The following is a 69736-nucleotide window of genomic DNA, read 5'->3' on the forward strand; positions in this document are numbered from 1 at the left end:
GTTTGGGAGATTGCCGATGGAGGAACATTATTGTTTGGGTTTTGGAAGCATTGATTTTGATTTTCCACGTGGTGGCACAATCAGCAAAGGCGTCAAGGCATCGTTGAAGCTTGTTTGTTATTTAACGAGGCATCCTTCCCTTGACGGTTATAGCAGTATCATCTGCGAACAGAAATAACACGCAACCGTTACCCAAGGGAGGAATGTCGGAAGTGTAGATGCTGTATAGCAAAGGGCCCAACAGACTTCCTTGCGGAACACCTGCTGGGATGGAAAATATGCTTGAATTGCAACCATTCAACGATACCCTGAACGACCTTTGCTGAAGGTAGTTACGGGTGATTTTAACAAGATGTAAAGGAAAGTTGAAGTTACAAAGCTTGTATACAAGCCCATTGTGCCAGACATTATCAAACGCTTTCTCAACGTCTAACAATGCCATGGCTGTAGACTTGGATACAGCCTAGTTACTTCGGATGTTATTCATCACCCGTACTAGCTGATGATTTGTGGAGTGCCCCTTCCTGAACCTGAACTGTTCCGGTAGGAGAATGTTATATTTCTCGACAAACTTGAGCAAACGATTGAGAATAAGTTTCTCGAACAATTTGCTCAGCGCTGAAAGGAGGCTGATTGGTCGGTAGCTTGAAGCTAGCGTTGGGTCCTTCCCGGATTTGCGGATAGGTATGATTTTCGCTGTCTTCCAGATACTTGGAAAGTAATGCAGTTCCAAGCATCTGTTAAAGACAGCAGCCAGCAGAGAGTGAACCTTCATGCTGAGATTTTTCAATACTAGGTTGAATATTCCGTCAAACCCGGGGGCCTTCATGTTTTTGGTGCATTTAAGCGCTGAGCAAATCTGTTCCACTGTGATTCTATCCTCCGGAGGGATGGCACAAGGGGAGGAATCAAGGTTGAGTACGCATTGCTCAACCTGAACTTCGAGCGGACTTTGGATGTTGAAGCCAAGCCAATCGCATTTGCTTTCTCCTGAGGGGTGATTATGAGCCGATCGTCATCATTTTCATCTTTGAGTGGAGGAATGGGTTTGGGGTGCGTCTTTAGGACCTTGGCAACCGTCCAGAATGATCTGGAGCGGTCGTCCAGATTCTGGATGAGCCGCCCGAAACTTTCGTTCCGGAGTGAGATCATTCTGGAAGCAATCTCCTTGTTCTGATCGACCATTTCACGTTTCCACGCTAGATCTCCGGTTCTTTGGAACTGGCGTCTACGAACATTTCTCAGTCGAATCAATAGTTGGGTGTGGGAATCAATGACAATAAACTTACCCCTCACAGGAACTCGTCGGACGCACGCCTCGTCAGCCACGGTTATGGTTTGGTGAAGTCCCCTCAACGCTCGGTCGATGTCCTCCACGGAGTCAAGCGGCGGGTTGTCGATGATGTGCCTGTCTACCACGCGTCCAAACTGGGCCCAGTTTACACGATGGTAGTCCTTGCACAGGCTTGGAGCAGGAGCTACGTTGTATCCCAGTTCAGCCACCACGGTTGATGGTCGGAGCTGAGTTCGTCCAAGGCTACCGGCTTGGACAAGCCGGTATTTGTAAGAAACAGGTCTAGCGTCGATGGGTTGCCTGCCGGTGAGATGAATGTTGGGTCGTCCGAACAGCAGACGACCGGTCTGGTTCTGCTGGTAGTTCCGCCAGGCCTCATGGCGAGCATTCAGATCTCCAACAACGAAGCAGGAACCGGTACGGGTGATGGTGGCCAGGTCTTTCTTGAATTTAGCCGCTAGTCCGCTGCTGGCGGCACACTGTCGAGGGCAGTAGACGGCGATGAACTGGACGTATCCAGTCGCCGACTCCACCTCCACACCAAGGGCCTCGATGATAGAGGTGCGGATATGAGACAGACTGCGGTATTTTATCCCTTTTCTGACGATGATCGCAACACCACCCCTCCCCCCCTGGAGCTGGTACGATCAAGCCGAATGATGTTGTGGTCCGGTAACCAGCAACTGTCGCCGGACTTAAGGTGGGTCTCGGTGGTATGCTTGCCCACGTCGATGGTATGCTTGCGGAGGAAGTCCGCAAGCTCGATGGTTTTTGCCCTTAAGGAGCAAGCGTTCCATTTTATCTCTTTTCTGACGATGATCGCAACACCACCCTCCCCCCCCCCCCCTCGTGCTGGTACGATCAAGCCGAATGATGTTGTGGTCCGGTAACCAGCAACTGTCGCCGGACTTAAGGTGGGTCTCGGTGGTATGCTTGCCCACGTCGATGGTATGCTTGCGGAGGAAGTCCGCAAGCTCGATGGTTTTTGCCCTTAAGGAGCAAGCGTTCCATTTTATCTCTTTTCTGACGATGATCGCAACACCACCCCCCCCCCCCTCGTGCTGGTACGATCAAGCCGAATGATGTTGTGGTCCGGTAACCAGCAACTGTCGCCGGACTTAAGGTGGGTCTCGGTGAGGAGGCCCACGTCGATGGTATGCTTGCGGAGGAAGTCCGCAAGCTCGATGGTTTTTGCTCTTAAGGAGCAAGCGTTCCATGTGATTATGCATAGTGGTTTAGCCGAATGATGTTGTGGTCCGGTAACCAGCAACTGTCGCCGGACTTAAGGTGGGTCTCGGTGAGGAGGCCCACGTCGATGGTATGCTTGCGGAGGAAGTCCGCAAGCTCGATGGTTTTTGCTCTTAAGGAGCAAGCGTTCCATGTGATTATGCATAGTGGTTTAGACGCCATAATGCATTGCCAATTTAATGATAGTTTCGAACTGTTCGTTCTTGTTGGTGCACTTGCGGAAAGCGCTTGTAACATGGACGAAAATGTTCCAACACTCTTCCACCGAGTACATACCTTCTAGTGTTGGCGGTGTTCTCCAGGATCCAGGGGGAGTGGAATTTGTTCACCGGCCGTTGGTTGGGGGGGGAGCGGGTTGCACTCGCGGTTGCTGGTTGGTTCGAAGAGGCGGAAAATCGCCTGGCCCGAAAGTCGGGGACTTATTTTTCTTACGTCCAGGTTGGTTGGAGCTCGATGTATCCTCGCGTTTGGGGCACTGCCTGTCAGAGCCCTGATGAGCACCGCCACAGTTGACACACTTGATAACCTCAGGACTGTCATCTGGGCAGTCGGAGGAGGCATGGTCCTTGGTGCAGAAGCTGCAGCGTGGGTTGATGTTGCAATTTCGGGTGCCGTGTGCGAAGTTGAGGCAGCGCTGACACTACGTTACATCGCGGTGGCCACCACGGTAGGACTCCCAACGGATGATGACGTTGAAGAGCGAGCGGATTGCTTGCAACGCATTAAGCGTCACCGTCCCCTTATTGAAGTGTACCAGGAAAAGGCAATCCTGGTACTTCCTCTGGTTTTCGTTCCTCCTCTTGATCCGAAAGACGACGATGGAGGCCAGCTTGTACCGGTCTTTAATTTCAGCTTCGATCACCTTCGTTTCGAAATTCGGAAGGCCTTGGATGACTACCTTAAATGGCTTGTCGCCAGGGATGTCGTGTGTGAAAAATTCCACTTTGGAATTCTTCAGCGAAGCCAAAGCTTTGTTGTAGTCCGCACATCCTCCACACGATGATTTTCGTGCCAATCCCGCACAGCTTGTACTCGGCAGTGACGCCAAGGGATGCAATCTCTTCAGCCAGCTTGTCGAGGGGTACTGACTTCACCACCAGAGGTGGAAGTTTCACTTTCGGACCGTTCTGGCCGCCCGTGGCCAAGTTTTCAACGGACCCGCCGAAATCACCAACGTCACTACCGTTGATTGCTGTGGCGTTATCCTGGGGACCACTATTCCTTGGGGTATGGACACTTCCACGGTCGGATGCGTCTCTCTTCGTTTTTTTGCCGCCTTGGGCAGCGTTAGACTGGGTTGCAGGGTTCGAACCCTGGTTCGAGCCTGTCTTCTTCTTCCTCCTCGACATCACACGCGATGCACCGAAACGACCGAAAACGTGAACAAACGCGTAGCACTATTAATATCACTGGCACGAGCGAGCGAATCAAACAACCGACTGTACTGCACAACGGTTTGATGCAGAATGTCCTAACTTAAGCACGCTACTGCGGGGAATTTTATTGAACGGCACCGACCGTTTACTCGTTGCTGATTGGTCGACGTTTTCTCCTCTCTTTCGGTGGTAGGCGGAACATCCTCCCCTCGGTTGAGAGATCTCAACACCTTTTTGAAGCCGGAGGGCTTTGACGGGGATCATTATCCTCGATGGGTAGAATGGACACCTTATTGATGGGACGTCGATACGGGGTTCCAATCACGAAGACATCAACTGCTCGAACCAGGCCGTCGGTTCCAGGAGGCTCTTAACAACAAGCTCGCTTGACAACGATGCGCCAAGTTCGATTGTCTACGTGTGAAATATGAGTACGACACATTTGTGTCTTGTCAGAATTATTGGGAACTGTTGGGAACTGTTGGGAGTCATCGACCATGCTTATGCATCCATTTGCATTTTATTGCATAGGTAGTTCGATGGCATAGGAACAAATATTTCTTAGAAATGGATGCTGCTGGTGTGGTCTTTTTGGGATACACTGAAAAGATTTCATAATATGTGTTATGCACATGTTACACCATCCCCCTAAGGAAAAATAGTTAACTGAATATTAACGGTTCTAAAAGAGTAGTTATCTGATTCCAACAACCTCTCACAAATTTCCTTAATTGTTTATCATTAATAATAATTATATAGACACATACATATCTGTATATAATATTCCTTCCCTTTCCAAAGAATGATTTTATGTAGTGAAATCATATGCAAGTTTATGTGTACTGTTTTATGATTATTTTAATGCTAGTTATTTAACCATTAGGAAAATTGAACTGAGAAATGTTTCAAAATATTTAGTTTACTATCAACATGTTATTATTCGATTTTTATGTACTATCTGATTTTCATTAGTTAAACAATTTTTAATGGTAACGTCAGGGTGCTGTATTGCTATTATTTCATATGGACCTGAATAGACATTGTCCAGCAGTTCTGTTCTCTTTTTTCAGATAGACTTCATCGTGTAACTTAACATCTATAGGGTTTACGTGTTGAGAATGATTTCTTATTCTAGCCGTTTTGCTTCTTTCTAACAATCTTTTTGCTTTCAGCGCCGTTACTTGGATTTTGTAATTTAATTCTGTAAAATATGAACCATAATTATATTGTGGATCTATGGATATGATATTTTCAATGGAGCTTGGCGTGTTAGCTATTCTGCCAAAAACTAATTCAAAGGGGCTAAAATTATGGGCTGTATATATGGTTGTATTATAACAGAAATTGTAGTATTGCAACCAGGTGTCCCAGTCATCATGTTGTTCGTTAATGAAATGTCTTAGATATTCATTAAGGACGCGATGATTCCTTTCAAGACTACCAATGTTTTCTGGGTGTTATGCTGTTGAGAATGTTTGATTGATTGAGAGAAATTCACAAATATTTTTGAACAGTTCATTCTCATATTCTGTTCCGAGATCTGATTATATAGTTATCCCCTCCCCATGGACATGGAGGTTGACGGTACTGAAGCAAAGGGTTATGTTTAATTTCTTTATATTTGAAACGATGATGATTTCCCATAGTGACACATATCACCTTCTTAATGCTTCAGTATACCTCAAACGATTAATTCTTGATTGTTAATAGAACTTCCTTGATGCAATCGGCTGCTTCATGCAGACTGAGCAATTCTGATTATAGTATCAGATTTGTTCTGTATAAAGGGTGTCCACGATGAAATTGCCACACACAAAATTGATTCGCAAAATTCGAGTTTTCATCCGATTGCCATCAAATTTTCAGGGATTGAGAAATATCTATTAAACTTCATTTTACCATTTTACTCGTATTTTATTTACAGTCCATACGCAAATGCCCGCACCTTGGCCTTAACCTCGGCCATAAGATTCTGCACAACCTGTGAATCAACCGTTTTTTGCATGTAAACCCATACTTTCTTCAGTTCCTCGACTGTCTTCACTACCTTAGGTCGTTTAAGAAGGTGCTGCTTCATAATCGCCCAGTACTTCTCGATGGGGCGGAGCTCCGGAGTGTTGGGAGGGTTGAACATTTTCGGCACGAAATTGACCTTATTGTCCGCATACCACTTCAGCACGTCCTTGGAGTAGTGGCATGAGGCCAAATCCGGCCAGAAGATTGTTGGGACGTTGTGGGCCTTCAGGAGAGGAAGCAGCCGCTTCTGGAGGCACTCTTTTATGTACACCTGTCCGTTCATCGTGTCCTGGGTCACGAAAGGTGCACTCCGCTTCCCGCACGTGCAGATGGCTTGCCAAACCAGGAATTTCTTCGCAAATTTGGACATCTTCTGAGTGCGGACATGCTCCGGAACGCTGAACTTATCCTTGGCCGTGAAAAACAGGTTGCCGGGGATCTGTTTGAAGTCGGCCTTCACATATGTTTCGTCGTCCATGATGCAGCATTCAACTTTCGTCAGCATGTTGAGGTACAACTTCCTGGCACGGGTTTTGGCGGACTTGTTCTGCTTCTCGTCGTGATTAGGGGCCTTTTGTACCTTTAACGTTCGAAGCCCAGCCTTAGTTTTGGCCTTCTGGACAAAACTTCGGCTTAGGTGCAGCTTCTTAGCCACATCCCTAACGGAGGCGTTCGGATTTCGGTTGAAGGCCCCAACTACGCGGTTGTGATTTTTGGTGTTGTACGGAATACTTTTTCCTTCACTTCTGGGCTTCCGATCGGTGGTCAACCGTTCCTCGAACCGCTTAATCACTCGCGACACCGTGGAATTCGCGATTCCCAACGTTTTAGCGATGGAACGATGCGAGAGATCCTTGTTCTCGTGATGAATGCGCAAGATTTTATCACGCACGAGCTGTTCTTTCGACTCCATTTCCGCGAGTTTGATCACAGGACTTTAAAACTTGCAGGATGTAAATAATGCACTATGAACTAAATCCACCCATTTTCATTAAATTCTACCCAACGGTTAAAAAGTTAGAGCAATTTCATAGTGTGGCAATTTCATCGTGGACACCCTTTACAGAGGAACTAGGAGGGCTTATTAGAAACTTCTCACCAATAAAGTAATGGCCTTCTAGTAAATTTTGCATATCATTTTATTAATATTTTATTTTATTTAAGCATATTATTTTTGTTACAGTCAATTAGCATTAGCATACGATACAAGAGATTTAATATTACTTGCTCGGTTTTGCGTAAAATAATCAATATGTATTTTGCTTGTAATTACCTTTGAATTTTTTTTTTGTGATCTCAAAATTTTTCTAGTTTGGTTAGAAGTTTCGAAGCTAACACATGTCCACAGGCCTAATAGAAAGATAGACAGACAAAGCGTATCATGAAGAATAGTTGCATGCAGGGTTGCTTCCACCCACTTTCTATAGATGAGTGATTTTCGGAGTTTTGAATTCGTTAGATGTTGTAATGGAGGTTTGTGTTGTTGGATGCGGGAGGAGATTGGAGGGCGGGTGTTTGACGCATAGAGCCTGTCAATTTCGCTTTCAGAGTGTCGCAGTCAGCGGTTTTATGATTCGTGAGCGCTCGCGATTCGTAGAATCGTTGATTGTGACTGCCAGTGGATTTGGCGGGCTTTGTGTGTCGGACGCTTGCTTTTTGGCCTTTTCTTGTGCAGAGTATCATTATAGCGTCTAATGGTTTTGAGATTCCTGGTTGCGTGAAATATACTTGTGAGAATATCTTTTTGAGATTTTAGTAGTCACGTTTTGTTTGTAGTTTATATGTTATTTCTTTCATGTAATTATCGTAAATAATAGTTATTCAATAATAGATAATTCATCCATATATTCAATAATAAATTTACGAATGACTATAATTTGGATACCTAACAATTGGACAGAATCACTAGCAAGAATAGGTTGTGTTCGCCTTCGAAAATATCGATTCGTTTTTTCAGGGTTGTAGTTTTGGTTTTCATCAGTGGCCCGGCTCTGACTGTGAACGATTTAGGTAGTATTTTTAGGTAACTATTTAGCTTTTAGCACAACTTTGCTACTACGAATCCACAAAAGACATTAAATTAAAGGCGGATTCTGGTACGGAATTACAGGCTGCTATTCTGAGCAACTTATCTTCATAAAATTAAAAATTACATTTAGGTATTAATTAGCAAATATGAATAGTAGTTAACTTTAACATAATTTTGATAAAACAATAATTTCATCCAGTTCACTTTAAAACAAACAAGTATGAAAGGAGATTGCTTAGAATAAAGATAAAAGTAATAAGCGCAATACTAAACGACATTAAATTTGAATCTGATATGGTAGGTCACATAACAGAGTCGATACCCGAGCAAAGTTAGAGATCAAATTGAAATCAGAATTTGCTGTTATGATGTAACTTATTTTGAATACTCCATTTGATCTCATTTTGGTTGACTTAACGGTTAACACAGCAAAAATGAGAGCAAAATTTTACACTGTTGAATCGAACGGAAAACTAATTCTGCTATCAATGAAATCAATTTGATTACTGATTTTGCATTCATAATGTTTGACTGAATACGGGCCTGTTGTAAATGGTTAGCATCCATGCTTCTCACGCTGAAAGATTTGAGCTCAAATGTCAGCTCGGGCTAGTCACGAATGACCTAAAATGTGTTAAACAAAACAAATAAACAATAATCGTTAGTTCAACGACAGATGAACTAAAATCAAATTTTAAACAAGAAATTAACAGCAGAACTTCAAGTTAAGTTGCTTTGATTTAAAAAGTCTTGACTGCATAATGAAAGCACAGTATGATGTCAGACTTATGTTGCGACAATTGAAATCAAAATGAGTTTTCATTATGATAGGAACTGCAAACTTTAATATGGATTTGCTTTCATTTTGTTAACCGACTTTGCTCGGGTAGCCATTGCAAATCAACCATCTCTACCTGCTTATTTTCCTAACTTTCACTATTATTGCTGTTACTCTGACTATCCCCTATGTTCAACAGCTTTCCTTACTATCCGGTATCGTAAACAGGATTCATTTGACCCCTGTGGTTATTATTCTGTGATGCCAAATCTATACCTCTACCCTGGTGCAGTATGGACAGCGATTTTTCGCTGGTAACTTGGCCCTATGACCCCCTTCTGTGCTTGAAAATGAAAATGAAAATGAAAATGAGATCTGATTTTATAGTTATCGGGCAACCATATACCAGAATCAAATTTTCAACAAAAGCTTTCGCTAAAGTCAGTGCATTTTTATCTGGAATTGGTGCAATTATTATATATTTGGGCAGATCGCATTGTATGGTTAGTGCGTATCTGTTCCCAAGTTTAGATTTTGTTAGACTAGCTCAAAACACTTGATCGGAGTAGTTGTTCCTGTAAAATTTTCTTTTGTCTTTATTCGGTGTTTATTTTTTATGCACTTATCACATCGTTTTATATATTCTGCGATAGTACGTTTCATGTTTGTCCAGTAATATTTTGATCTTAGTCGTTGTAATAATCTACAAGTACCAATATGACCTCCCGTAGGTGTGTCATGGTTTTCAGAGATTATCCTTTGTATAGTTTCCTCATCATTAATTATTTGTGCTGGCACATACAGTATAATTGTCGTATATTTTAAAATTTCGTTGCATGCTTTTTTGAATGCTTCTCGAGGAATTAGAGTTAATATTTTATCATTCATTTGCATAGCTAGCGTTTTTAATTGCATTTTCTTGGCCATATTATCTATCGTCTGCAGACTTTTTTGCAATGCAGTGTTGCTACCGTTATAGAATATTTGCGCTTGCGCAATTATTCTTTTCTGGTTCTTTGTCAGAAGTCGTATACATAACTTGTAGTCGCGAAAATAAAAAATAACTTTAAGCATATTAAAAGCATCTAAGTTATTGACTGATTCATATGCCCTGAAGTGATCAATCTCAGTAACAGGTGAATTAGTATTTGTGTTATCATTATGTTGGGTATTTTGTTGTTTAGTCATGTTTCTCGTTTACCAGTTCACATGAAATATTTTTGAGTTCATCTGAGTCAATACAAATTCGTGAAAGGGCATCAGCGCTTACATTCTCTTTGCCTTTCACGTATTCTATATCGAATGTGTACTCTTCCAACTCGAGTCTCATCCGTGTTAACTTGGACGAGGGGTTTTTCATTGAGAATAAGTATACGAGTGGACGGTGGTCTGTTTTCACAGTAAACCGTCTGCCGTATAAATATGGTCTAAAATATGTAATCGCCCAATGAATGGCTGTAAGCTCTTGTTCAATGGTCGATTTGTTTTTTTCACCCTTTGTAAAAATTTTGCTCGCATATGCTATTGGAAATTCAATGTCACCATGCTTTTGTGTAAGTACAGCTCCACTGGCTATTTTGGAGGCATCTGTATACAGAATAAATTTTTGTGTAAAGTCGGGAAATTTCAAAATTACTGGTGATAATAATTTTTGCTTAAGGGTCTCGAATGCCTTTTGAAATTCTCTAGTCCAATCAAATTTATCGTTTTCCTTTAGAAGGTTATTTAAAGGGGCTGCAATGTCCGAAAAGTATGGTATGAATCGACGGTAATAGTTTGTAAATGCGACGAATTTTCTTACTTCATCTGCATGTTTTGGTGTCGGAAAGTTCAAAATTGTTGAATATTTGGCTTTGTCTGGTTGTATACCTTCAGAAGAAATTTGATGTCCTAAATAGGTTACATCTGGGCAAAAAAATTTACACTTTTGGGGATTGAGTTTTAAGTTGTATTTTTGAAGAGCTTTGAAAACTGTTTCCAGGTTCACCAAGTGGTGATTTATTGAACATCCAATAATGATTATATCTTCAATGTAGAGGAAGGCGCATTCCAGAGGAAGTCCACTTAGTGCGATGGTCATCATCCTCTGGAAGCTGTTTGGAGAAATGTTTAATCCGAACGGTAGTCGATTAAACTCGTAATGACCGGTACTTGTCGAAAAAGCTGTATATTGTTTCGATTCATCTTTCAATTCTATCTGATGAAAGCCTGACGCTAAGTCGAGCGTAGTAAAGTACTTTGCTCTACCTAGTTGATCAAGAATGTCATCGATCCTTGGAAGAGGAAATTTGTCTGCTATAATTTTCTTGTTTAGTTGTCTGAAATCGACAACTAAACGCCATTTTTTCTCATTGTTTATGGATTTCTTCGGAGCGAGGAGTAATGGTGAATTATAAGGAGAAGTTGAGTTCCGAATAATTCCATCATCTAGGAGTTTATTTACTTGTTCATTTATTTCTTGTTTGTGTGCTTCCGGTAACCTATAATTTTTTATATAGACCGGGCATTCGTCATTAAGATTAATTTGTTGTTTGTAAAAGTTGTTATGCGTTAGCGTGTCTGTTTGTAACGCAAATATATCGTTATATTTTTCGCATAGTTGAGTCAGTTTTCGTTTTGTGTTTGGATCAATGTTAATGTCTTTTATATAAAGTTCTTCAAAAAGTTTTTCATTTCGTAATTCTCTTAATGTTAGAATGTCATATTCAGTTAACGGTGTAATCGTTGTTGGACAAGCATTTTTAATTTTTACTGTTTCATTTGAAGTGTTTATTATTTTAACAATTGAGTTGTGTGGGCTAATAATAGCGTTTGAACAAAAAACTCCTGGTTGCGTCTAAAACGAATTCTTCCTTCAAATGCTGTGTGTCTAATTTCTGAAGACCTCACATCGTGGAGGTAGAATTAAATCACCGTTTAAAGTATCTTCGATTGTTAATTCCAAATTTTCTGACTGTTTAGAGTAACCAGTTAACATCCAAGTGTCATAATCAATTATGCACCTGTAGTTAACCAAAAAGTCTCGACCCAAGATACCATCTGTCGGTATAGGTATTTCTTGGAATACGATTTGGAATTTGTGTGGTATTTTATTTCCATAAGGCAAATTTATCAAAGTCGAAATTGTTCCTAAGGTTTCAATGGATTCCAGATTTAAGCCTGTTATTTAACATTTCTCTTAAATGTTTACTAATTCAGTAATTTTTAAATTTCCAGTTTTTAGTAGAGAAATTTCTGCTCCTGAATCTACGAGAAAAGTGTTGTATTTATGTGAGGCTTCTATTCCCAATGTAATGAAGTTGCTATAAACAGTCTGTCTGAACAGTGAAAATTTTGTTTAACGTCTGGGTATTAATTGGGCTAGTGCCACTTGGTTTTGATGTGGTTGGGCATGTACCACTTGAGTCTGCTGTTGTTGGGGTAGAGGTTGTTGAAACCCCAAATTATTTTGAGAGCTTTGAATCTCTTGCAGCATTTGATTTGGTTGTGCTGAGTTGTAAAAAATTCTTGAATTATTATTATGGAAATTTCCACGGCTATTTGCACGACCGTTTCCACGATTATATCCGCGATAGTTTCCATTTAGATAATTGTAAGTTGTACGATAGTTGGATTGTTAGTTACGTCCTCTAAAGCCTTTATCGTTTCCACGCTGACGTCCACGTGAGTTTTGAATATTTTCTCGGTAACCGTAATTGTTACCTCTGTATCCAGAGTTGTTCGAGCGGACATGTAAAATGTTGTTGGTCGGTGTTGGTTCATTTTCCGTTATTTTTTCTATTGCAGAGGACAACGAGGTAAATTGCCCTGCTTTTAGTAATAATTTGGATTCCTCGCTTCTTATGCCAGAAACGAAAGATTTTACACCGGCTTTGACCGACATTCTTGTGGCCGTATCTACCGGAACTTGTTCATTAAGATAAGCTCTTTCAAGATCCAACGTGAGCTTTTCAATTTGTTCGGTGAATTTTGTTAATTCATCGACTTGTTTTGTAGTATTTAATTTCGCCATCACAGTTTCTGACGCAACTGTAATTTTGCACTTATCCGTAAGTTTTCTAATTATCTCATCTATATTCTGTGGGTTATCTCCCACTGCCGCTCTGGCCTTGCCTTCAAGTCGCGAGAGAATGACCTGAATGGCAACTGCGCGGTTTTCGTTTGTGATAAGTACCTTGCATGCGTTTAATGCTGCTATGGTACTATTCAATTTCTCTCCATCCCCATTAAAGGGCACAATTAATTACGGAATAATTTTTACTATTTCCATTATATTCGCCATCTTTAGACGATTAATTAATCTTTTTGTGAAAATGATCGCTGTAGCCACTCCTTTGAATGAGTTTAGTTTTGATTGATTTTTCTCTTTAATAATTCTTATAATTGTTTCATATACTAGTTTGGCCTTTTCAAGTATTAGGGCATGTTTTTCACTATTACCTAATTTACTAGTAATCTGATTGTATAAATCCGTAGCAGTAGTTAATTTTTTATTTAAAATTCGGGTTGATGACCTGACTTTACTCTTTGCCTTTAGTTCTTCAAGTAGTATTTTTAACGAGTCGTATTTGTCTTTCATGACAATTTTCAAAATAACAGAAATTGTTAAAAAAAAAAAATTAAAATTACTCACAATTCATGTGCTTCAGCGGAGGTGTCACCTTACACGCATATTTGTTGAAATCGTTCGGCCTCTGCTGATGAACGGCATCAGTTTGCGTCCCCTCACAAGTTTATTCCAGGTGGAGGCGCACTCCTCAACACCTTATGGCTTTAATTATTGAAACGTCCGTCGCTTTGATGATGGATGGTCCTCAACGCTCATCCCTGTTGATACTTAGTTCGATACACCATGATAATCCTCAGCGCGAATTAATCACTACTAATCTGCCAGTTTTCTTTACGGCACAGTTACTAGGAACGTTACGTTCTGGCTCTTTTCCGATATTTTACGAGATAGCCACACATTACGCTATTGCGGCACAGTTGTTATTGCTTCGTGTGTTGCAGTCTTCGAGATTGTCTCAAACGACGTTATCTAAATCATTTAAACTTTTTGCGAGTTTAAGTGCTTGTTTGCGTTCTCGCTTTTTGTTAAGAACGAATAATGTGATTAGTAATTGCACTACTACCACAGTTAAAATGCACCACATCATGAATTCATGCCGATCTAATACCACAGTATGTTATTCTTGAGTATTCGTTATTCTGATTTGTGGATCAGCATTATGCACCACTTCAGACTTGAACTGCGTTTTTCCCATCGTATAACACTTCACTTAACGTCTTTAACTTTACAGGCTCTGATCGCCGGTCTGCCATGTAATTATGGTGCTTAACACTTTGTAGCACAGACGGCTGTCATCACTCGGCAGTGGTAAAAATACGTGCGTACTCAACTGATGGTTGGTTAAGAATGTTTATTCAATTGTTTTAAGCTACCCTGCTTAGCCTAATGAGGTAGTGGGAATCAGTTATGTATGTTTTTTTTTTTAGCTTAGTTAGCTTAGTCTGACTGCACGTATCGATAGTTGCACTCCGTGATTGATCTGAACCAGTGAAATTGTACAAAGAATCAACTGAATGGGGCTTGGGAGTAACCTGCCATTCTCAGTGTACATGTTCCAGTGACTCCTACCTTTAAAGATCAATAACGTCACCGGCCACGTCCTTGCAATCAGGTGGGAGAGGGAAGGAATGTTAGTGTGTGACTTTTGTTGTTTTGGGACCGTGTTTACCTCTGCATCCCACAAAAGTCACAGGAAGGAGGTTTTGTTAGTGGGTTAGGTTCGTTGGATCAGGATTCACCTTGATAAGTGATGCGATCTTTTGTTTTGTGTAGTTATTTATAAGTGTTTTCGATTTATGCTCTAAACAGCCGGCTGTCTAGAGATGTAGATCATTATTAGATGTGTGTATACCGATTTAAACCAACAATAAGGATACTGTTGGGGCCACTCACAAAGTGTGATGATGGTTTATTTTATTTTATCAATGACCAAAATAATTAATTATAAGCGGTTTGAACCGATTTAAACCAACAGCAAGGATGCTGTTGGGGCCACTCACAAAGTGTGATGGTGGTTTACTTGATTGAATATAAAATAATTATTAGAACCGATTTGACCCGATTTAGACCAACAGCAAGGATACTGTTGGGGCCACTCACAAAGTGTGATGGTGGTTTATTTAGTTCGGAAGAAAATGAATATGTATACTTCTTTTTTTTTATATAATAGAACGAATTTGTACTGATTCAAACCAAAAGCAAGGGTTCTATTGGGGCAACTCACGAAGTGCGATGGTGGTTTATACTATAAGGGCATAAAACAAAATCAAGAGCCATTTCGGTTTCCATAATCCGACGGAAACGTCTTGATCATCGCGCGATTTACCGTATTGATTCAAATTCCGAACAGTGCGTTAAAATCATCCTTTGAAAAACACCTTTTTTACCTAAAATATTGCTGATCCGCTCAGAATGTATTTAAACTCACGACTTATCGTAATATGGACATCCTAAAAGAAAATTTTTCAAAATCCGTCCCATACAAAAACACAAGTGCTCAGAATTTGAGCGTGTTCGTAATATGTATCAGCTCTTTAATATAACTTACCGATACTTAGTGGGAATCAGTTATGTATGTTTCTTATTTACTCGATCACCAATCAGTGATCGATACTATTTTTGAGCGAAGAGAGAGAAAATGAGAGAATGTGGAAAAGGCTCTTAACAACAAGCTCGCTTGACAACGATGCGCCAAGTTCGATTGTCTACGTGTGAAATATGAGTACGACACATTTGTGTCTTGTCAGAATTATTGGGAACTGTTGGGAGTCATCGACCATGCTTATGCATCCATTTGCATTTTATTGCATAGGCAGTTCGATGGCATAGGAACAAATATTTCTTAGAAATGGATACTGCTGGTGTGGTCTTTTTGGGCCACACTGAAAGGATTTCATAATATGTGTGATGCAGATGTTACACTACGATGCGACCTAACTTCCAGTTGAGTGGTGGTTGGTTACGATCGTGAAGCAACACGATCATGTTTTCCCGAATGTTCGGCTTCTCTTGTTGATTTTTCTTCCGAGACTGCAGGGTATTCAAATAATCCCGGCTCCAGGCACGCGAAAATTGCTCGCGCATAAGTTGGAGATATTGCCACCGTGTCAAGCGGGATGCTTTGACATTTTCCAGGAATGGTTCAGCTGGGGCGATCAGCGGTCGTCCAATCAAATAATTCGCTGGAGTTATCACCAGCGGATCCGCCGTGTCGTTGGAAATTGCGAACAATGGTCGGGAGTTCAAGACGGCCTCGATTTCTGACAGGATCGTACACAATTCCTCGAACGTTAAAGTCGTATTGCCTACTACCCGCTTCAAATGGGTCTTGGCCGACTTCACGGCTGCCTCCCACAAACCACCGAACTCGGGTGCGTCGGGTGGAATGAAATTCCACTCAATCTCATGATTGCGGCAGAAAGATTCGATGGTCTCCACGGCTTGTTGGTCACAAAACTGCTGGTAAAGGTTGTTCAATTCGTGGTGAGCACCACGAAAATTGGTTACGAATGGATTTTTTGGACCATTCCACGGCGAGCGATAAATCGTCGAAGGGACGCCATGAAGGCATCGGAGATGCCCTCCAAATTGACTGCTTTGGTTGCCATGCAAACATAAACGGCCACGTACGACTTCACCAAAGTTGGACGACGTATGCCTTGCTTGGTCCAGAAAGGCCCGGCGTAATTCACGCCGGTCATAGCCAAGGGGGGCGATGGCACTACTCTCGATACTGGTAGGTTTCCCATCAATTGGTTGGGAGTGGTAGGATTAGTCCGGAAGCATCTCACGCTCCGGCGTGTGATAAATGGGATGGTGGAACTTGTGTTCAGCAACCAATAACGTTGTCTCATGGCGTTCATCAGAAAAGATAGGAAGTCCATACTCTGGCCCTACTACCAAGGCCTTAAGTTCCGGTAGCTTCTCGTCTAAAACGTCTTCAGGGGCATCTACGTAGTACTCAACTCTTTGCAGGAACTCGGGCTCATTCCACCAAAGGCTGTTGTGCTTCAGGGATTCAACTAGTTGATCTCGGGATATGATGTCTGCTGGGTTCTGTTGGGAGCCGTGCAGCTCGTAGACGACCACGTTGTCAATCGTCACGCGCCTTGGGATCTCGATCTCGTGAAGATGCGACAAGGAATCTTGGAGTTGTCGGCACTGCTGTGCGATGTCTTCGTCAACCGGGTCGTCCCACCCGGACTTAAGCTGCCATAATTTCTGCGCTAGAAGCTTCGCCAAAACAATGACCAGTCCCATTGGGTCAAAAAACTTGGCGATCTCGGAGTACATCGTTCTTTTCGTGGGCCGTTGCGGATGCAATATTGGATTTGGATGATAGGCTATGAGTATCGAGCCTGCAGAGGGATCCCAGAGTAAACCAAGCACCTTGATGGCTTCATTCACTCCATGCTCTTCCAACGTGATCCTTTTTTCTTGATCCTCCACGGGAATATGCTCTAGGAATTCCGGTGAATTTGAGCACCACTTGTGTATGGGGAAACCTCCTTGTCCAAGGAGCTGCTACAGCTGTTGTTGAGCCTCGATAGCGTCCTCCACCGGAGAGTACATCGTCCATGTACGTTTCTTCTTTCACAATACGAGCGGCGATAGGAAAGCCCTCACCATCCTCTTCGACGAGCTTCAGCAAACACCTGGTTGCTTGAAATGGTGCCGATGATGTACCGTACGTAACGGTACAGAGTTCCAGGACACGTAGGGGTAACGATGGGTGCTCTCTCCAAAAGATTCGAAGGAAACTCTGATCCAGCAGGGCTTCGACGGTACATTTAAGAGATGTCTCCGGTGATGGCAACTTTGAATTTTCGAGTTGATCATTGATGGCACCTGCTACGATCCACCCCAGATAAGTGTCTCGCAATTGTGGAAGATCTTTGGCTAGGCTCAACTGACCAGGTTTCAGGATATCGAAGAATAACTCCCCACCGATCAGCAAAGTCCACCTTATCCGGACTGTGGAACTTGGGATCAGCTAGGATTACCCCTTCAGGGATCGTCCATTTGGTGATGTCTATTCTCGATGTAGGGATCGTGCCTGTCACTCTCGGGGCAACCAGACACTCGAGGCTTGCGTGGAAATTGGATACACGGGACTGGAACCTGACCACCACCTTGTCGCGAGCGAGGGACCGTATGGCGTTGATTCCCACGATCGGAACGTTGGCTGGTTTCTTTGGGAGGCCAAGGCGGTTAACCAGCTCTGCGGTTACAAAGTTGACTTGGGAGCCGCTGTCCAAAAGGACCCGACACAGATATGGCTAGTTATCTTTATCCAAGACATGTACCACTGCGGTCAGCAACAGTACCGTCTTGGGAAATGAGACAACATTCGACGAACAGGTTGTTGACACTGGTGGATCCACTGGGGCAGGAACCGATATCGGTTGATTCGGAGCAGCCAGAACCAGAGGCGGGCTTGTCACTGCTTCCGCGGAAACGTTGGACTTCTTCTCATGGCGGGGTGCTCCATCGTCATGGAGCAACGTGTGGTGTCGGCGTTGAAACTTGTGGCACGACTTGTCGAAAGGGTAGTCCTTGGATCGATGCCCTTTCGCAGGCAGTTGAAGCAGACTCCAGCTCTTTTGGGCAGGAGTAAGGTTGGACAAGGCCGAGCACTGGTGGTTGCGGTGAGAACCACCACAAATTTCGCACAAGTTCGTTGGTTGGGATGGGCTGGTCGATGCTGCATGGCTCTTTTGCGGATAGATCTTCGATGGTGGAAGAGCTTGCTTCTGTTTCGAGCTGGATTTGCTAGTCTGGAATGCCGCCTCGCAATTCTCGAGAATTTGGCACCTGGACTTCAGCGATGGTTGGTTCGTATTTGGGAAGATGTCCTTTTTTCTGGATCCCTTCCCAGGCTTTGCGGGTCGATTTGTCGAGCGCGGAGACGACCTGATACACAATCATGTGCTCCGAAACGCCAGTGATCTGCTGCTGGAGGAACTTCAGGCTCTCGACGTGGTGAGTAACTTCGGTTAGCAGACCTCTCAGCTCCTTATGGGTCTCCGATGACATCTCTCGTAGTGAAAATAGGCCACGGATGTGGGTTTCTACGAGAACCTGCTTGTTTTCGTAGCGATCCTCCAAAATGTCCCAAGCTTGTTGATAATTCCCTTCACTAAGGATCTTGGTATTCAATATACCAGCTGCATCTCCGATGAGCGCCATATCGAGGTGATACAGTTTTATGGCGTCTGTATCCCTCGAGTGAGCCATCAAATCCTGAAAGACGGCTTTGAATTTAGGCCACCCAGAGTAATTGCCATCGAATGTTGGAATTGGTGCGCTGAGCGGCTGCTGCTGGACGACCACCTTCGGATTATGGACCGTTCTCGGCGATGGAGTGGCCGCGTTCGCTTGTGCTTCCAGCAACAGCTCCTGCACGGCATTGGTAACGTTGTTGTAGAGATCTTCGAAGTTGGCATATTCATGTTCTTGCTCGTCCAGCGCATCATCTGGAAGAAGCGCCACTTCTTTGCTGTGGAATCCGCTGTACTCGGTGTACACAACGGACAGGTGCTTCGACATATTTGTCAGTTGCGCCAAAGTCGGTGGCTTTCCACTAATGAGAGAACGCCGAATGCGCACAATCTTTTGCTTCACTTGTTCACGTTGCCTGGATATTCCCTGCCACTGTTTTGCAGATTCAGGATCCATTGCTGCCGTGAAATGAACCGGAACTGCTAACTTGCGACCTAGGGATAGGGTTCCCTTGCTGGTTTTCTTCAGCGTCTTCTGGTGCCATTTATGACACCTCACTCACTACGCGACGTATTTCAAATCTCGCGAAACCACAACAACACGTATTTTTTTCCGAAAACGCACTTCTCACTCGCGTACGTTTAAACAGTTTCGTTCTAAATGCTCCGCGTCGAGTCGCAAGCGTAGCAGCAGAAGCAAATGTTTCGTTTTGGTTGGGTACAGTTTCAGGGTTATTCTGCGTGGCGAATGAGGTGAAACGACATGATTCTTCTCACTCTAATCCGACAGTCGACTCGGGTGACGTGAGAGGTTCATTCTTAGGTGAGTTGCAAAGTGACTCGGTGTTCATTCGCCGAAATGTCAGTTTGCTTTGTTTTTTGAAAAGGGCCTACACAGTTTTTGTAGGTTCATTTATCAGGTTAATCGCAGGTTTTTATTTTTTACTATAAACATGCGTTTCGAGTCGTATTCCACGTCAAACAAGGTAGATTAAAATATTTTATTTTTTTCTTAAACATAATCCGCGTTCACATGTTTGAAATCATGCATAAAAATATCATTAAATGAATTGAAAATGTTCGGTCTGTACTAGACCCTTTCAGTTTTTGCTGTTTGTTGTTTTCGATTGTGAGCAAAGATTTTTTTCCGATCGTGTTTTTTTTTTAATTATTAATACACTGGAACCTCCATATACGAACCAAACCGGCGCGACGGTTCGTAAATCGAACCAGACGTAACAAAAACTCATTACGTGGGATTTATTTCATAACAAAGTTTTTTGAAAATATTATTAATTTTTGGTATCGGGGTGACGTGCACGGACCGGACATCGATGTCTGGGGTCGTTTTGAAATTTAAGATGGCGGCTTCCGGTTAGGGAAATACTGCCGAATCACTCACAATATTGGGTATTTTTTAAATCTTGGTGACGTGTAGGGACCGGAAAACCATTTCTGACACCTTTTTCAAGTTCAAGAGGGTGGTTTCCGGGTGGAGAAAAACCTTGGGAATTCTGTGAAAAACATCTCAATGTGGGTATTTTTGGAATCTTGATGAAGTGTAGGGACTGGAAACCTATGTCTGACGCCTTTTTCAAACTCTATATTGCTTCCGGTTGGAGAAAAACTCGGCATTTTTGTCAAATATCCCACAATATTGGTATTTTTGGAGTCGGAGTGACGTGTAAGGACCGTAAATCGATGTCTAAGGCCTTTTTTGATATTTAATATGGCGACTTCCGGTTAGAGAAAAACTGGGAAAAACTGCCAAATTACCCACAATATGGGTATTTTTGGAATCTCTGTGACGTGTAGGGACCGGAAATAGATCTACGAGGCCGTTTTGAAATTCAAGATGGCGGCCTCCGGCTAGAGAAAAACTTGAAAATTCTGTCAAATACCTCACAATATTGGTATTTTTAGAGTCGGGGTGACGTGTAAGGACCGGACATCGATGTCTGAGGCCATTTTAAAATTCAATATGGCGGCTTCCGGTTAGAGAAAAACTTGTAAATTCTGTCAAATTCCTCTCAATATGGGTATTTTTGAAATCATGGTAACGTGTAGGGACTTGAAACCCATGTCTGACACCATTTTAAATTCAATATGCCAGCTTCCGGTTGGATAAAATCTGGGAAATACTACCAAATTACCCATAATATGGGTATTTTTGGAGTCTTGATGACGTGTAGGAACCGGAAATCGATCTACGAGGCCGTTTTGAAATTCAAGATGGCGGCTTCCGGCTAGAGAAAAACTTGAAAATTCTGTCAAATACCTCACAATATTGGTATTTTTAGAGTCGGGGTGACGTGTAAGGACCGGACATCGATGTCTGAGGCCATTTTAAAATTCAATATGGCGGCTTCCGGTTAGAGAAAAATTTGTAAATTCTGTCAAATTCCTCTCAATATGGGTATTTTTGAAATCATGGTAACGTGTAGGGACTTGAAACCCATGTCTGACACCATTTTGAAATTCAATATGCCAGCCTTCGGTTGAAGGCAAACTTGGAAATACTGCAAAATTACCCACAATATTGGTATTTTTGAAATCGGGGTGACGTGTAGGCACCGGACATCGATGTCTGACGCCTTTTTGAAATTCAATATGGCGACTTCCGGTTAGAGAAAAACTGAGAAAAACTGCCAAATTACCCACAATATGGGTATTTTGGAATCTTGGTGACGTGTAGGGTCCGGAAATAGATGTCTGAAGTTTTTTTTTAAATTCAATATGGCGGCTTCCGGTTGGAGAAAAGGTTGGAAATTTTGTCAAATATCCCACAATATTGCGGTCATTTTTAAATTCAAGATGGTGGCTTCCGGTTGGGGAAAAACTAAAAAATTATGTCAAATACCTCTCAATATGGGTATTTTCGAAATCTTGGTGAAGTGTAAGGACTGGAAACCCATGTCTGACACAATTTTGAATTCAATACACCAGCTTCCGGTTAGAGAAAAGCTGGGAAGTACTGCCAAATTACCCACAATATGGGTATTTTTGGAGTCTTGATGGCGTGTAGCGGCCGGAAATAGATGTATGAGGCCGTTTTGAAATTCAAGATGGCGGCTTCCGGCTAGAGTAAAACTTGGAAATTCTGTCAAATACCTCACAATATTGGTATGTTTAGAGTCGGGGTGACGTGTAAGAACCGGACATCGATGTCTGGATGTCTGAGGCCATTTTGAAATTTAATATGGCATCTTCCGGTTAAAGAAAAACTAGGTAATTCTGTCATATTCCTCTCAATATGGGTATTTTTGGAATCATGGTAACGTGTAGAGACTTGAAACCCGTGTCTGACACCATTTTGAATTCAATATGGCGGCTTCCAGTTGGAGAAAAACTGGGAAATACTGTAAAATTATCCACAATATGGGTATTTTTGGAATCAAGGTGACGTGTAGGGACCGGAAACTCATGTCTGACGCCATATTAATTGCATATGGTGGCTTGCGGTTAGAGAAAAACTGGGAAATTCTGCCAAATTCCCCTTAATATGGGTATTTTTGGAATCGTGGTGACGTGTAGGGACCAAAAACCTTGTCTGACGCAATTTTTAAATTCAATATGGTGACTTCCGGTTAGAGAAAAACTGGGATATACTTAGTTGAAGATGCTAATTTCAAATAACAGACTGTAGTGGTAATTTTTATACGATAGATGGAGTAGATGAAAGCATAGAGTTGATAGTTCCGTTAGAGTACGGCAGTGTGAAGATTGTGTATAGATATTAGAAAAGCGAGCTAGGACAACTTTTAAGGAAGGTACAAATCGGTTGAAAAATCGTTGACTTCACGTAGAAGTAATACTAAAAACATATAGTCAAAGTGGAATATACTGCCAAATTAGCCACAATATGGGTATTTTTGGAATCTTGGTAACGTGTAGGGACTGGACATCGATGTCTGAGGCCGTTTTGAAATTCAATATGGCGGCTTCCGGTTTGAGAAAACTTGGAAATTCTGTCAAATACCCCTTACTATGGGTATTTTTGGAAACGGGGTGCCGTATATCGACCGGAAATCCAACTCCTGCGCCATTTTGATATCCAAGATGGTGGCTTCCGGTTAAATAAAAACTGGGATATTCTGTCAAATACACCGCCTTATGAGTATTTCAGGAATCTTGGTGACGTGTTGGGACCGGAAATCGATGTCTCACGCCTTTTTTGAAATTCCAGTTGTAGAAAAATTTAAAAAATACTATAAAATACCCCTCAATGTGGGTATTTTTGCTTGTGGTGTAGAGGAATTTTGAATTCAATATGGTGGTTTCTGTTCGAGAAAAACTTGGGAATTCTGTCCAATTTAGGGGTAAATATGGGTATTTTTGGAATCGGAGTGACGTGTAAGGACGGAAAACCCATCCGTATTTTTCTATTTTTCTGTATTCGGAAGCCACCAAATTGGATTTCAAAAAGGCGCCAGACATTGCTTTCCGGGCTCTACACGTCACCTCGATTCCAAAAATACCCATATTGTGGTGTATTTGACAGTGTTTCCAAGTTTTTCTTCTACCTGAACCCACCATCATGGATTTCAACATAGCCTCAGACATGAATTTCCGGTCTCTACACATCAACACGATTCCAAAAATAATCATATTGAGGGATATTTGACAGTATTTTTATATTTTCCTCTACCTGGAAACTGCTATTTGGATTTCAAAAAGGCGTCCGATATGGATTTACGGACTCTACACGTCACCCCGATTCTAAAAATACCCATATTGTAGAGTATTTGACAGAATGTTCAGGGTTTTCTCCAACCGGAAGCTGCCATCTTGAATTTCAAAACGGACTCAGACATGGATTTCCGGTTCTCACACTTCTACCCAAGTCCAAAAATACCTATATAGTGGGGTATTTGACAGAATTTCCAAGTTTTATAGTTCACCAACCGGAAGCCGCCATTTTGAATGTCAGAAAGACATCAGACATGGTTTTCCGGTCCCTACACCCATATTGAGGGCTTTTTGGTAGAATTTCCAATTTTTTCTCTAACCAAAGGCTGCCATATTGAATTCAAAATGGCCTCAGACATGGGTTTCCGATCGCTACACGTCACCCCGACTCCAAAAATACCAGTTTTATGGGGTATTTGGCAAAATTTCTAAGTTTTTCACTAGCCGGAAGCCACCATCTTGAATTCAAAATGGCGTCAAACATGGGTTTCCGGTCACTACACGTCACCCCAATTCGAAAAATACCGATATTGAGGGGTATTTGACAGAATTTTCAAGTTTTTCTCCAACCGGAAGCCACCATCTTGAATTTCAAAACGACCTTAGACATCGATTTCTGGACCCTACACGTTACCAACACTCCAAAAATACTCATTCTGTGCGTAATTTGGCAGTAATTCCCAATTTTACTACAACCGGAAGCAGCCATATTGAAGTCAAAATAGCGTTTTGTGGGGTATTTGGTAGAATTTCTAAAAAATTTTCCAACCGGAAGCCGCCATATTGAATTTCAAAATGGCCTCAGACATGGGTTTCCGATCCCTACACGTCACTCCGATTCCAAAAAAAAAACCCATATTGAGGAAGCAGAAGAAACAACAAATAACTTGATTGAAACAAATTTAGAAGTAATAAATTACCGAAAACCGCAACCATCGCTTATATAACTCTATCTATATAAGCCGAGTCTTGTCGCTATCAACAAGGCATAAAAAGTAACAAGGACTAAGATGTGTTCCTTTGATTACTGAAAAATCCTGTTCCCCTAGTTTGAAGTAGTCAGGACTAGGAATCGGTGGTAGATCTTACATCCCGTAACGTACCACGAAAAGGTGATCTACCCACATTACGGGGCAGCAGCGGAGGTTACGACTCTTGTCACTTAAAATCGTCACTTCAGTACGACTTTTGTCACCGAAATACGACTGTGAGAATAAGGTGAGAGTTCATCGGGTTCATCCCAAGTGACTTTTCTCACCTCACTTACCAGCTGGAATCGGGTGTGGGTTTGTGTGTCGTAGCACGTCAGTTCCCAATCAATAGATGTTCGGTCTGGGAATACACTTTCCCTTCCGGCAGTGGACTGTATCGACAATGATTGGTGGAGTGTCGATCTAAATCAAACTGGAAATGTTGGAATTGGTGCGCTGAGCGGCTGCTGCTGGACGACCACCTTCGGATTATGGACCGTTCTCGGCGATGGAGTGGCCGCGTTCGCTTGTGCTTCCAGCAACAGCTCCTGCACGGCATTGGTAACGTTGTTGTAGAGATCTTCGAAGTTGGCATATTCATGTTCTTGCTCGTCCAGCGCATCATCTGGAAGAAGCGCCACTTCTTTGCTGTGGAATCCGCTGTACTCGGTGTACACAACGGACAGGTGCTTCGACATATTTGTCAGTTGCGCCAAAGTCGGTGGCTTTCCACTAATGAGAGAACGCCGAATGCGCACAATCTTTTGCTTCACTTGTTCACGTTGCCTGGATATTCCCTGCCACTGTTTTGCAGATTCAGGATCCATTGCTGCCGTGAAATGAACCGGAACTGCTAACTTGCGACCTAGGGATAGGGTTCCCTTGCTGGTTTTCTTCAGCGTCTTCTGGTGCCATTTATGACACCTCACTCACTACGCGACGTATTTCAAATCTCGCGAAACCACAACAACACGTATTTTTTTCCGAAAACGCACTTCTCACTCGCGTACGTTTAAACAGTTTCGTTCTAAATGCTCCGCGTCGAGTCGCAAGCGTAGCAGCAGAAGCAAATGTTTCGTTTTGGTTGGGTACAGTTTCAGGGTTATTCTGCGTGGCGAATGAGGTGAAACGACATGATTCTTCTCACTCTAATCCGACAGTCGACTCGGGTGACGTGAGAGGTTCATTCTTAGGTGAGTTGCAAAGTGACTCGGTGTTCATTCGCCGAAATGTCAGTTTGCTTTGTTTTTTGAAAAGGGCCTACACAGTTTTTGTAGGTTCATTTATCAGGTTAATCGCAGGTTTTTATTTTTTACTATAAACATGCGTTTCGAGTCGTATTCCACGTCAAACAAGGTAGATTAAAATATTTTATTTTTTTCTTAAACATAATCCGCGTTCACATGTTTGAAATCATGCATAAAAATATCATTAAATGAATTGAAAATGTTCGGTCTGTACTAGACCCTTTCAGTTTTTGCTGTTTGTTGTTTTCGATTGTGAGCAAAGATTTTTTTCCGATCGTGTTTTTTTTTTTAATTATTAATACACTGGAACCTCCATATACGAACCAAACCGGCGCGACGGTTCGTAAATCGAACCAGACGTAACAAAAACTCATTACGTGGGATTTATTTCATAACAAAGATTTTTGAAAATATTATCAATTTTTGGTATCGGGGTGACGTGCACGGACCGGACATCGATGTCTGGGGTCGTTTTGAAATTTAAGATGGCGGCTTCCGGTTAGGGAAATACTGCCGAATCACTCACAATATTGGGTATTTTTTAAATCTTGGTGACGTGTAGGGACCGGAAAACCATTTCTGACACCTTTTTCAAGTTCAAGAGGGTGGTTTCCGGGTGGAGAAAAACCTTGGGAATTCTGTGAAAAACATCTCAATGTGGGTATTTTTGGAATCTTGATGACGTGTAGGGACTGGAAACCTATGTCTGACGCCTTTTTCAAACTCTATATTGCTTCCGGTTGGAGAAAAACTCGGCATTTTTGTCAAATATCCCACAATATTGGTATTTTTGGAGTCGGAGTGATGTGTAAGGACCGTAAATCGATGTCTAAGGCCTTTTTTGATATTTAATATGGCGACTTCCGGTTAGAGAAAAACTGGGAAAAACTGCCAATATGGGTATTTTTGGAATCTCTGTGACGTGTAGGGACCGGAAATAGATCTACGAGGCCGTTTTGAAATTCAAGATGGCGGCCTCCGGCTAGAGAAAAACTTGAAAATTCTGTCAAATACCTCACAATATTGGTATTTTTAGAGTCGGGGTGACGTGTAAGGACCGGACATCGATGTCTGAGGCCATTTTAAAATTCAATATGGCGGCTTCCGGTTAGAGAAAAACTTGTAAATTCTGTCAAATTCCTCTCAATATGGGTATTTTTGAAATCATGGTAACGTGTAGGGACTTGAAACCCATGTCTGACACCATTTTAAATTCAATATGCCAGCTTCCGGTTGGATAAAATCTGGGAAATACTACCAAATTACCCATAATATGGGTATTTTTGGAGTCTTGATGACGTGTAGGAACCGGAAATCGATCTACGAGGCCGTTTTGAAATTCAAGATGGCGGCTTCCGGCTAGAGAAAAACTTGAAAATTCTGTCAAATACCTCACAATATTGGTATTTTTAGAGTCGGGGTGACGTGTAAGGACCGGACATCGATGTCTGAGGCCATTTTAAAATTCAATATGGCGGCTTCCGGTTAGAGAAAAATTTGTAAATTCTGTCAAATTCCTCTCAATATGGGTATTTTTGAAATCATGGTAACGTGTAGGGACTTGAAACCCATGTCTGACACCATTTTGAAATTCAATATGCCAGCCTTCGGTTGAAGGCAAACTTGGAAATACTGCAAAATTACCCACAATATTGGTATTTTTGAAATCGGGGTGACGTGTAGGCACCGGACATCGATGTCTGACGCCTTTTTGAAATTCAATATGGCGACTTCCGGTTAGAGAAAAACTGAGAAAAACTGCCAAATTACCCACAATATGGGTATTTTGGAATCTTGGTGACGTGTAGGGTCCGGAAATAGATGTCTGAAGTTTTTTTTTAAATTCAATATGGCGGCTTCCGGTTGGAGAAAAGGTTGGAAATTTTGTCAAATATCCCACAATATTGCGGTCATTTTTAAATTCAAGATGGTGGCTTCCGGTTGGGGAAAAACTAAAAAATTATGTCAAATACCTCTCAATATGGGTATTTTCGAAATCTTGGTGAAGTGTAAGGACTGGAAACCCATGTCTGACACCATTTTGAATTCAATACACCAGCTTCCGGTTAGAGAAAAGCTGGGAAGTACTGCCAAATTACCCACAATATGGGTATTTTTGGAGTCTTGATGGCGTGTAGCGGCCGGAAATAGATGTATGAGGCCGTTTTGAAATTCAAGATGGCGGCTTCCGGCTAGAGTAAAACTTGGAAATTCTGTCAAATACCTCACAATATTGGTATGTTTAGAGTCGGGGTGACGTGTAAGAACCGGACATCGATGTTTGGATTTCTGAGGCCATTTTGAAATTTAATATGGCATCTTCCGGTTAAAGAAAAACTAGGTAATTCTGTCATATTCCTCTCAATATGGGTATTTTTGGAATCATGGTAACGTGTAGAGACTTGAAACCCGTGTCTGACACCATTTTGAATTCAATATGGCGGCTTCCAGTTGGAGAAAAACTGGGAAATACTGTAAAATTATCCACAATATGGGTATTTTTGGAATCAAGGTGACGTGTAGGGACCGGAAACTCATGTCTGACGCCATATTAATTGCATATGGCGGCTTGCGGTTAGAGAAAAACTGGGAAATTCTGCCAAATTCCCCTTAATATGGGTATTTTTGGAATCGTGGTGACGTGTAGGGACCAAAAACCTTGTCTGACGCAATTTTTAAATTCAATATGGTGACTTCCGGTTAGAGAAAAACTGGGATATACTTAGTTGAAGATGCTAATTTCAAATAACAGACTGTAGTGGTAATTTTTATACGATAGATGGAGTAGATGAAAGCATAGAGTTGATAGTTCCGTTAGAGTACGGCAGTGTGAAGATTGTGTATAGATATTAGAAAAGCGAGCTAGGACAACTTTTAAGGAAGGTACAAATCGGTTTTTTCATCTTTTCAACCGATTTGTACCTTCCTTAAAAGTTGTCCTAGCTCGCTTTTCTAATATCTACACACAATCTTCACACTGCCGTACTCTAACGGAACTATCAACTCTATGCTTTCATCTACTCCATCTATCGTATAAAAATTACCACTACAGTCTGTTATTTGAAATTAGCTTCTTCAACTATGTAAATCGTTGACTTCACGTAGAAGTAATGCTAAAAACATATAGTCAAAGTGGGATATACTGCCAAATTAGCCACAATATGGGTATTTTTGGAATCTTGGTAACGTGTAGGGACTGGACATCGATGTCTGAGGCCGTTTTGAAATTCAATATGGCGGCTTCCGGTTTGAGAAAACTTGGAAATTCTGTCAAATACCCCTTACTATGGGTATTTTTGGAAACGGGGTGCCGTATATCGACCGGAAATCCAACTCCTGCGCCATTTTGATATCCAAGATGGTGGCTTCCGGTTAAATAAAAACTGGGATATTCTGTCAAATACACCGCCTTATGAGTATTTCAGGAATCTTGGTGACGTGTTGGGACCGGAAATCGATGTCTCACGCCTTTTTTGAAATTCCAGTTGCAGAAAAATTTAAAAAATACTATAAAATACCCCTCAATGTGGGTATTTTTGCTTGTGGTGTAGAGGCATTTTGAATTCAATATGGTGGTTTCTGTTCGAGAAAAACTTGGGAATTCTGTCCAATTTAGGGGTAAATATGGGTATTTTTGGAATCGGAGTGACGTGTAAGGACGGAAAACCCATCCGTATTTTTCTATTTTTCTGTATTCGGAAGCCACCAAATTGGATTTCAAAAAGGCGCCAGACATTGCTTTCCGGGCTCTACACGTCACCTCGATTCCAAAAATACCCATATTGTGGTGTATTTGACAGTGTTTCCAAGTTTTTCTTCTACCTGAACCCACCATCATGGATTTCAACATAGCCTCAGACATGAATTTCCGGTCTCTACACATCAACACGATTCCAAAAATAATCATATTGAGGGATATTTGACAGTATTTTTATATTTTCCTCTACCTGGAAACTGCTATTTGGATTCCAAAAAGGCGTCCGATATGGATTTACGGACTCTACACGTCACCCCGATTCTAAAAATACCCATATTGTAGAGTATTTGACAGAATGTTCAGGGTTTTCTCCAACCGGAAGCTGCCATCTTGAATTTCAAAACGGACTCAGACATGGATTTCCGGTTCTCACACTTCTACCCAAGTCCAAAAATACCTATATAGTGGGGTATTTGACAGAATTTCCAAGTTTTATAGTTCACCAACCGGAAGCCGCCATTTTGAATGTCAGAAAGACATCAGACATGGTTTTCCGGTCCCTACACCCATATTGAGGGCTTTTTGGTAGAATTTCCAATTTTTTCTCTAACCAAAGGCTGCCATATTGAATTCAAAATGGCCTCAGACATGGGTTTCCGATCGCTACACGTCACCCCGACTCCAAAAATACCAGTTTTATGGGGTATTTGGCAAAATTTCTAAGTTTTTCACTAGCCGGAAGCCACCATCTTGAATTCAAAATGGCGTCAAACATGGGTTTCCGGTCACTACACGTCACCCCAATTCGAAAAATACCGATATTGAGGGGTATTTGACAGAATTTTCAAGTTTTTCTCCAACCGGAAGCCACCATCTTGAATTTCAAAACGACCTTAGACATCGATTTCTGGACCCTACACGTTACCAACACTCCAAAAATACTCATTCTGTGCGTAATTTGGCAGTAATTCCCAATTTTACTACAACCGGAAGCAGCCATATTGAAGTCAAAATAGCGTTTTGTGGGGTATTTGGTAGAATTTCTAAAAAATTTTCCAACCGGAAGCCGCCATATTGAATTTCAAAATGGCCTCAGACATGGGTTTCCGATCCCTACACGTCACTCCGATTCCAAAAAAAAACCCATATTGAGGAAGCAGAAGAAACAACAAATAAATTGATTGAAACAAATTTAGAAGTAATAAATTACCGAAAACCGCAACCATCGCTTATATAACTCTATCTATATAAGCCGAGTCTTGTCGCTATCAACAAGGCATAAAAAGTAACAAGGACTAAGATGTGTTCCTTTGATTACTGAAAAATCCTGTTCCCCTAGTTTGAAGTAGTCAGGACTAGGAATCGGTGGTAGATCTTACATCCCGTAACGTACCACGAAAAGGTGATCTACCCACATTACGGGGCAGCAGCGGAGGTTACGACTCTTGTCACTTAAAATCGTCACTTCAGTACGACTTTTGTCACCGAAATACGACTGTGAGAATAAGGTGAGAGTTCATCGGGTTCATCCCAAGTGACTTTTCTCACCTCACTTACCAGCTGGAATCGGGTGTGGGTTTGTGTGTCGTAGCACGTCAGTTCCCAATCAATAGATGTTCGGTCTGGGAATACACTTTCCCTTCCGGCAGTGGACTGTATCGACAATGATTGGTGGAGTGTCGATCTAAATCAAACTCTTTGAGCTCTGAAAAGAGCTGGGGGGTGGGGTTTAACGCTTGCTCCGAACCAGAAATGTGTGCTGGATAATTATTCAAACGGCGACGGCTACGCTAGTAACTACGTTTATTCTCTACTTATTTTCTTTCTTCTGTTGCTGATGTTTGCTCGTGGTCGGTCAATAGGTAACTTAACTTAAGCACGCTACTGCGGGGAATTTTATAGAACGGCACCGACCGTTTACTCGTTGCTGATTGGTCGACGTTTTCTCCTCTCTTTCGGCGGTAGGCGGAACAAAGTTTTTTTTTTCGGTTTTCAACTGTACCGATAATAAACTAGCAAGGCTAGTCGATAAGCAAGTTAGTTAAACCTTTTTAGATTTAACGTTGTTGGAGCCGCTTCCCCACGCTACATTGAAACAAAGACCATAGTTGGGAATACTATTTTGCATAAAACACTTATTTTCAGTATAACTACGCTTAATGCCGTTAAATCTATCATGATTTCAGTATAGTTGACTAGAAATATAATCAATTTTACTACCATTCTGTCAAAACTACTATGCTTACTCAAACGGCACAGTAGTTTTGATAGAAAAAATAGTAAAATTAAATGAATTTCGTTCCTGCAAAAATCTATTGGTGGGAGTATTTAATTTAAATCATCAATATAGTATTTTTGCCAATGGATTTTGTTTCTGTATAAGAATCAATAATCCAAATTTTATAAAAACCATTTGTGGAATAGTTCTGTCATTTGGGTTTATCGAGGTATAGTATTTTTTTTATTAGGGTTGGCTACAAAACCGTTCCTTACCATGTTTGCCAACAACTTCTTTTATTGAACTGTGTGTTGAAAAAACTTGAAAATGTCTATACATGGCCGAATAGAATAAATCAATGTTACTTAAGTCCTAATTCATTGTTTAGCTTGTTGTGCTTCTGAGTGCTAAATTTCCTTTATGATAGTATGATGGTTTGTTCGTTTTAAAATAGTCACATACATTGCCATGTAACCACATGTAAGTCCCATTAAAAAATGCAATAGTTACTCTACAAAATATAACAGCTTGAGTTAAATAATTTAATAAATTAACTAATAAGTATTTTTCAAACATCCGCTTGGAAAACTGGCTTACGATGGTTGACTGTCGTTATATCAATATTAGCTTTTTGTAGATGGGCCTGACTTGCGACTTGTAAGAAAAATTGCTCTAATGTTGGTCTATGGATCTAAGATTGGGCCCATCGGTAAAAATCTGTTATTTATCAATTTTATCTAGATGAACGCGTCATTGGGACGGTACTAATGTATATTTTTGGTAGCTATTGAAAATTTAGTCCATTGCTGAATTTATGTATGGGTCCAAATTAGGGACATTTAGGCCGACATTACATCCATTTATCCTATATAAAGAGTTTGACAATAAAATTTCTATTTTAGGCACAACAACGGACCGTAAAACTGGAACAAGCAGTCAAAGAAGCGCAGTCGTCCGAAAGTCAAGTTTCCTGTTTACAACAGTGGATCTTTCGTGTAGACGGAATCTTAAACGATTTCATAGAAAATGATACCACGGTAGAAGACGTTCCTCATGATTTCCAAAAGCTACAAGAAGAGTTTGATTATCACGAAAAGGTAATGGTAGAAATGACCAAGAAAGTTGAGCACTACAAGAAAGAAGGAAAAGTAGAGGCCGCAAATCGATATCAAGATCAAGTGAAGCTTTTGCAGGATCAATTCAAGACATGTCTTCACAAATTAAATCGTTTAACATCGCCACAAGCGCTGTTTGAAACCAAGCTGACTCACGCGTTAGCTGAACTTCGTAATGTTGAAAAAAGTGCTATTATTTTGGATACAACGTCAGCTGGCCCTGCCCATTTACAAGATCAATTTCAGCACTGTTTAAAAATGTATCGTGTTTTATCTGAAGTGAAAGGTGAAATCGAACAGGTTATTCGAACTGGCAGGAAAGTTTGTGATGATGAATCTACCAAGAATCCAATTAAACTTGGTCAACGGATTGACACTTTGAAACATTTGTATAATTCGCTGGGTGAAACCGTTACCCAGTCGAAGATAGTTTTGGAAAATCTATTGAAAGTTATGCGCAACTTGGAGGACAATCTGTCGCAAGTCGAAAATTGGATAACTGACATAAGTGACATTAGGCAGTCTTCGGTTGAAGAAGAGCGAATTACTTCCGATAAATTAAACGCATGTAATGAACTGTATGAAGAGTACCAGAAAATCTGTGATCCGTTGTACCTGGAAGATCTACGAGCGCGCATAAATGATGCAGAAAGACGTTTTAAAGACGTTCGCAGTTTAGATGTTAAGAAGAAACTTAATCATATGAAAAACACTTTGCAAAACGTTGACTCAGTGGAAATTGATGTGTTGAGGTAACAGAGTTCTTCAACTAACTCATCATTGTTTGTTAATAAATCTGTTTGTAGGTCAATGGAGAAAGATCTAAGTATGGTTGAGACGCACAGTGATGCAGAAGTCGAAAATCTTTTGAAAAACATTTCCAAAATATTGCAGGTGAGCTATTTTTTTAAAATAAATTAAAAAAAACATTGCCCATTAATTTAACCGAACAACTTTCAGACACTATTTTTCACGCTTTTTATTTTAAGTTTCGCCTTGGGATATTTGGTAAACATAAATATACTGCCCATGTCAGTCCTACTTTTCGAGGCACTTTCATGTTCGGATTTGCGACTAACACTATACGCGGTGAAACTGGGGGTTAAAACTATCATCTGGATTTTTAATTGCTCGCCTGCTTACAAGAATAACGCGCAGTCGGAAAGTATATTTTTGACTAACTGGTGATTACTTTTTGTCTATGTTATATCTACCTATACTGTCTATAATCGCATATCAGTCCCATATAGATTTTTGTTTATTTTGAGATAACAACGCTATCCACTATGATTTGATCAATTTAGATGGTCAAGTTTTGAATCCACCACAGTATGCTTTTAGCGCTACTGTGTATAGACGATCAAATGTTAAATACTGTGGTAGCCACAGCATAGTACTGTCAAAAACTCAGCATTTTCATTGATTAATTAGCATCTACTTTCATATTGTGTGATAAAACTACGAACTTTGATCATGAAAAATGTGAAAACAACATCAAGTCATTTTGTCCCATCAAACAAAGCAATCGCATATCAGTCCCATCCATAAATTCAATCGTCTATAAGTGAAGTTACAGTTCTGATTTTTGAGTTGCCATATTTTTCGCTCACATAACATAACATGCAAGTTTCAATGCAGCTGATTTTAACATATTAATAAATTTACTACGATTTTTCTAATATTTACAAGGGAATCGCACTTCGTAACTTGACTGCCACTTTCTCAATGCCGACTTATTCCATATGGGACAAATATGGAATTATATGCAGTATATGATCAGTGCATTGCATGAAATCAATAGGCCTTTTGGCTCTTCTATTCTTACTGAGAATATTGATAAGCAACCAAAGTGTTGCATTGGGGGACAATAGAGAATTCTATTCTCGCTGTATAATTTAAGTATAGTTCACTATCAAACTAATTATGCAACATATGCCGGCCACCTAACTACCATATTCGATTCTATCTACTGTTTATATCAGCTGTTGTGCAGTTGTCGACCCTGACAGCTGGCATCGGGTCAACGGTCCTCTGCTGTGGTACTTCGATCTTCTTGTTCGTCTATCACAGTGGCGCCGCCCTAACCACAATCTCCCTGTGCACTAGACTGGCCCACATTTATATGGGAGAAATTTTTTATCATTTTTTTAACGGGCCAACCCCAGATTTGTGCCATTAGGTGAGAAAACCACTCACTGAAAATTCCTGCTCGTTCGGATGTAACACGAGCTGGCGCTTTTGGCTTAAAGTTTATATGGGGATATTGGTTGAAATGTATGGAGAGTAAGGAAACTTTTTTATGATCGATAAAGTGTAGGAGTGTATTTTTTACATGTATTTTAACCAAAATCCCCATACAAAATTCAAACTAAAAGCGCCAGCTCATCCTACAACCGAATGAGCTAAAACTTTCAGAGAATGGTTTTTTCACCTAAAGGCACAAATCTAGAGGTTGGCCCGTGGAAAATAAGAACTTTTTTGTGGGCCAGTCTACTTTGCACCAACAATCAAAACATAAAAATATATTGCTCGAATAGGATAGATATTGAATAAATTAGTGATTTTTTCAACATATTCGAGTATGAATATGGCAATGTGGGTTTGAAAGTAGGTGCACAGGTAAAAAGTGATTGTGCTTGTGCGACCGAGCACTGGTTCGTTAGCCAGCCATGGTGGGAGACAAAAATTTCTTATGTTTTTGAAAATTCATTTACCAAACGTACTTACAGGGTACGGAGGTCCGCGGGCCCCCAGTCGGTGCGCAGTGCGAACACTATGATGGAAGAGACGAAGTACATCATAGATCACTGGCGGCTTCGCTTGTTGTGGTTGCGAGTGGCGATGACTGGTCCGTAGGCAGCACGGAAATTTTGGAGATTGCGCGCCTGCCTTGGTCTTCACTACGACGACACGGATGTTTCCGATGTGAGTCATTCCGTCAGAACGCCATTTGAGAGATGGGTGTTCGTCGTCTTTCGTAAGAACTAATGTTCCGATAACGATGTTATTCTTTTCGTATGTCCACTTCATCCTTGGCTGCAGTCCAGACAGGTACTCCGTGGTCCTCGCTTCCAGAGCCGACAAAGGTGAACTTCCTGACAACGATATAACCGGTTAAGAGGTAGCTCTTCTAGCAAACGTTCCGCAATGGCTATGAGCGAACAATATATTAAGAAGTACCATCTTCAGGGTCCATCGATAATTGAGTTAGAGGCCGAGAATTCATGCAGCTCTCGATTTGAACAAGAAGTGTCGTCACCTCTTCGACCGTCAGGTTCGAATTTCTGAGGGTGGCTTTGAGGAGGTGGGTCTAGAACGATTTGATGGCTGCTTCCCATTGGCCACCCAATGTTCGGGGAACGAGGAGGGATAAATTTGAAGTCTATGCCATCTTAGGCACACGAACGAGTGACGGCTTTCTGCAGCTGCTGGTCTTAAAACTTGGCAGGTTCTGCCACTTCCCGAGGAAGCATCTCGAAAATTCTGAGCGTTGTCGCACTCGATGAGCTATGGTTTGCCTCGACGTGTGATGAAGCGCCTAAGCGAGAAACAATCCCGTTCGGAGATCGCCATCGAGCTCCATATGAACTGCCTTTATCGAAACGCAAACGAATACCGCAACGTGTTGCGATTTACGTTGAGGATAGCGAAAGCAGATAGGACCACACAAATCAACGCAAGATTTCGAACACGCAAAGGTCAGAATTTTTCCCTGATGCTTGCCAAAAGTAACTGCAGTCTAGAATGTAGCATTTTCTGGTGGCAGTATCCAGCGATCAGTTCTGATAACGGGTGCTCTGAAGGCTGAATCATGAGATGTTTTCGGTCTGTAGAAACTGTAGCGTAGTGCAGCCGGCCACCTACCTACTCACAGGAAGTCTTGTTCAACCAATTGCGTTAGCGCCTTCGACTTGGAGGACGATTTGACCTCTCTACTATTGGTCAGCAAAGCGAAGACTTCTCGAAAAATTTCATTTTGTGCTATTTGAACGACACATCTGTTAGCTTCCTCGAGTTCTGTTATGGTCAGAAAATACATTCGACGTTATGTGTGGTTAGCAGGATTATAATTTAAGGAAAAACTACCGAACATTCAGCTGTTCTCATTAACATTACTGAAGTTCATTAGTTTTTGCAAGAAACTACTGAATGCGGTAATAGTAATTACTGAATTAACCGTAAAATAACAGTTTTACGGGAAATGACCAAAACTCAGTTAAATACAACACCGAGTTTTCAGTACTAATTATGTTTTACTGAAACATTCATCATACGAAATTCCAAAATTACTGGTCACACTAGTAAATTGGACTCCTTTACGTCATTCTCCTTTGTTCCACCTCGCGCACTTGACTTCAGAAATTTATGTGTGAAAACAGCAACATGTTTTTGAAAATAAGTTAAATGACTGGAAGTCAACGCAGGAGTGCAGAATCATTCAAGAAATCCGGCAGTTTCTGCACTCCGACATCGACTTCCAGATTTTTATGTATGATAACGAAGATTCTAAAACGGTCTAACCAAGGTATTGTTAATCTGGTTTCCAGGATGAATACGATTTACAGAAACACTTGTTGTCTGTTCTGCAGACTATGCAGTATGCACTAAGAGAGCGAGACCCTGCTCGCATCGTTTATTAACGTGCTTGCTTTTTACACATACGTACAATGTACCTATTTGATCGCTACAATAATAGCTTCCCTGTTAAGAGGGGCATACACTATAGTTTTCCCCCCTTCAGAAGTTTACAAAACGGTAAACAAATTTCTCAATTTTTTGCTGGTTTGACAATTATCAACATTTTAAAACAATCTAAGCTAAAAAACATCAATTAATTTAGAGCTTAAGTTTAAGTTACCCTTTGGTTTAGTTCGATCTAGTTGGCTTTTTCGAGCACACTAACTTCAGCGATAGCTTTATCAAAATTCTGATAGTTTTTACTCAATAGCAACGCTTTCTCGTATTGTAAAAATCTTCGATCTTCTTTTGTCTGTTGGTATTCACAAAAACACTTTTCACCTTGTATCGACAACCTTATCGCCCACCAATAAACTCGATCTAGGTCTCGGCAACCGGATGTTTTCTTATGTGCTTTCACCTTACATCCGTTATAAACCGCGATGACCCAAAATGCGGAAGTTTCCGTTCGTGATACGTTCAGCACACATCATCGATTTTCATCGTGCAGGAATTTCTTCGATTGGGAGCACAGATAGCCATTGCTTCCTTCATTGTTTAGTTAATATGACCAGCCATCAAACTGCAGAGAAATTTCTGAAAAGTCGACCTAAACAAAAGAAATAAGAGAAAACACACTCTTATTTACGGGTTAATACAGTTTTCTCCAAACCTTGTTAAATTATAATAGTGATTATTTCAATGTAGATGTATTCAGCAGTATAAAAGCAATTCCACTCTCAATGTTAATCTCACTCTTTGTGTTTTTATTATTAAATTGAAGCTACCATTTAAAAATGGCGCCCTTGCACATTAATGTCATGCAGTCATTCACATACCGTTTCGTTAAATTTTAACTATTTATTTTTTTCCTAAAAAAACACTCTTCTCACCCACCGTGCCACCAAACAGCTCAGCTCGCTTACCCTAAACAACAAAACTGCTTGTATTACATTCAATTGCACCAATCGGCGCCTTACATTGCTGATGTATGTTCGTTTTCGTCGCTCAACAGTTCTTTAAATTTGGCATACCTTGGACAGACAGTTCATCAGCCATACAACATGTAACCCATGCCCAGTTGGGTAGTGGTAAAATAAAATTTCACAAATTTTCTCGATCAATCCTCTATTATAGTAATTTGTCTACATGCAGGTCTCACAAAACCGCAAACAAAATGGACTGATTAAATTCCACCTCTAAATATCACTATTCAGTTCCACGTTTCTCTATACAATTTCAATGCAATTACACTAATCGGTGTTCAACGGTAGAAGTCCTTTAATTCGTCCTATAGCCAACCAGCTACGCGGACAACTTTACAGTTGCAGTTAAAACAAAATGCATTCAGGGATTTTTCCATTTACCGAGTTTTCAGTTAAGCCCAAAAACTACTGAATTTGATTGCTGAAAACTCAGCTGTTTAAAAACCCAGTAAAATTTTATCGACTTCGGTAATCTAAACTCTGTGTGTATATAGGGTTATATAGGACAATAGTAAAATTTTTAAATTCTTGGCTACTGCGAAAACGATTTTGTATGGGATTCTTATACTACAACTCGATATTTCTATAACTTGATGGTAAGAGGCGAATTTTCAGGTGCTGAAATCTCTATATGGTATGGTATGGTGTTTGTCGTTAGGGATGTTTGTTATGTAGGTAGTCAGTAGTACATTACAGGTACAGGTTTGAATAGTTATAAAAACTTGAGTAACGCTATAATGTGATATGAGGGGCTCGGTGGCCTTAGAGCAACCGTTTTTGCTTACTGAGCAGAACATCATGAGTCTAATCTCAAGCCCATCCACATTCAAGATTCGTCAATTATTAAAAAGGAGCTCGTCAGTCTAGTGGCAAACGTTTTTGTTTACTGAGCAGAAGACTGTGGGTTCAATCCCAAGCTCCTTCGCGTTTTATGATTTTTTTTTTTTTTTTTTTTATTATAGTCACTTTAACACTCTTGGGTCATTCGTGACTTGTCCGGGGGTGAGATTTGAACTCGTGACTTTGGCGTGAGAGGTATGGATGTTAACCACTACGCCGGGGTCGCCCCCCACGCGTTTTATGATGGTTAGGACATCAATTCAGCTTATCGTTTACCAAAACGAACCCTGCTGCAAACCCAACCCTATTACCCAATATCCCAGAGATTCCTCGTTTAAGTGCAGGGGTGTTCTCGGCTTCCATCAAAGCGAGTGTCACGTCAACACATTCCTACCCCTTCCTTTCTTGACCTGTGTTCAGGCGCGGCCGGCGCTGATATTGCCTAGTTTGAGATCACCAGTTCTTACACATTGAGGATGATTGCTAGTCCCAAGCATCGTCTATTGGTTCTCTGTGTAATTACAGCTGGTCTGGCAATAACAGTGTAGCAACCGTGGGCGGTCAATCATGCTCATGCTCATGCTCTGTCTCTGAATTATGAAGTTATAGAATCCAAATAGCCCTAAATAGAACATCGGTCAAAGGAGGCATCGACTTGTGGAAATATGAGACCATTTTCAAATGTAATTTACTGCCCTACAAAATAATAATCTAAATTATTTTTATCAACCTTCAAAGTGGATTCCCATTTTACCTCAACGCTTGTTCGTTACCTCCACCCGAAAAGAAAATTGCTCAAGAAAGTGTTTTTATGATTTTTATGTAAAAATGTAATGCGAGGTTTGAACATGTGTTTCTGTCTTCCTTTGCCTGGTTACCTGCTCATCAATGAAGAATGTCGATGCCGCGTACTCGAAGTTCAATGAGTTCCACAATAAGCTGGCTGAAATGATGAATTGGATGAGCATGACGAGGCGTATGCTGTCTACGAGAAAGTGTATTACGAAGTGTCAGCGTATGTGGAGGAGATGCTCATGGACGCCGCGAAGAAGGAGAACCGACCAACGGACCTGCAAATGAACCAACAAGTGATCGTGCAGCAGCAGCCGCTGAAAGCACCGATATCAACCTTCGACGGTCAGTATGAAAATTGGCCAAAGTTTGAAGCGATGTTCCTTGACATCAAGGCCAAGTCGAACGATACGAACTCCATCAAGCTGTACCGTTTGGATGAAGCTCTCGTTGGTGCAGCAGCAGGAATCCTTGACGCAAAGACTATGAGCACGCATGGACGATTCTCACAGAGCGTTTCGGAAACCCTCGCGTCATCATCAACACCCACATCCGTGGTTTGCTGTCGTTGAAGAAAATGACAAAAGAATCCTACCGTGAGCTACGTCAGCTCAGTTGATGCATGCGCTTGGCATATCGAAAGTCTTCGCTACTTGGAGCCAAGGTTGCAAAGACTCATTTCAGCTAAAATAATGTTTTTCGGAATAATAAAACCAAAAGATGGTATGATGGCATGTTTTACTTGTAACTTACAAGAAGAGGTTACAAAGTATGCGTTGGAAACATAAAACCTGTAAATTTTGCTTTCTATGAGTCACAATCAGCGATTTGCTGATCGCTGAGTGAGTGAGTGAGTGAGTGAGTGAGTTTGTGAAAAATCGCTGATTGTGACTCTCATGAAGTGAAATAAACAGGTTTAATATGTCAAACACATTCTTTGCAACCTCTTCTTGTATCCTACCAATTCAAAATTTGATCATGGCATCTAATTATTTCATAATTTAGAAAAACATTGTTTTAGCTGAAATGAGTCTTTGCAACCTTGCTTGGAGCAAGATCTTCTTGGTATGTCGGAGCTCATCGTCATCCACTTGCTAGCATCAGCATTGGATACGGTCACTAGGAAGCAGTGGGAAGCGACCATCGTGTGAGGAAAGCTGCCTAAGTACGAAGCTATGATAGCATTCCTGAAGCAGGAATGTGACATACTGGAGAACTGTGAAGCATCCAATCAATCTGCATCCCATCGTGTGCAGCAACGAAGGCTACAGTACAGCCGAAGTTCAACCCGAAAATCTTAGCCGTTTCAACCAACAGTGGAATCCCATAAGAATTTCCAGTGCGAGTTCCTGAAAAGTATGAGTGTGCCCCAACGTGTGAAGAAAGCACGATCCTTGGGCATGTGCTTCAATTGTCTGAGGAAAGGTCATCAACTGCGTGACTGTCCGTCAGACAGAAAGTGTTTGAAATGTCGTCAACGTCACCATACTCAACTCCATGATGATACCAGGACGAAACCAGACCATGCCGAAAGTTTGAAAGTTGCAGCGTCTGGCTTTTCGGTTCCTACACCGAAGCCGGCCAATTCCGAAGCTCAAGCTGGCCCATCCAGTGCTTCAACAAATGCCGTTAGTTCAACCTGCTCAATTCAAGCCGCACCAACCAAGAAGAACGTTCTCCTGCTAACAGCAGTGGTAAACATCTTCGATCGTTCAGCCTCATCTTTGTCGAATCCTCCTTGATTGTGGGTCCCAAGTGAATCTCATCACGAAGAACATGGCCGATACTATCGCAGCGAATATTTCACTAGCAAATGTGAAGATTTCTGGCGTGAATAACCGAATCACTAACAGTCTGGAGAAAACCGTCGTGAAAATCAATTCGCGTTGCAGTGACTATCGAGTAGCGGTAGAGTGCATTGTTACTCCTTCAGTAACTGGTGCAACTCCGAACACCAAGATCGATGTGAGTGATTTATGTATTTATCCCGGATTCCAGCTAACAGATCCCGATTTCAATACTCCTCGAGAACTCGATATGCTGATTAGCAACGGTCTGTTTTCTTCCAGCTACTCAAGGCCGGCCAGTACCGACTGGATAAACATCTTCCATAGTTGCGAGACACGCATTTTGGTTGGGTGTTCACGGGAGAATACGAAGAAACGTGTAACCAAAGTGCATCCTATTCCCACACGATCACTGTCGATGACGAGTATGATGCTGTCCAGCATTTCTGGACTGTCGATCGCTAGCTTTGAAGTGACTCTATTGCTCGAACAGCATTTGGGTTGAGATCCGTGCCTACGTGAGCAGTACGTGCAGTTCATCAGAGAATACGAACGCCTGGGTCACTGCAAACAGATCGATAACAGCAGAGATCCACCCAATATTCCAATGTGCTACCTACCACACCATGCTGTTATCCGTCCTGATAGCTCCTCGACAAAGTGTAGGGTTGTCTTCGATGCCAAGCCATCGAAAAACAAATTCTAGTTGCTTTGATTCATCTGTGCCTCCAGAGATTTTTTTGGAGAGAGAGTCCCAAAAACCCGTTGAAATTGTACGAACTAACCACCGTAACATAGGGTACAGCAACTCGTTGCTTAGTGCAGTTGGCTGAAGATGGCAAGTCGGAGTATCCTTTACGAGCGTGCACAGTGAAAGAAGATTTTTTGTGGATGACGTTTTGTCTGGAGATGATACGTTGGAAGCAGCTATCGAGCGACATAAACAGGTGAAAGATGTGTTCGCTAGTGCTGGGCATCCCATTCATAAGTGATGCTCAAACTCCGAGAAATTGCTGGAACACATTCCGGAAAGTGAGCGTGAAAAAAAAAGATCCTGTAAGAGCAAGGTATTAACACAGTGATCAAGATGCTTGGTATCTTGTGGGACCTTCAAAGTGATGAATTACTGTTCTCAATTAAGTCACCAAATTTTACGAAGAGAATTATTTTGTCTCAGATTGCCTAGTTGTACAATCCTCTTGGATTCTTATCGCCAGTGATTGTTCTTGTTAAGTTGCTCATGCAGCAGTTGTGGCGAAGCAAGGTAGATTGGGACGAACCAGTTGAAGACGCAATAAGTGTACAGTGGTTGCAGATCAAGAAAGCACTCGCAATAACGAATTAGGTCTGCATTCCAGGGCGTTTGCTAACTGACGGAGCAATGTGCTATGAGTTCCATGGTTTCGCTGATGCTTCTATGCCTGCTTATGGAGCATGCGTATATATTTTATTTTTTAATCACCATCTTTGACATTTTAGCCATACAGACTGTGACTTAATCTTATTCTTAAAAAACTGGTCTACTTATATTAAAATCAAAAACATCACACACATCATTAAACAGTCTGCAACATCTATCGAGAGGATTATTATAACCGTAAGCAGTACGATGTTCGGGAGTCCACAGAAAGTAATAGTTGCGGAGACGGCGAGCTGGAGTGTGGAAATTGATGTTCCCGAGCAAACAACTGCACTCAATATGATTACTAATCATGTCAAATATGAACATCCTCTGGAGAAAGACTCGGCGATTTGTTATTGTTTGTAGTCCAATAAGCGCACATCTATGCTCGTACGGAGGTAAGCTATCTTGATTTGTCCATGGCAGACGTCGTAATGCAAACTTTCGTTTCTGGATTCTCTCGTTGGGCAGTACATGAACAGCATGATATGGAGTCCAAATTTGTACTCCATATTCAAGAACACTGCGGACCACAGAGCAGTACAGCGCTTTCAGGGCGTACACGTCATCGAATTGTGCAGTATTGCGGTGCAAAAATCCTAGCATGGAGTTGGTCTTTGCAACTGTCATGGATATGTGCTCGTTAAACCGTAGTTTGCAGTCCAAGATCAGCCCAAGATCCTTAATGGCACTAACCCTTTCCAGCGGCGATTGATTCATAGAGTAATCAAAAATGGTCGGACAGTGAGAGCGGGTAATGGTAATCACTTTGCATTTGGCAGCATTGGCTTGCATTCCATTCATCTGAGACCAGGATTACAATCGCTCTATATCAGCTTGTAGTGTGCAACAATCCACGATCGATTTGATCACACGGTACAGCTTAAGATCATCCGCATATAGTAACTTACAGGAACTTAGCTATCACACACGTCGTTGATAAACAGAACGAAAATGAGAGGTCCAAGGTGACTCCCTTGTGGAACCCCCGTATACCTCGGATCTGGAATCACGTACCTTAACGAAAGCCTTCCTGGAAGATAAGTATGATTTCAACCAACAAACGATCCACGGTGGAAGAACAAGGCGGTTTAGCTTCATAATTGCTAGGTCGTGAGCGACTTTGTCAAAAGCCTTAGAGAAGTCGATGTAAACGGAGTCCACTTGCTGACGCTTCTCGATGCTACCTATAAAAGTGTTCGTGTAAGTCATCAGGTTAGAGACTGTCGAGCGCTTTTTCATGAATCCATGCTGAAACTCTGAGATTATGGGTTGAACAGCTGGATACAACTTCTCATGCAGAAGACTTTCGAGAAATTTGGCCAAGCAGTTCAGGATCGAGATAGGTCGGTAATTTTCCACTTTGTGCATGTTACCGGACTTGAAGATTGGTGAAGATTGGCGAGCTTCCAGGCATCCGGAAAAACGCCATCCTTAAGCGATCGATTGAAAATAGACATAACGGGAGTGGCCAACGATGTTGTCGAAAGACGGTGGAATACGGTCCGGGTCTGGACCTTTCGATAGAATAGCGTCTTGACTGAAGATGAGCTGCTGCAGGTGACTGTCGTATCTTGGTAGCTGATCAATGTATTGCTGCGGTGGAGGAGTTTGATCGGGTTCGAAACCACTTCAGAAAAAGTCAGTGAAAAGGTCAGCATAAGCGGTGTCGGTGGTGGAGCTTCTACTACCGTAGGTGACGTCCACGGGAATACTAGCTGATATTTTCCGAGAGTTGATAAAAGACCAGAACGACGATGGATTTTCCTGCTTACCATTTCCGAGCTTCCTGCAAACTTTTATACTCTGCTTCTACTAGCTGCACCGTATACTTGTTTGCTGCGGTCCGGGAACGAAAGTAACGTTTTGAACTTTACGCAGACGGTTACACAGATTACGCCAAGGTTGTTGGAATTGCAAACAAGATTTTCGTGTCTTCACCGGAACATTATCTTGGATTACTTTATAGATGTTGTCGTAGAATACGGAGACGGCGGCATCAATGGTGGGTTGGTCAAGTATTTGTACCCAATCCAAGGCGGCAATCCTCGTGTTAACAACATCGAAATCACATTGTGCAAAATTATACTCACTGCGGGCTGCTGGGTACGGGAGCGGATGATCTCTCGAACGGGAGTCAACTTTTAGAATCAACGGCTTGTGGTGACTACCAACTTTCATAATTGCAGAGGGTGGTTCAAACAGCTCGATGCAATCGGAGTCACTGACGAGAACCAGGTCAAGAAGCTTACCATTCGTGTTCACCAGATCGTTGAATTGCTTCAATCCAGCAGACAGTATGGACTCCACTACAGCGAGTTCCTGTTCTGATGAAGCATTGAGAGGCAGAAATCCTCTGACGTCCTCATCGAAGTCCCAAGCTAGATTTGGCAGATTGTAATCGCCCACAACTATGGTTTTATCGTGAGGGTTCGCCATATCAAGCTGTTGTACAGACTCAGCGTGTTTGGTGTAAATGTCGGACTGACTATTTGGTCGAATATAGATGCAGCACAGGAAGATCGATTGATGTTGTAAATCGACTTGAACAGCAAATTGTTCGAGGCTCTCAACGCCCACAAAATGCACAGCTCGGATTTCACGGCAATTAAGACGCCACCGCCACGTCGCAGTGCGCTGGTACGAGAATTCCGGTCACAGCGGTAGATTGTGTAGTTGCTTGCGAGTTCAGCATTCGTAATGTCGGTATGAAGCCAGGTTTCAGTGAATACCACCATGTCGAAATCACAAGAAAGCAGCGAATGGAGTAGAGCGTTAGTTTTTGTCCTCAAGCCTCGGACGTTTTGATAATATACGGTCCAATCTGTGCGAATGTTAGCAGGGTCACAAGACGCTAGCTTAGGCGACGTGCTTGGTTCAGCTGACTCTAGGCGTTGCTGATTGGACCAGAATCTATGTGCAGTACCGGTTTCCAAAAATTATGCGTTCTCCTTTCAACATCAGCGAACTCCCGAAATTCGATACCTTGTGGCCAAGACGAAGGATCCATCGCTTTTGTCTTCATTTCGAGATTGACTCCAACCTTGAATGAAAAGAAGGACAGAGCTGACAAAGGCCGTCCTCTGGGTTTCAGGGATTTGGCAACAACTTCATCCGTATTCAAACAATCTTTGGCAAGTTTCTCGATGTCTGCCTTCGATACATCTGGTGATATTTTTGTTAGATACAGCCAGAACTTGTCGTCGGATCTACTCATTGCGGCTGATGTCACGTTGAGAGTTGATTGGCCTGTGCCACGTAAAACTTTGTTTGGCTGATCGGATGCCGATGATTCGTCGTCACGGCGTTTTTGGATTACCAAACGTGAACATTTGAGGAGGAAGAGGAGATAGCACTGCTGGAGAGAGCTTGTTGAATCCACCCTGGATCTCCTGCCTAATTTCGGTAGGCTATCTTTTATCTCACTCTTGATCTCTTCAATTATTTTTTGGTACCTGTCGTTGAGTTCGATCGCAGCCGCGTTCGTTGATGTCATAGCGTTTTTAAAGCGAGCGTTACCCATGATGTCGCGGCATCCTTTACACATCCAAAAAATAGCAGACTTACCGCTTATTTCTTTGTACAGTTCATCCGTTATTTGTGCACAACTGTAGTGGAAGGCAGCTTAACAAAAACCACCGCAAACCACTTTCCCAGTGGTAATGCTGCGCGCGCAGCTATGACAAACTTCCGTTATGGCCATGAGGAACTTTGCTTCTCATGCGGTTAGCAACGAACGATGGAGTTGCTCTAATTGTAGTACATGTACTGACAAACAGATGGCGCCACTAGTGATATCGATGACGAGAGAGCGAGAGAGTGACAATGACGGATTGCAATCAAGCGAAGACTACAAATCAAGAAGACTGGCAACTCTGCCAAAATTCAGGAGACAGTAACGGCAACGCCTCTTCTGAGCAATAGTGGAACCAGTGTTTGATGGTGTGTGTAAATAGCTGTCCATTAATGGTTTCCCAAGACGCATTTCGCGCCAAATCGTATTCGGAGCTTTCAGCACCCTCTCAGATTTCAATGAAACTTTCTGGATGTGTGGTGACTTAATATGCCACTCTGCATACTTAGTTTTTCCAAAATTTATCTAGATTAACATTTTAGAAGGGCCAAACTTTTACTGCCGATTTTTTCAAAATATTATGGAAAAATGACAACTCCTACAAAAATGTGTCCAAGTTATCGGAAAAAAATACTAGAAAAAATTTCATTTGAGACCTACACTGAAAAAAATCGATTTTTAAAATTTAAAGTCGATTTAAAAAAATGGCCATGTTTGATTTGGATGAAACTTTGCCTCAAGATATGTAATTATGTTTACTACCATCCGTCCATACATCGCGAGATGGGCACTTAAGGAAAAAAAGTTTTTCTTACAAAAACTTTTTCATGTCTGAACTACCATCCGTCCATACATCGCGAGATGGGCACTTTTAAGGAAAAAAAAGTTTTTCTTACAAAAACTTTTTCATGTCTGAACTGATTTTTTTTTTTTTTTTATTTGCCATTTTCACACAAAATTAAACCAGTGAAACTCAAAATCATCTCAGAATCCAATGAAGCTCAATTTGCGATTCAATTTTGTCTAATCAGCACTTAAGTCCACTTTGATTTATCGAGAATTTCGTATGAAAAGGGCTCATGATGCATTTCTCGCCAAATCGTATTTGGAATTGGCAGCACCCTCTCAGAGTTCAATAAAACTATTTGGACATGTCGACCTTGTAAAAAAAAATATCATTCCCTTATTCTGTTGTCTACTAGGGGAAACGCTCCTATAGTTGCGGTACGTTAGATGCATTAGGTTCCTATAGTTGTGTATGGAGACTAAATACACAACTAAAGGAACTTAACGCTTCTAACGTACCGCAACTATAGGAGCGTTTCCCCTACTGATGCAAAATTTGATAATATGTGAGAGAAAAAGACAAGATATTTCATATATCATTTATTTATATATTTTCAATGTTTTAAACCTATTTTCATACATGCTATTTTTTTCCTTTTTCCAATCAAGTTAAATAGAGGAATTTACGTATTCTCGTCAATCTAAGCAGCGTCCGCACTTCTATTAGCATTTTGTCAGCGTTACGCACATATATCACGTGTCTGTTTGTTAACATTCATCTGCTGCTTGCTTCTCTATCCATTCCAATCGACAGAATTTTTCAAACCGGTTTGAAAGCGTTTTTACAACGCTCCAAACTTCTCAGGTGAGTGTGACTATTGTCGGCAGCCTCTTTTTCTTCGGCAACCTTCCCATTAGAACTGCGTGTTAACCAGCTGTTCTATTATCGGCAACTCGAAATCAGCCCCATTTTGTAGTGCGTATACTTCATTTGAAGAAAAATCTGGCATAATAGGATTGCTCGGTCGTAGCAAAATAATCAGATTGAAGCTGAAAGACTAAAGAATCGTTTGAATACATTCAGGGAAGTGTGTTGATGGGAAAACATAGTGAAATTATCGTTTAAATTTTGGTTGCCGAAAACAGTCAATGGGTGCCGAAGCCAACATTTACCCTATGTTTGGTTCATCTTCTGAATTAGAATACCTTTTTGCCGCTACTTTGTCACCAGTTATAGTCACAAAACTGTGGAATTTCTGTGTGCCAGATATTGTCTTTGTGCTGTTGGGGGAGGTAGCTCATCGATTCTTCCGGTTCGCCTCCTAGCATCGTGCTATAAGGTACCAGGCGATAACCAGGGTAGTTGATCGATAGCTCGATGACGTCATTTCGTTGGCGTCTGCAATGGGAAATTCTCATAGCAGGCGTTGACGATGGGACGTTGTCGAGTTGTTGAATAGCAACTATCGTGGTAACTCACCGATTACCTGTCGATCTGCCAAATTTGGAAAGACGTCTGCATTGAATTGTCTCATATAATAATATTCCGCCCACTATATCACAAGAAATTGCGAGTAGCTGAGTGGAAAGGAGATAAGTTAAGCATTGGGTACAGGACCAAGTCTCCCCTGGGTGGTGCAAGAAGATGAGCGCAATAGAATCATCAAGTTGCCATAAGGCACGGAATGAGACTATTGCATGGCTGGGTAGTCAAAGTCTTCCATACGTTAGTCATTTCAGGTGGATTAGAACAGGTTTAGGTTTAGGGTGGGCGTTGGCCAGATTTGGATTTTTCAGATGTAATCCTAAATAGGACCTAGATTATTTAATACACTAGTAACCTCAACTTCTGTCACAATGTTTCATTGTGACTAATCAACACTCAATGGGTAAAATATCAAATTTGCGGTAAATTTGAAAAAAAGGTAACTTGGAGTGTAGAGCGCACTGCCCACTGGACGATTCTGAAGCCTGACCAATATAGGGGAATTTACGTATTCTCGTCAATCTAAGCAGCGTCTGCACTTCTACTAGCATTTTCTCAGCGTCACGCACATATATGATGTGTCTGATGTGTCTGCTGCTTGCTTCTCTATCCATTCCAATCGACAGAATTTTTCAAAACGTTTTGAAAGCGTTTTTACAACGCTCCAAACTTCTCAGGTGAGTGTGACTATTGCGGCAGTCTCTTTTTCTTCGGCAACCTTCCCATTAGAACTGCGTGTTAACCAGCTGTTCTATTATCGGCAACTCGAAATCAACCTCATTTTGTAGTGCGTATGCTTTATTTGAAAAAAAAATGTAGCATTACTGGATTGCTCGATCGTTCAAATATAATCAGATTAAAGCTGAAAGGCTAAACAATCGTTTGGACACATTCAGGGAAGTGCGTTGATGGGAAAACATAGTGAAATTAACGTTTAAATTTTGGTTGCCGAAAACAGTCAATGGGTGCCGAAGCCAACATTTACCCTATATAGATACATTCATACCATTGGCATTTTGTATTTGAGTTAAGACAGAGACAGGATGCGGAAGGCCCGCTTAGGGGGAGCGTAACCCATGTTATGGCTTCCATTTATTAAATAGTTCAGATAGGCTGGAAATGATAGGTTCATGGTGAGAAAATGTACCATATGGTGCCCGTTCACTGATCAAAATTAGATTCAAATCGTCAGGAATTGACGATGATTTGTCAAGTTTCATTTTGCATTTGCATATAATTGTAAGTTTCGGTTTGCTTTTGTAATTGTAAGACAGATAGTTTGGCTCAATTGAAACATTGAGTTGTATAAACTTGACGAATCATACCTCTAAAATAGAAGTAGTTACAGTGCCGCATTATCTAACAACCACTGCCTGCAACTAATGTTGGAGGGGTCAGCAGGGCTGATTACGGATAAAAACTAACATAACTCTAACACTGAAATGATCCCGAAACTAACGATCATTCATTGCACTTTGAGTCATAAAGTAGTTTTATTTATTTTCCTACTAATCTATCTACACACTTTGTTTTTTCTACCGAGCTCGGCTGTGTGGGTCTCGGCGGGGAGGGGGTTTCGCTGAGATCTCGGCGGGAGTGACATTTGATTGCCGAGTCTCGGATAATGCCTTTTCTAATAATCTGCCTACGTTCCTTTTATTTGTTATCTACTTCATCCCTTTTTTATTTGTCTGCTCTTCTTTCCTCTTCTCTTCTTTTGTTTTGTTTGTTTACATATAACTAATACTAATACCTCATTGTTTTCTCTCTAATTTGTCTACTATGTCCCACCATCACGATGAGAGATGAGCTACCGTACATGGTACACGCTCATATACACTCCCAAAATAGTATGCCGCAAGTAAGTATATCACAGAGGCAACTAAAGATCCAGAAACGAAAACCGATAACGCTGAAGATAATGAGCTGTAGTGATTTATATGACTAAATAGTATTATTTATTTATACTAACCTAAACACAACGTGGGGTGACCCAAATCCAAACGATCACTAACCAAAATAATAGACTTATCTTTTTTCAGCAGCACTACACCAGCCAGCAAAGTTCAACAATCCATCGTTGCTTATGCCTTTGTTGTCGTTTGGAACCAGTTTTGCGAGGTAGGCGACGATTGTGCGTATTTCTCGCGTAACTTTTGAAAAGAGCCTATTTATAGCCTGAACAATACGTAAAGAGCAAATTGAAACATTGAACGTCGCGTGAAAGTGGAACTTAATGAAGGCCTAAGTACTGTTTCGTAGTTTTTAGTTTTCGGATTTGAAAGATCGTCGGTTACAGTGGCCTGCTTACTGAGCAGAAAAACGCGGTCCCAGGTCCTTACATATCAAAGAGATTTATGGTAAAATCGCTTGTGTATCGTGTATTTTGCGAAACTCGTTGTTGTCGTTGGTTCCGGGTTTGAATGGATACAAAAATTTGAGCAACGGTATTATGTGATATGAGGGGCTCGGTGGCCTTAGAGCAACCGTTTTTGCTTACTGAGCAGAACATCATGAGTCTAATCTCAGGCCCATCCACATTCAAGATTCGTCAATCGTTTTATTTGTTAATATGACTACATGGTAATAACAGTAACTCGGTGATTAAAAAGGTGCTCGTCTGCCTAGTGGCAAACGTTTTTGCTTACTGAGCAGAAGACCGTGGGTTTAGTCCCAAGCTCCTTCGCGTTATATGATCGTTAGGACATCAATTCAGCTTATCGTTTACCAAAACGAACCCTGCTGCAAACCCAACCCTCTTATCCAACATCCCAGTGATTCCTCGTGGAAGTGCAGAGGTGTTCTCGGCTTCCATCAAAGCGAGTGTCAACACAATCCTTCCCATTCCTTTCGTGACCTGTGTTCGGGCGCGGCCGGCGCTGGTATTGCCTAATTTAAGATCACCAGTTTTTACACATTGAAGATGATTGCTAGTCCCAAGCATCGTCTATTGGTTCTCTGTGTAATTACAGCTGATCTGACAATAACAGAGTAGCAACCGTGGGCGGTCAATCAAGCTCAAGCTCAAGCTCAAGCTCAAGATATTGTCTTTGTGCTGTTATATAGTTCTTCGAGTTCTTCTGACATTTCGATGTACTGTTCAGTGGATGTGTACTCGAAACGTAGTTTTGTGATATTTTTATCTGTTTGTTCAACTGCCCAGTTATATAATTCTCGTGGAGTTGTTATGGTGTTTCCATAATCTCGAGCAAGACCAACTCTCTTTGCCATTCGCTTGAGAGTGCCACCAATGGCATCACAGGGACCTTTTCCATGAGACGTTGCAAAAAAATGCCATTCTGCTTCTAATCCATGCTTTGACTGAAATCTACACAGACTAGCAAAGTTTTTTTTTGATTTTTGTTTTGTGATGCTGCCCCATCTGACATATTACATAGTAATTTTAGAAAAATCTATCGATTGTTTAATAAAATGGATGTATTGTTGCTTGATAATTATTCCAGTGATATCCTTGAGCAGCTTTTTGGATAATGAATGAAATTTTCAGAAAAATCACAAATTGCTAGAATTTTGCCTTCTTTTAATGATTCTTTTTTATTTCTTAGAAAAGATGACTGTTGTTTGTAAATAAAGTCATGAGTTATATGTTTGTTAATTTTATCAATGAAATACGGAACAAATTCATCAACAGGCTTGATAATCGTTTCCAAATTACAACGATCAGTATTCAGCCACTGTTGAAACACAACATCTTGTTTGTCATTTGATTCCAATGAAAAAGTAAGTTCCTCTTCAATATGTTCTTTGGAAGCACACTTTTCGCAAGCACGGAAAAAGCAATCAGTTGTTCTAGTAGAAATATTACAAAGCATTTTTTCTATTATTGCATCTTGTGACATAATTCTTAAACTGTTGATCATTAATTTTACATTTTCATGAATTGTACAAATACATACATTATGTATACCAGTAGAATCAAGCAAAATGCAATGTTTTGGTCGCAATTGTGTGAATACAGTGAAACCAATATTAATATCTTTATATTTATCAACAAAAATCATGTACGCTTCTTTGAGGGACATCATTAACAGGCGTTTTTGAACGTGTTCTTTTCGTCCATTTCTAAACTCGGAAACAAAATCATTTGTTCCGGGCATAGGTCTTCTAATATCATTGTCATCTAAAAATTCCCTAACTAGTTTTTTATATCATCGTTGATCCCATGCCCACTTCTTTTGTTGGGTGTGCTTAGAATACCCTGCTCATTAACAAGGCTCTTCACCTGCCTCACCATGTACGTTGGTGCGTTGAATTCTGCTACAACTTTATTCACGGACCAAGACTTTGGCAATACTGATGATCTTTTCTGTCAGCTCTAGGGGAATTGAACTTCTCCTTTAGCTGCACAATGATTTATTCGTATGCCTCTAATTTGCTAATGTCTGCTGTCTAATGTCTGTAATGTCGAGGTGTCCCTGTAGTTAGTGACAACATATATATTTTTTAATGGCCTTGTTTTAGAAATCCATTCTGTAATCTGCGATATTCTCTCTTTTTGTATAAAGCTTTTAGAAGATTCACTTGTTTTTAGGCGTATAAATAAATCGCTTTAGGACCGCTTTCTTCAACGGTTAAGCCTTCAATCAGGTTTCAGCCATATGGGTAAACCTGTTTTGCGATGGAAATGAAATCAACTTTTCCTTAGTAATGTTAAAATTGTTTTCCATAACGTATAGTAAATGTACTTTCAATAGCAGATATTTGAATCACATTATTTCGGGCGGTGTTTGTGAATCACACTCCGAAAGCGTTCAATCGTTAATAATTGTAACTTTAATAATTAGAGAGAGAGAGGATTAGTAATTTCCATTTAATTGCACTACCTTATTTGCTTATCCTTGACAGATACGCGTATTTCGTCTACAATGTGCAGACTTCTTCAGTGTATTGTACTAATACTCGACTCGAGTTATTCAGTTTTTCCACTAAGACGCCAACATTCTTCAGTATTCACAGTGAAAGTAATCAAAGGGGAGTGTACTATATTCTGTATTGGAATCGGTTTTACACAACCATGTAAATAAATTCCTGTAAGGTGTCATACCAATCTAATTTATATCGGAGTATTTCAAAGAATAATGTACGATCTTCCAGGATGCATTGAAAGAAATAACACCTAATGAGAAGGAAGACCATGCAGAGTTTGTTGTCCTCAGTGATACAGTTCGTCACCGACGTGCCAAAACGCTTAATTTATCACCAACTAATAAGGAATCCAAAGCGAAAGAGATATCCGTTAGGAACCTCGAACAACAGTCAAACATTTTGCCTGATATTTTACCCGCCACGTTCAGGCTGGTAGAAACAAGTGCTTTGTTTTCTTGCATATCCAGTGCCGAACCATTGCAGCAAGCTAAATCCGAAACGAGGACAGTGAGTCATCACTACAGTGAGTGCTCAGTAGTTGAAGTAAAAGAGAAAAATATGAGCGCTAAAATGTCCGTTCGGAGTATTAATATGCCTTCCTCAGATGTAACCATGCATGGTCAAGTAGTTGACACGATCAACATTCTCGAGTCATGTAAATTTGTTGAACCCGAATATGTTGAAACAGTACATATAATAGATGCATCTTCCGACACTGATACCAGCTGCCCATCGCCGAAGCCTGACAAAAAGCAAATGAATGTTTCTAAGCCATTGACCAGGATAACAACGAGTACACCTAAATCGAGTAAACCAATAAATACCGTCCAAATAGGCGGTGAACAATCTCAATCTCCAAAGCAATTGAGAATAAGCAAAAAACTCATACTTCCACAAAAGTCTTCTATTGATGTACTCAGAGATTTCGATAAAATATGCCTGAATGTTGAGGAGGCGTCAAAAAATCATCCAGGTCTCAGGGATTTGGTATTCGACGAACGAGACAGCTTTTATAGCTCAGATAAGGAGAACTATGACGAGTTGCTAGTATTTTCAGAAGATGAAGACATTCCACGATATTCCATCGAAATGGCCACCGACTCGGACAGTGACACGGTACAATATTCTTTTACATTTTTTTCCTAGGAATAGATGGAGTCTCGGAATGTCTCTCAAGAATGGCTTGTATCAACATAAGCATTTCCAGTTCCGCGCTGCGCTTCTCGCTTCAGGTTTACGCTGTTATACGCATAACAGTTCCATATTCTATGCAATGCTCATGTACCGTGAGACATGCGTATAACGGTAGTTGAAATAGTCGTCTATAATGTTGATGTTTTAGCTGAAAACCTCTAGTAAAAGTTTGGACGTCTGCAAAAAGCTGTTCCAATCGAAGTTTAACTGCACGTCTTAATTCGGTTGGAAAAGTTTTTTTTCTTCAGTTTTCTGGTGACGTTCTTCCATGCTTTTACCCTCAAGCATAGAAATAACTCTAAGACTAGAAGGTCCCGAAGAAATGTGCTCAACTTTTTGGCTCAGCTCTGGTACTCTCTTCGGTCCCAAGCTAATCGATGCACCCCTCTAACCATAGGAAAATCCACGAACCCCTTATTTTATCTGTCAAACTTTCATAGCTAATAAAAACAACCATAGTGTAGTACTAGAATTTCGACTAAAATGGGGTACGTTAATCGATTTGAGCCCAAATCAAAAATTATAGTTGGGCACTTCTTCTCACAATACAGTCAACTCTCGATAACTCGTTATTGAAGAGACCATCGAGTTTTAAAATGTAAAGTTGTAGTCTCAAATTGTAGAGAAAATATCTCGTTTCAAATGGGCTTGGTAAAGTTTATGTTTATGCTAATGTTGTGCTAGTAACTACACTCATAAAATAAATCACATAACCAGTGGAAATATCCATGTGAATTTCACATAACATTCATGTGCACCTGGGACGGGACTTGACAATCGGGTAGCGATTTCGAGCCAATTTGCTGTCAAATCCGAGCCAGTTTCTGATTGGTCGATTTGACAGTAGCAATCGTGGAATAAAAAGGACAGAGGGATCGCATCAATCTGGCTAGCAGTGATGCCGGAATCAATGTTGACGTGAATGGCATTGTTAATTTTTTTTATATTTGCGAAAGGAAAGTTGAAAAATTGAGTGCATTGCGTGTTTTAAGCGTTGGATATTGTTGTTTGTTTATGGTTGTTTTTATTGTGTTGAGCAAAAATGATGCACATGTTGCTAAGCTGCGGAAGGAACTCCGCATAAAATCCAAATTAATATAGAATAAATATTTTACATTCCTGGCATCCTTGGTCAACTCCGTCAAACACCACGCACAAGTTTCCGAAGGGCATTCTTCAAAAACATTAAGAAGAGTGAGAAGCTCGATTGTCAAGTCCCGTCCCGGATGTGCACCACTAATTCGCATGAAAATCTATATGATTAATCACATAGAATTTATTTTATTATGTGATGCCAAGTACAAAAATAATTACAATTCCACAACCACAACCAACCTTCAAGGCTTCGTTCTTTTCAATGAACCATACACCATTACATTGATACGAAGAACAATTTTTTTTATATTTTTCATTTAAACACTACAATTACAGAGCCGAATCGAGACACCTCATGCGAGTAATTTGGGAGAAAAAAGTATCAAGGTAATATCACCAAGTGATCAAACTCCATTCAGTCCGATTGGAAATTATCGATATGATTCGTACAAAAAGCTTACTTCTCTGGAACAACGTGTCAATGAATTCGATAAGACTGCGAAGTACATGATAAAAAAGCTGGAACAAACCCGCGATAAAATTGACAATTGCGACGATGGACCAAGCGTGGTCGAGAATCTAAAATTGACGATTGCTCCTGACGCAGCAACGCTTATTTCACAAGGTGACACACTGATCCTGGAAACACATGGCAAATCTAATCTTCTTACCCAACGATTAATGGACACTCAAGCACGACTGCGGGATAGATTTAAGGAAGTTCAAAACTCAAGGTATGTACATAAATTCACTCATGCATGTAAATTTAGTTTTTTTTTTTTTAGAAATTTCAAATGTTTCAACAATGATATACGGCTACAAATGAGTTTGAATGACAGTGATTCTTCTACCAATGAGTTCTCTCATCTCAAAGCCATTGATTTGGAAGAAATTTCATCCAAAGTGCTCAAACGTATCGGTGATTTGTTGGCAAAACCTCTCACAAAAGACAATGAGGTAGAACTCACTAAGCGAGTATTGGACATTAAAGAACGCCAAGAGGAGGTAAAGCTGGCTATTGGCGTAGCATCACAAACGACACCATCTAAGAAAGTATCAGATACGATGACCAATCTTGAAATGGTAAGTGAAAACCCCATATGATATTGTAAGCAACTTCCTGTGTGCTGCACAGTTCTATGTTTAAATCACGTCCAACGAGAGAAAAGCTTCAACTGATTTTGTGCCGCCCTCAATATATTTTGAACATGAAAACATTTCATGTTCAAAATATTTCCGAAATTGACACATTGCCGAACTAAGCAAGACTGAGCTCACTCTGCAATTCACATCAATAGTTATGTATATATGAGTGACCCACTCTATCACATCCCCTTTTTACTCAAGATAGTATTTATTTTATATTTTAATCATCAATGTTATTTTATTAGTAATGCTTATTAACCAAGGAATGATACTTATCTTCATGGGCTATACATAGCCTTCAGTTTGAATGTCCTTCCTTAGCGTAGCGTCGTGGTTGGTTGTTTGTCAGCAGCCAATTTGAGTCCGAAACAACACTCCTAAGGTTCGGTGATTCTTCCATCGCTTTTGAGTTAACAGAGGAAGCTGGCCTTAGATTGTTATCCATGTTTTCACTCTGAGAATCAACGTTGATGTGAACGATTGTACGACTTTTCCCCGAAAACCAACCAAATTTTCCCGAATGTACCATTTCTCCGAATCTGCAAATCTCCCCAGAAAACTATTCCCCAGAATTCCATTCCCCAGAAAAACATTCCCCAGAATGTACCATTCCCCAGAATGTACCATTCCCCAGAATGTACCATTCCCCAGAATGTACCATTCCCCAGAAAAGATGATGAAATTAGTAATTTTCACTTTTCTTTTTTTTACTATTGATAATACACTGTGTTTACTTTTATGGAATTATGTATTTATCAATTCCAAACCTTTTTTTGACAACCTTCAAGTTTTCGAGCACTTCGTTCATCATTTAATAAGTCAAAGGGTCTATTATGCAATCCAATTCAACCAGTCGGAAACGGTTAAACCTTATCGAAGAAATGTTCGACTTGAGTTGAAGAATTTCTCGTGATGGATTAAAAAATCGGTGCATGGAATGTTGAACTACCGATTACAAATTTATAACATTATTCCACTCGTTATTATTCCAAATGGTCATTACCCCGAATCCCTTGCGAAAAGCTATTGATAATATATTTTCCTTATATATTAAAAGAAGGGAATATTCCCTTCTTTATCATACATTCAAAGAATTAATTATTTTCTCTTTTATATATTCAAAGAAAGGAATATTCTCTTCTTTATCGTTTATCCAAAGAATTAATTATTTCCTTTTCTTATATTTTCAAAAAAGGGAATATTCCCTCCTTTATCATATATTTAGCGAATTATATATTCAAAGAAGGGAATATTCCCTTCTTTATCGTACATCCAAAGAATTAATTATTTCCTTTTGTTATATTTTCAAAGAAGGGAATATTCCCTTCTTTATCATGCATCCAAAGAACTCTTTATCATATATTTAACGAATTAATGATGTTCTCTTCTATATATTCAAAGAAGGAAATATTCCCTTCTTTATCGTACCTATATCCAAATAATTAATTCTTTATTTTTGTTATATTTTCAAAGAAGGCAATATTCCCTTCTTTATCATATGGTTTACATATTTAAAGTAGGGAATATTCCATTCTTTATCGTATATCCAAAGAATTAATGATTTTCCTTTCTTAAATTTTCAAAGAACAGAATATTCCCACCTTTATTATATATTTTACGAATTAATGATGTTCTCTTTTATATATTCAAAGAAGGGAATATTCCCTTCTTTATTGTATATCCAAAGAATTAATTATTTCCTTTAATCTATTTTCAAAGAAGGGAATATTCCCTTCTTTATCATATATTTAACGAATTAATCATGTTCTCTTTCATACATTAAAAGAAGGGAATATTCCCATCTTTATCGTTTATCCAAAGAATTAATTATTTCCTTTTGTTATATTTTCAAAGAAGGGAATATTCCCTTCTTTATCATATATTTAACGAATTAATTATGTTCTCTTTCATATATTAAAAGAAGAGCATGTTCCCTTCTTTATCGTATATCGCGGTATATATTTACAAAGTTTTTCTAGCAAAGTCTTCATTATGAAATTTTTCGATAGGAACCACTTTGTTCGTACACACTGGTCAAACAAATACGAATGCAAGGTTTTAACGAAGGCCGTCGCTAAATGTCATAAAAAGTCATAACCCCAAACTTTATCTAGGGTGTCGAACGACTTTGTACTGTGTATCAATACTGCCTGTAACCGCATATCAGTCCCATATGTAAAAACAGCAAACCGAGAAAACAGCAAGTTAAGTTGGAATCATATGTTTTAACGTACATATATGTGTCGCATGATATAAATAAAATCTTTTGTTCATTTACGTGCATTATTATGTCTTTATTTCTATTGCATCAATAAATTAAAAAAGCAAAAGTGTTATTCGAAGAAAACCGCGCTGGGACTGATATGCGGTTATTTTGCCCGTCATTCACAAAAATAATCGCATTCCAGTCCCACTCTGTTTCAACGCTCCATGGTAGGCATCTGTCAAATACTACCAGCTTGAATCAAAACAAAACTAAATTTGTCAAGGACCGCTCGGTTTTACCGTTCCTTTTAACGAAATCATGACGTCCGCTTTGAATCTAATCCAGATTTACGGTGGAAGTAGTGATGAAAGTTCCGACGAATAGTGCAGTGGATTTGATGTGGTGACCAAAGACGGTGAATTGTTTTCGTGTAATGATGTGGAGAAACTACAACGTTTTCGGTCGTATTTCGCTACTTTGCCGTCCGTGGAGCAAGAGCAGGACCCAAGTGACGAGTCAGCGGGAGATGGTTCAGCAAAACTGGTAGATGATTTAGATAGCAGATCTTCTGATATCGAGTCAGATTCAAATGAAAGGAAGACAACTGGAAGGCAGAATAAGAGCACGAAAAAAGAAATCCGGAAGCGTGACGTTGCGGAAAGACGACGCTCCGCTCATGTCGTAATTTGGGAAGATTGCGGGTGCAGTAAAGAGTGCGGCAATTTGGTCTGCAGAGATGTCAGGATTGATATGAATAAAACCTTCTGGAGTTTGGACGCTGCTGGTCAGAAGCATTTCATCCGAGAACGAGTTCTGCGTACAACCGTACAAAGGCGGAGTCGTAATGTATTCATCGATGACACTTTGCGAAAGTACCACTCGTACAATGTTCATATTCGAACGCTGGCTAGTGATGAAGCACCCCTTATTTTTAGAAAGTTCTTTCTAAATACTTTGGGATACGGGGAACACGGCGGGTAGGAGTTTACTGACAATAATATGGAATAGGATTAAACTTAATGCATTAATTATTTCTTCTAAGCGGTACCAGTGGTGTAGTGGTAAGCGTGATTACTTCTCACCCCAGCAGGCCTGGGTTCAATCCCAGTCGGCGACGCCGGGATGTTCTGAGGCATAACATCTCTGATCACGCCTTCCTTCGGAAGGGAACGGTTCATGAGTTGATGGGTCGATAGGTAGGGCCCAGATGTGGGAGCTGCCTCTCTGGCGTCGATAGCATTGGTGCACGGAAAACAAGATCGACGGAAAACAAATCAAGGAAAAAAAAAATTATTTCCTTTATGTTACAGAAACATTATCTACCGGATGGTAGGTGATGCTGACGATGATGAAGAAATTGGACCAAGGGCTCTAAAACAATGCAAATATGAGCGTAGCACTGAAAAGAGTAGAAGCGTCAAAGCACACATCGCTAAGTACAATCCGACCATTTCGCATTACCGGCGTGCCCACGCTCCGAATCGGTTGTAATTGCCGTCGGACTTATCTATCAAGAAAATGCACCGGAACTATAACCAAACACACGAGACTGATGTAAGCTACCAGTTTTACTGCCGAATACTGAAAAAGATGAATATTTCAATGGTCAAACTGGGACATGAAGAGTGTGAGACATGTATTTCAGCAATGCAGCATATAAAAACGTCTAGACATTCAGCAGAGGTTTCAGCCCCGAATAGCTCTTGTGCTATATGCGAAAAATACCAAAAGCACCTTCAGTTGGCCAAAGCAACCCGAGCAGAGTATCGAGAGGACGGAGATTCAGTTATGCCTGGACATGTAGTATTAGCGGTCGCCCAAAATAAGAATTGGAACCTTTTCCTTCATTTGATAATTCTGATGAATTCCAAAAAAATTCATTTAAGGCCCCCGTCTGGAAGTATTATTGATATTATTCCCTTGCTGGGATTTTTTAGAACATCTGGGAAAACCCTCGAAAATGAGCTAGAAAAATAAGCTAATCGAAAAATCGAAGCACACTACGCTCTAGCATAACTTTCTAGCAACATGATAGTTGGAAAATTTTTGGGAAAATTCAACCCACAAAAAAACTGGGTTGTTTTTCCGACATGAAGACCACCCAATTCCGGCCACGTGATTGCAAATGTGTAAACACCATGTTCTATCTTTCCCCTCTGATAGCTCGTGATCTTTATTCGAAAGTACCAGATAATTATATACTAAAGGATTCGTAAGAATGTGAGGAATCTTTTGGTGTACTCCAAAGTACAATTTTCCGACTTTCCTCGCATCGTTTTTCCATTTTCATTTCATGCATACCATTTTCCCGTTGTACCGGTACATGGCGAACAAGGCATGGGAAAGAAAAAAAAATGTACTAAACACGAATTTCTCGCGAGGAGCTTTCGGCTCACATGATTTTTACGGACGGCTGACTAAAGCATGCGAATAGTGGTGTCGTATGTTTAGCAAAAAATAATTCAAGTTGTTGATAATGAAAAAGGTCATCAAGAAATAAAATGCCTTTCCCTACATCCTCCATTTCACCCTGAATGACAAAGTGTTCTCTGCAGGTCGATGAAACTAGCTAGGTTATTTGTATTTTCTTTGTTTGGAGTAAACATATAAATATTGTTTGGGAAGCAATATAAGCAATAAGCAAAATATCCTCCCACCTTGATATTGACTATATAATCTACACAGCAGGTATTATTGATTTCCGTATCTAAGAATCACATTCAAAACGTCATATGGTATAATTGCCAATACCTCAAAAAGCTCCGCGATGCGGATAGAGTCCCTATTGACGGTGTGATTTGTTGTAAGAATCACCGAGCTGATTCAATTAATAATTACGATATTACAGCCGATAATGACAAGACTTTGCTATGATGTATTCTGAAACTTTGCATAACTGATATCAGCAGAAAAAAATGCATCAGTTAGTTACAACATAGGTAATTGCTTTATTGCAAATGACAGTAACGTTTATTGATAAAGTGAAAACATTTCTCAACTGTTGAAAAAAGTTAGAGCTTCGTCCAGAGTTGGGCACATTTCAGTTAATCCACTAGGAACATTTTCGATAGCGATTATCGCTTCTGCTAATTTTTTAACCGATATAAAAAATCAGAGCAACCTGTATTTTGAGACATTAATGATTATAATTTATAATTTATACACTAAAAGACTCCTGAAATAAGGTTGTTTAGCAATTATCGAATTATACTGACGTATTATCTGTAATAGAAGCAATAGTAATAGTTTTTGGTTAGTTTGACAAACCTCGACAACTTTACATAGATAGTGTAACCAGGCATGGAAAATCATTTACATTCATTTGCCTCTAACTTTTTTCATCAACAGCATTCCACAAAATGATGTATAGAGCTTTAGTAGGTTTTGTTATTAGCTCCATAACTCAAATCTGTATCTCTTATGCATCACGAATTAGCGCGGGCAGATCATGTTCCTGTTTTTCAGTGAATGTAAAATACATTCACTGAAAAACAGTAGTGGCTTCTGTTCGCTCTGGTTCGTCATGCATAAGATATACGGATTTGAGTTAGGGAAAAAAGTTGTAGCTACTAACAAAACCTACAAAAACTCTATACATCATTTTGCGGAATTCTGTTGATAAAAAAAAAGTTAGGGGCAAATGAATGTAAATGAATGCACGAAATGAATGTAAATGATTTTCCATGCCTGAGTGTAACAGTCAATTTCCGGCAGATATGAAAAGCCACAATTACTTGCGACTACGATACATATCATTCTCATTAGAAGTGATCATCCCTACTTTCAGAAGAAAGAAATATTTATTTACTTCGCGAAGAACGTCGTCAGCTTAGCGTACACTCATGTTCATAAATGTGGGGTTCCCTTGATGTTTCACTATCATGTATCTCTCATATCTAACATCAGCGTAAAGGTACTTTACAACATTATTCGAGAAAGTTGCAAAGATTATCATCAACATTTATGCATCGAATCATTTTATCCTTCATATCCAAATCAAGGTCAGATAGGCTAGGTGATGTAGAACTTAATTTTTCATTTATGTGTTCCCGAACTTATCCTTGGTAGTGTACGAACAGAAACAGTGCAATGACGTGTACTAAAACCGAATATGAGCAACAGTTGTTCGTATTTTCGATTTTCATAAACCGGACCGACACATCGATCAGTTTCAGTCTACAGCATGATGTGCTCCTCTCTACACATGTCAGTCGGGAGTACGTAGACTTGGAAATATGATGGTCAGCATTCTTATGTTGAACCGGCCTCCCCCGATACTGCGCCTTGAAGGATGTTTCTTATGGCCATTTCTGAGATCCGAAAATATTTTCCGGGTTTCCGAGAACGCAAAGTAACCAACTCCAGTGATATGTAAGAAAAAAAAAATCCCTGATTTCAGTACCTACATGTGGTGTTCAGCATTTTCACGGAGAAGCTACCTCCCCGATATTTGAAAAATTGTTCCTGTGAACATTCCTTAGATTCGGAAATTTTTTTATGAGTTTTTCGAAATGCCAAGTGACCATCTTCATTGATATTTATGTTCAACTGCCGGTGATTTCAGTGAGAGAAAATTAACCTCCATGTGGGTTCAGAATTTTTAAAAGAGAACCAGCCTTCTCTGATAGTGAACCTTGAATAATAGTTCCTAATGTCGTTCATGAGATCCTGAAATATTTTTCCGAGTTATCATGGGGACCATTCAATGATATTTGAGTTCCCACACCGCTGTTTTCAATAAGAGGAAATTATCCTAAATGTGGGTTCAACTTTTTCATGGAAAACCGACCTTCTCCGATACTGAACCATGAAATAGTTCCTATGGCCATTCCTATGATCCGGAAATATATTTACAAGTTTCTTGAAATGCTAAGGGACCACCTTCATTGATATTTGACTTCAAATACCGGTGATTTTAGTAAGAGGAAATTTACCTATATGTGGTGATCTATATTTGTATGGAAAATAGGTCTTCCCCTAAACTGAATCTTGAAGAAAAGTTCCTATGACCAGTCCTGGGATCCGCAAATATTTTTCCAAGATTTTTGAAATGTCACCAATTGCAATGATATATAAGGTTAAATACCAGCTATTTCTACACCGGGGAATCAAATAATTAGAGTTAAATATTTTTATGAAGTTCCTCCCTTCCCCGATGGTACCAAGTTCCAAGGACCAAGTTAATCTAAATGTAGGTTCTGCATTTTCATGGTGAATAGGTCTTCCCCGAAACTGTACTTTGAAGGATAGTTCCTATGACTATTCCGGAGATCCGGAAATATTTTCAGAGTTTTTTTTTTTAATGTCAAGCGACTAACATCAATGCTAATTATATGAGTTCATACACTGGAACACATCAGTGTATGAACTCATATAATTAGCATTGATGTTTCCGATGATAAAATCAACCTAAATGTGGGTTCTGCATTTTCATGGAATGCCGGCATTCCCTGATACTGTACCTTGACGAATAGTTCCTGGGATTCAGATATATTTTTTGAGTTTCTTGAAACACCAATTGCAATGATATTTGAGCTCAAACACTGCTATTTGCAATAACAGGAAATCATCCTAAATTTGAGTGCAGCATTTTCATGTAGGCCTCGCTTAACTCAGTCGATAAAGGCACAGCTCCAAAACAAGACCATGCCTGGACGTTACTGGGTTCGATTCTCGGTCCGGTTAAGTTTTTTTTAAGTTGGAAAATATATCGAGTACCCTGAGCATAAAGTATCATTGTACTTCCTACTCAATTATACAATGCAAAAATGGTTCCGGCTTCGAAAGCTCTCAACTGTGGAAGTGCATATAGAAATCTAAGTTGAGAGCACGCAATAAGCTTGAAATGCGAACAATAAGAACAAGATTTTCATGGAGAACCGGCCTTCCCTGATACTGGACCTTGAAAAAAAAAGTTTCAAGGCCATTTCTGAGATCCGAAAATATATTGTCGAGTGTTGTGAAATGAAACGTGATAATCTTCAATGATATATGAATTCAAATAAACACAGAAAAATATTCTGAATTTAACTGGTGATGTAAACATCCATGCATGCAAACATTCATGCATGTAAACTTCCATTTCACGTAAACTAGCCACTTGCAAGAAATGTTATTTACAAATATGGACAGTTGCGTATAACAAATGGAATATTTCATTGCATGTCTCATAAATTTACACGATCTACAATGTAAATCTGTATGATATATGACACTCCATTTATGTGCATCATAGTAACGGTATTTTACACTACTTTTTTTTAACTGTGAAGGCAATTTACATACACGTGGATTTACCGAATTGTAGAGTTTTGCATATTCATGGAGATAAGACTACGGAGCCTTCCTTACCTCAGTCAATTTTAGCATAGGTCCATTCTAGAGGCGGCTGGGTCCGATTCCTAGTTAAGTTCGGTGGTTATTTATCTATGCAAACATTGTATATATTTACGTTATTTGACAAATCTCAGCCAATCATGACATTCACTTATTGCAAACAAAATTAATGAAGAAAACAATTGCCGTGCGGATCTATTTGCTTTTTGCTGAAGGAAGTGTTACTACTACCTAAAGCTACAACAAATTTAAACAGCACTTTTCAGTGCTCAACCTGTAAAAATTTTCTACTTTGTTCAACTCTTATTCCTCTTCGATCCTTGTTTGGACCCTACCCGAGGTAATCCTTCTTGGATATCGATTTGGAAAATTCCTCTTCGATCCTTCAGATTCTTATAGTAATCTGCTTGGAAGTCAATTTGGATAAAAATTTACTGCCACCATGGCGCCTAAACGTAAAAGAAAGGGTCAAACTCTTGATCCCCCTTCTGATGAAATTAGTTTGAGTAATCAATTTGATTTGCTCACGGATGATGAGAATGATCCATCATCCATGAAAAATTCTAGTAAACTTTCCCGGCTTAATGCCAAGAAGGAAAAGATTCCCCCTATTGTGATAACCACTTCCGATTTCCATGCTCTTCACATGGAACTTTTGAACTTCGTGAAAGCTAAGTTTTTACTACAAATTGGACGTCGGGGTGAATGCCGTGTATTGGCTGAAACCTTGGACGGATTTAAATATCTTCTCAAGTATCTTACTGAGAAGCAGCACAAATTTTTTACTTACGACACCAAAACTGGACGTGTGTTCAAGGTTGTCATGAAAGGACTGCCCAGTGGTGAATCCCTGGATCAGATCAAAGATGAACTGGCAAAATTACTTGGAGTTGTGCCCCTCCAAGTAATCAAAATAAAAATGAGATCTCGTCCTGGCGATTCACGCAACGGGATGTCTAATGATTTTTATTTAGTTCACTTCAAGTCTAGTGAACTTAACAATCATAAGGCCTTGGAAAAAGCTAGCCTTATGCTCCATGTCCAAGTGAAGTGGGAACACTTCAGGAAGACTGGAGGAAATTTCTAAAACCTCACTCAGTGCCGTAAATGCCAGGGATGGGGTTACAGAACTAAAAATTGCTACATGCCCGCTAAATACAAAAATTGTGGTGATTCCTCTCACGCAAAGGACGACTGTCCGGTGAAGGAAGATCATAAGAAATTGAAATGTTCAAATTGTGGTGAAAACCACAAATCCAATTTTTGGGAATGTAAGACTCGCAAAGCGATCCTACAATCTCGTTCTAAGTGACAGGTAGCAAACGCTCCACGTTTCCGAACAGGTACAAATTACTCTGCTGATAACAACGGTCAGCGAGGAACAAATTCTACATTCGTACCCGTAGGTACAAATATCACCCCTGCTTCAAATGTTTCATCTGTACCTACTCCCCTCGCTGCTAACAATGTTCAGCGAGTTAATGGAGCTACCTATGCTGCTATTGCAGCGGGTAGAAATCAAAATACTAACCAACGTAATTCTTACGGAAATTTTGACAATTTTAACTTAGATTTTGACTAAAATGGAATTTTTACAGAAATCATTAATTGACATGATTTCTGATATGCTTAAATCTAACTCCATGTTTGATGCTATTCAAATTGGAGTAAAATTTGCAAATAATATTGTCATGACTTTAAAATTCAGTAATGGATTTTAAAGCATTAAATATTTTAAATTGGAATGCTCGATCTCTTAAAGATAATGAAGACGAGCTATTTAACTTTTTGAGAGTTCATAACGTGCATATTGCCGTTATAACTGAAACGTTCCTAAAACCTATCCATAAGGTTAAGAAGGACTCAAATTATTTAATTTATAGAATTCATCGTCTTGATGGACCCTGTGGTGGCGTTGCCATAATTGTTCATAGACTAATCAAACATAAAATTCTTTCTTCATTTAAAACCAAAGTTTTTGAAACTTTGGGATTTTCTGTTGAAACAAAATTTGGACAACTTACGTTTATAGCTGCCTATTTGCAATTTCAATGCGTAGGCCAGCAAAATAATTTTCTCAAGGGTGACCTCCAGAAACTTACCCGTCATAAGTCGAAATTCTTCATTATTGGTGATTTTAATGCAAAACACCGCTCATGGAATAATGCTCAAAGCAATTCCAATGGTAATATTCTGTTTGATGATTGTTCTGCAGGTTATTACACTATTCAATATCCAAACAGCCCAACATGCTTTTCTTCAGCAAGAAACCCCTCAACTATTGATTTGGTCTTAACTGATTCATGTCAACTTTGTAGCCAATTGGTTACCCATGCTGACTTCGGTTCTGATCACCTTCCAGCAACTTTTGAAATATCACAAGAAATAATTTGTAATCCCAACAGCTCTACTTTCATTTACCATAGAGCTGATTGGGAGCAATATCGAACATTTATGGAATATAGCTTCAATCCAAACACTTCTTTGCAAACCAAAGATGAAATTAATTATGCTCTTGAATCTCTGACTACTTCTACTGTTGAAGCAAGAGCTGCCTCAGTACCAAAATGCGATTCAATTATAATAGACGACGATCTTCAAGTCTTGATCCGTCTTAAAAATGTCCGTAGGAGACAATATCAAAGAACACGCGATCCTGCCATGAAAGTTATCTGGCGGGATTCGCAAAAACAAATTTAAAACCGATTCTCTGCCCTGAGGAACAAAACTTTTGAAAATAATGTTTCTAAATTAGACCCGAGTTCCAAACCCGTTTGGAAATTTACAAACATTTTGAAAAAAAACCTCAAAAGCCTATTCCAGCGCTTAAAGAAGGTGGTAAAATTTTGATCACAAATTTGGAAAAAAAAAACTCAGAAACTTGCTAAGCAATTCGAGAGTTCCCAAAATTTCAGTTTGGGTCTTACTAGTCCTATTGAGAATCAGGTTGCTCAAAATTATCTGAATATTTTCTCCCTGGAAAATATTTTAAATTAATTTCATCAGAAGGGGGATCAAGAGTTTGACCCTTTCTTTTACGTTTAGGCGCCATGGTGGCAGTAAATTTTTATCCAAATCGACTTCCAAGCAGATTACTATAAGAATCTGAAGGATCGAAGAGGAATTTTCCAAATCGATATCCAAGAAGGATTACCTCGGGTAGGGTCCAAACAAGGATCGAAGAGGAATAAGAGTTGAACAAAGTAGAAAATTTTTACAGGATGAGCACTGAAAAGTGCTGTTTAAATTTGTTGTAGCTTTAGGTAGTATTAACACTTCCTTCAGCAAAAAACAAATAGATCCGCACGGCAATTGTTTTCTTCATTAATTTTGTTTGCAATAAGTGAATGTCATGATTAGCTGAGATTTGTCAAATAACGTAAATATACCCTAGTAGCACGCTTGTCACAAATCAACTGTAGAAACTTATATACGACTTGTTTCAGTCATAAACAAGTTGCTGTAACTTTTTGTGATGAAAGTGTGCTACTCGGGTATACAATGTTTGCATAGATGAATAACCACCGAACTTAACTAGGAATCGGACCCAGCCGCCTCTAGAATGGACCTATGC

At 40.4% G+C, this 69736-nt stretch overlaps 1 protein-coding gene across 1 annotated transcript; it reads left to right on the forward strand.

Moving 5' to 3' along the window:
• Positions 1-40499: 40499 nt before the first annotated feature.
• On the forward strand, positions 40500-57739 carry LOC135712300 (dystrophin, isoforms A/C/F/G/H-like). The gene is made up of 6 exons (XM_065235267.1): positions 40500-40716; positions 40776-40859; positions 51364-51419; positions 54414-55301; positions 56811-57208; positions 57260-57739. Exons 1-6 carry the CDS (start codon positions 40500-40502, stop codon positions 57576-57578), a joined length of 1962 nt encoding a protein of 653 aa, XP_065091339.1. The 3' UTR covers positions 57579-57739.
• Positions 57740-69736: the final 11997 nt, after the last annotated feature.

The sequence above is a fragment of the Ochlerotatus camptorhynchus genome, unplaced genomic scaffold (assembly GCF_037179485.1).
Source record: "Ochlerotatus camptorhynchus isolate MF236.1 unplaced genomic scaffold, CSIRO-AGI_Acam_v1.1 ptg000468l, whole genome shotgun sequence".
Lineage (NCBI taxonomy): Eukaryota > Metazoa > Arthropoda > Insecta > Diptera > Culicidae > Ochlerotatus > Ochlerotatus camptorhynchus.

Bases quoted from the DNA above. Each gene is read 5' to 3' on its own strand.
- LOC135712300 (XM_065235267.1), top strand. From the start codon at position 40,500: ATGCTCATGGACGCCGCGAAGAAGGAGAACCGACCAACGGACCTGCAA. The intron at 40,717-40,775 runs GTGCAGCAGCAG...CGATTCTCACAG, and splicing joins TTTGGATGAAGCTCTCGTTG to AGCGTTTCGGAAACCCTCGC. The intron at 57,209-57,259 runs GTATGTACATAA...TTTTTTTTTTAG, and splicing joins AAGGAAGTTCAAAACTCAAG to AAATTTCAAATGTTTCAACA.